A 70,364-nucleotide genomic window follows, 5' to 3' on the forward strand; every position below is an offset into this window, starting at 1 on the left:
GTGTCTGTTCTCCGAGGGCCCAGGGTGGGCTGCTGCTGCTGCCAGCAAGACCACATGCTGGTTCCTGGGGGGGAGGGACACGACACCCCCTACCCACCCTCCCACTGCCCCAGCTCTGGCTGCCTTCCTTGGGAGGAGAGTATGTGCTAGAAGAAGGAATTTCTGATGAGACTCGTTTTTCATCAGAAGGAGAGTGTCTCTTACTTGGGTGTTTTGCAAGCAAGGAGTGCACAGAAATTCCTAGGTTAGGTGAGTGCCTTCAAAATACCTTTAGCTTTCAGAAGTCTATTCTGTTTAGCCAGGTGACTTTAGAGGAAGTTTATGATCACTTAGTTCTTGCCTTGCTGCTTCTTCCATGACTCACCCTCCCCTTTCCTTCCCTGTCCTTCTGTCTTTCCATCTCTCATCTTTTTCTCTCTTGTCTTCAGTTCCCCCCCACCTCCCCTTCCTCCTCTGTCTCTCTCTTCCCTTGGCCCCTCCTGCACAGTGATTGAGTCAGGAAGGACAAGTGTGAAATTCATTTTCCTGTACCAGAGCCTAGGCCTCAAACCAGTAGAGAAAATGTTTGGGACAAAGAGACCTACAAGGACTTAAGACTTATCAAAGGCAGTGGACTTCCTGTTTATACAGCTCTCCTTCCCCGGGGAGGCCCAGCAGAGCCCAGCCAGCTGTGGTCTGGGCAAGCGGCCTAGCTCCAAAGCCCAGGATCCCACCAGTCGGTGTCGAGCCTGGCCTCTTCCCCTTGGTCCCAGGCCTGCTGGAATCCCCAGTGCCCATGCCTCCCCCATGCTTCCCCCACTTGAATGAATGTGTCTGAGCATGTGCTGCTTTTGGACCCCAGTCTGCATAATCGGGGGCATCCGGGCCTGCGCTCGACAGGGTGGGTGGCCATTTCTGCCTCCGTTAGGCCTGTTGCACAGTGGACCCACAGGGCAGCATGGCTGCTGGGTTCTCCTGGCTCCTTTGTCCTGGAACTGGGACCCAGTGTCTCTACATTGAGGAATCCTGCATCCATCCAGTCCTCACATATTCATGACATACCTACTATGTGCTCTGCACTGTTCTAGGGCCCTGTTGACACTGACAGAAAACAACTGTCCTTAGATGCTTATGTTCACAGACAGATGATAAACCAAATTATTAAGGAAATGCCTTTGCACCCTTATTGCCTAAATGGGGCAAGGCGCTCACGTGGAGAGGGTGGTCTGCCTGGTACAATCAGGGCAGGCCTCTCTAAGGGGGTTACCTTATGTTGAGGGTGAAGAGGGGCCAGCTGTGGGAACATGGACGGGTCAGTGCTCCAGGCAAAGGAAATAGTCAGTGCAAACGTCCTGAGAGGGGAGCCAGTGGGACTTGGCCAGGGGACACAGAAGCAGCTGAGGAGGTTGGATGGCAGAAAATGGAGAGAGGGGTAGTTTCGATGAACACTGGATGGTAACCAGAGGCAGAGCTCCTTGGGCTGCTGGGCTCTGGAGTGGTGTCTGGATTTTACTCCAAAGGCACACAGACACACACACACACACACACACAAAATTGGAGAATTTCACTTGGGAAGAAGGATTGGAATGAATATGTCTTAAAGATCAAACTAGCTGGCAGGAGCTCTTGAACACCCAATAGAGGTGGGTAGAAGGTGTGGTGCCATAGGGAACCCTGTTGTTCGTTATGTGTCATGTAGCTAGAGGCAGGGCTATATGGTGGAGACCATGGAACCCAAGCTACACAGATATTGCAAATGTGGTCTTCGTGATTTTCCTGTGGACTTGGGCCACACTTGAGCAGAAAGGAGTGGACAGATGCAAGGGAGAGGCAAAGTCTGTGGTGCTCCAGCTGTCCCTTGAGTGCCATCCTGAAAGACTTCCTAGCAAGTATTGGCCCATCTGAGATGGACGATGGGTGTCTGGTGTTTCAGGCCAGGGCACATAGAGCTTCAGGCCTACTCTCCTACCTTCACATCTGCTGATGCCTTCACAGTGGCCATCCAACTCACTGCTCTGACTCACAAAGGCTTTGGTGGAGTCTTTAATGGTGGGCAGAGTGGTTGGGTGGCCAGCAAGGACAAGGTACCGTTATGAGAAATTATTCAAGTAGGGGCCCAATGGAGGCACAGAGCTTGAATCACATTTGGGAAAAAACTTTACCTGAGTAGCAAACATTTAAAAGGGCCCGCACACCACCCTGAGCGAGTCACAGAGCCCTCAGATGACCTACAGCAAGATGCTTTCCCACTGACCATCCAGCTGGCAACTGATGCCCTAGGGACCCAATAAGGGATCTTTCTTCTTCAGACGTCAAGTGGTAATGCCTCTGTACATGGAATTCACTTTGATCACAGATGTGCAGACTGTAGATTTTCTGCCAACTGTGACAAAGACCTGGGTAGGAAGGCTCCACAACTCTAGGGCAGAGCAAGTTGGGCCTAAGGCAGTCTGGGTCACACAGGAGAGGATGGACAGAATAAAGAGCCCAGGCCGGACTGGGACACAGATGCCCCCTTGCCATAATCCCCTTCTGAAAAAGAGACTAGAAGTGGGTATACCATAAACCTACCTTACTGGGCTTATAGGTTGCTCTCTATATAAAGTAGCATTTATAATTATAATGTAGATCATCTCCATGTTTGAGCCCTTACTGGGGGCTTATTATGCTAAACATTTTAAATACATGATCTCGCTTATTTCTCCCCGCAGGTGATACTTTGCCAATGACAAGGTTGGAGCACAGAGGATTTAGGCGACTTGTCTGAAGTCACACAGGTTAAGCCTGATTGGAGCCCAGGTCTGCCCAGGTCTAGCTATGGAAGTAATGTAGACTAAGGCTAGAACGCCTCACTCCAGAGTGAGAATTGAGCCGTGCTCAGCAAATCCTTTTGGTGTCATCATAACTACTGAGTTTAGAATCCACCCCTAGGTATTTTTATGCTCAGATGCAGGGGCCTGGGTCAGCCCTGTGTCCTCGTTGGGGCTGAAACATAGGCCCAGAGTGAGCCAGGTCAGGGAGCACCCCTCACCCCCACCCTGACCATGCGGTGCAATGAATGCTACTTTTTCTTGTTCTCTATCTTTGCTGTTCACTTTTACTAAAATGTGACACTGGCTTGTTATATGAAATGCAGACATCATGGGGGAAATGTAACGTTAAAATGGGATAGTGAGTGTAGCAATCAGGATCCCAGCAGACAAGAGATGGCACACTCAAGGTAGGGTCATTTCAGAAGAGTTTAATAAGGAGACTCCTTAGAAAGGTGCAGGCAGGACACAGAGTTACCTCCCCTTGAGGAGGGAGAGGGAGCAGTCACCTGGTACAACGTCAGGAAGTAACCCTGGGTGGAGTTCCAGACTTCCAACTGCAGAAACCAGGACTGACCTGGTCTACAGATTCCAGAGAATTAAACCTCCTGACCCCACCTCTCCCACTGTCACTGTCCTGACCTCCTGCTGGGGACGCAGAGAGCATCAGAGATTAGGCCCAAGAGAGTGGGGCTGGGTCTGGAAGGTGACAGAAGACAGTCCACATAGTCCCCCAGAGTCCAACCCATAAAGTAACCTCTTTTGGTGGCAATGTCTCTAAACATGGTCTTGGGGCCTGAGTCTCCAGGATATGTACTAAACCCGGATTGTTCCTTTAGACTGAAGCTCCTGCAGCTGTCTGCCCTCAGTTCCATGGGGAATTGAGTAGAATGATACTCCTGGGTACTGGTTACACTCAGGGAGTCCCATTAATGGAATGAGAGCAATGGAGACATTAATGAGGGAGGCTGGGTCCACAGCCTGGAAGTGGCAAATGGGCAGAATGCCTGTGTCCTCAAGGCTCCAGCACTAGTTCAGCCCTCCACCTCTGGATGCCCCTCCTACCCCTCCCAGCTCGCCCCTCTCTCTCTGCACATTCACCAAGAGCTCTCTGTGTTGCCAGGTGAGGCGACAGGCAAGGGCAGGTGTGATCAGGTATGGAGGCTGAGGGCTATGGGAAGCTCTTAGGAGAGTCTGAGTTTGAGTTGGGTTTTTTTGGGTTGGTTTGTTTGTTTGAGTTGGTTTTTACACAATCCCTCTGGCTTTGCTGATGGGTTGGATGGAGACGAGGGTGGGTGGGTTGGTGGGGCTGCCGCTGAGGAATCACAGGTGACTTTGGGTTTTTGGGGTGACCCCATGGTTTACCGAGGTAGGAAAATGGAGGGGAATTACTCAACTTGACTAGGGTAAGGCAAATGAGATAATCAAGACTTCAGTTTTGTCTATGCAAATTTGAGATGCCTTTGATGTGCAAGCAAGTAATTGAATCAATGAGTTTGCAGGATGGAAGATATGCATGGGAGATTCTCAGCATTTTGACATCAGCATTTGGACCTTGGCATTGCCCAGCCCTAATGATTTTAGTGGCTGGAGCTTGGGTAGATTCATCTTCTTTCTCTTTGGTGAAGTCATTCTCTATCTATTTATCTATCTATCATCTATCATCTATCTAATCTCATTCTTGAGGTCCCAAGGCAGGTGGAATGTGAGGCCTGGAGAGGAGAGAACACACCATATGGGTCCCAGATGCCTTGTTTCTGGGCATTTGGGTTCACTGTCTAGCCCCCAGAAGGGCAGTCTGACCAGGTCCCCAGCCCTGAGAAAAATGCAGGATCAACCCCACCAACCCCACAAAGCCTTTTATTCCACAAGCTGAGAAAAAAGATGCTTCAAAGAGCTGGTGGACCCCAAATCGAGAGAGCTTTCCTTCGGTAGTAAGTCACTTCCTCAGATTCTGGCCACAAAGGCATTTGGTGGTGACTCGATATCAGGGACACGGATGGGCTTTGTTAAGGTCTCACAGCTGGTGGCAGAGATGGGATCAGATTTTCTATGCCCTCTGGTGCCCAAGTTCATATGCCACTTCCTCCCCTTCCCATCCACCCTATTTGGTTTTGTGGAAGTCTAGTCAGAGTGAAGTGAAGGCATCACAGGGATTTACCTCCTTGGGGATAAAAACAGATGACCATAGGGGAAGGGAAGGAAAAACAAGATAAAGACAGAAAGGAAGGCAAACCATAAGAGATTCTTAAATGTAGAGACCAAACTGGGGCTTTCTGGGGAGGAGGTGCATAGGGGGATGGGCTAAACAGGTGATGGGCATTAGGAGGACTCTTGTTGGGATGAGCACTGGGTGTTATAGGCAACTAATGAATCACTAAATTCTACTCCTGAAACCAATACTACACTATATGTTAACTAATTTGAATGCAAATAAATAAATAAATACCAGAGTTCAAAGAGATGAGGCACTGGAGTGTAAGCAGGTGATGCTCTGGAAACATTGGAGCATGCAGACAGGGGCTAGCATGGGCCCAGAACTGGGGGGCGGGTACTGTACCCCATCCAAAGAGATACTGGGGAGAAACTTGAATAAGAAATCAAGATGATAACTCCCCTAGTCTTCACATCACCTGGATGACACAGCCTTCTCTCACAGGTATGCTGAGAGCCATGAACAGAAGATATAGCACAAAAATCTCAGCTTCATTTAAGGGAGAATCTGAAAGAAATGTCCTGGACTCCCCTAGGAGACAGGGATCTCCCTGCAGCAGAGGGGAGTTGTGCACATGGAGGGAGAGACCAAGAGGCAGGATTAACATTCTAGAGGATGAGTGTGTTTTTTAATCCTGAAATCTCACAGTTCTCTTGCCCTCCTGCTCCTGGAACAGTACGTGGTCACTGCTTGCTCATCATCCAATACTTTAACGTTTTAGGCTGAGTGCCCCAAGCTCCAGAGCACAGGCTCTCTCTTACCCTGAGGTCCCCGGCCTGTAGCATCACATCCCCAGGACCTGTTAGAGATGTGCCTGCTTCAGCCCTACCCAGACCTGCTGAATCTGAAGCTCTGGGGGTACAGCCAAGAAATCTGCGTCCTAAGAAGTTCTTGGGCAATTCTCTTAATCCCTTAAATTTGAGAACCACTGGTCCAGAGCAGTTATTTTGCAGCATGAGGTTACCCACAGAACAAAGAATTACTCTGTCTGCATCCCACTCCCAAGACTGATTTCTCTGGTCCCAGCCTGGGAATCAGGGTTGTAACGTGCAGCTCTCACTGGGAGCCCCTGGCCCAGGACTTGCCCCAGGAATGCTCTGCACCTCTCCACTTACTTTTCACATCTGCTTTTCTGTATTTCTTTTACTAAATCCCCTTCTCAGATTTACCTTCTCTTTTATTTCATATACTCACTGAAAACACGCTAAGGCAATAATCTCCTTTCTAAATATTGATGGGCAAGAGAGTGCCAAATAAGATAGACACTTGTGAGTAAGTCCTTTGGGGGTTTTGCACAAGCATGCTAAAAATAGTATATTCCAGTTTTCCTAAATGCTTTCAGTCTATAATCGTGGGGAGTTACAGTATTCTGTATTAAGCTTGCTAAACGAAATCTTTTTCTTTTTTAATAAAATGAATACTATGCTTTATGTTCAATATATTAACATATATTGCAAATGCAACTACTTGTTTAGAAAAACATGAGTTTGCCACATTATTCAAATGATAATTCCATCAATGAAATATCCTCAGGGCATATGGGTAACAAGTAACAAAAACAGGGCGCTGCTTTGTCAATAGTTAAAATGTGACAGCTTTGTTGCCTTCCTCCCTGCAGTAGTGAGTTAGGCTTTCCCCAGAGAGAAGATGAACAGACTTAGATCTTGCTGGAAGATGGGAGAGGACTTTCAGGGAGGGGACCCTGAGAAAGGCCAGCTGCCCTCAGAGGGTGTCCTAGCAGGGACGGCTGGGTGCGCTGGAGGGAAGTGTCTGCCTCAGAGAAGATGCAGAGGCCTGTGGGGTGTGAAGGAAACCGGGTGCATGGCTATCAGGGAGGCATCCCGGGGAGGGGAGGATCCAGCTGAGGGATAGGTGGCATGGGGGGGGGGCAGATGGAAGGTTTGGGAAGAGGACTTGGACAAAGGAAAGGTGCACTTGAGGACCCTGGTGGAGGCAGGAGGGAGCCCATGTGATTGAGGATGGGGAAGGGAAAGGTGGGTGGAGGGGATGCCCTCGGAAGTTCTTGGAGGGTTTCAAATAAAGGAGTGGTGAGATCCAAGCAGAACATTTTTATTTAGTGCCTATAAAAAGCTCACTCTTTACTGGGCACAATGGGGAACCCAAAGCAAGAGGAGGCTGACGTTTTTGCTCCAGAATCTAATACGTTTCTCCTGTTGGGATCCTTTTCAGTCAATGGATTCCAAAATCTTAAATAGTTGAAGGGCATCAAAAGCCCTTCTCACATTGTTTGTTTGTTTGTTTGTTTGTTTATTTATTTTAAAGATTGCATTTATTTATTCATGAGAGATGCAGAGAGAGAGAGAGGCAGAGACATATGCAGAGGGAGACGCAGGCTTCCTGCAAGGAGCCCAATGTGGGACTCGATCTTAGGACCCCAGGAACATGCCCAGTGCTGAAGGCAGACACTCAACCACTGAGCCACCCAGGCATCCCTCACATGTTTAAAATGAAATGTTTGATATTATTTTATAAATTCTGTTTTCCATTTATTTTTTCAGTTTGTTTTTTTTTTCTCCCAGACTCTCATTAAATCTCTGCATGTTTTTTCTTACCATGGATGGCCTCCACTGGCCATGTCCAGAGAGTCAGACTACTTCCATTTTGGGTTCTGGGAAATGCAAGGTCCATGAACCTACCCTTCATTGCACCAGGCATGGGAGGACATACCTGAGGAGTCACAGAGAGAGGCTGGAGCTGCTCCCAAAGGCTGGTGTAGCCCCCTTGGCTGCTTGAGTGTTTGGGTTTGGCTAAGTCTCTAAGGTGAGATTTCTCATAAATGTCTTTAGTTCCTGCCACAATTCCAAGCCCAAACCCACTGAAGATGCCTTTTTCTGTCTTGTTTTGTTTCACTTTGATACTGGAGGGTATGAACGTGTGAACAAAAAGTGTGGAGAAGGAGCATTTTTGTGCTGCGGATGTCACAAATTTGTTCTACTTTGATCTGATCTCTGTAAAATAACTCCTGGTGTGGGGGAGAAAAGAGGAAATGGAAATTATTTCCAAGCTGCATCGAACATTTCTGTTATATCCTTCAAAACAACCTCTGAGTGGGGACCAGGCTAAGGAGTGGGTATACGGGGACCCTAGAGGAGGGCACCACCTGTCCTATTTTACTTGGAAATCTTATGTATTTATGAGTTTCTTTTTGGCCAGGTGGCCATCTGTCTGCTCCATGGAGGGATCTGCCTTTGCCCCACTGGCACTGCTGGTGCTGGGGCCCCCTGGCAGGACAGCTGGGGGAATGAATTTGCTGAAGCTAGAACAATTGGGAAGGAAGGATGATTGGAAGCTCAAATCCCAAGAACACATATGTTCAAAACTGTGGAGATCTGGGGTTTGTGAACCATCAGCAAAATTAAGAAACAGTAAAATCCTGCAAAATTTTCAGTTCACAGGTAAAGGAGCATAAATGATTTTCAAACCATATCCTCGGCAGCAGATTTATAATCAGAGGTGCCCCGTGTGCCAAAACTTCGCAGGGATGGGTGGCTCTCAGGATCCCCTGGCCCAGCCCAGAGACGTGGCTGGCCCAACCACTCTGAAGCTGTGGGTCTGGGAGCTGTAGCACATGGCAGTTGCATAACCTCTGGCATTTGTTTCAGTATTCTGGTCAACAAGTACTTAGAATTCCTTGTGTTGAGTTAGTTGTGACCCAAGGATGGAGACTTAGGAGTTAGATATTTCCAGGAAATTGGGCAGAGTGGTGACTCTTGCTGATGGACCTAGGGCCAAGGGGAGTAGGGCCCGAAGCCCTGGAGAAGTGGGGCATCTGGTGGGAGGGCTGAGCTCGGAGCTGGGGGACCCTGAAGGTGGCAAAGGGAAGGAAGGTGGCAGACTGAGCCCAAGGTGGGTGGATTGTGGGGCTGAATGCCCTACAGCCAAGCCCAGACCCCCTAAGCACAGGAATTTGGAAAAGTTCCTAAACCCTGACTTCATTGACAATGTCTTGCCCTGGAGCACTTCAAGTACCCCCAACAGGAGCACAATGGGAGATGGGGGGGGCGGTGGAACTGAAAGGAGAGGACTGAAATCCTTTATTCCAGCATGGCCTCCCGCAAAGGAACATCCTCCACACAGACAGCAGAAGGGACAAGCATGGCCAGGAGCATCCGGCTCTGGCACTTTGCTGAGATTATAAATGGGAGGCAGCCCCGAGAAAGGAGGGAAACATCCGTATTCTGGCAGGGTGTGATGGCAAAGCCAGGAAGGGGAACCCTAACTTAGCACTGTTCTCCCTGGCACCCAACTTACCTAGCCACAAAATCCCAAATGTTAGCCTTCAAACCAAAGCCATGTGGAGACGGAGAGGAGGGGTTCCGAGCCCATGTCTGCTATGGATCCCAGGAGGCCCTGAGACATCACTCAGGTTCCCCTGAGCATGTCAGGTTGAATGGGCTCATGGACCTAGAGCAGCCAGCTGAGTCTGGAACATAATCAGCACTTAGGGAATGTTACCTGGCATCATTCTTATGCTTATCATTCTTGCTACTCTGTATCAGCCTCCAGCACCTTTCTTGACTGGTCAGGGCAGAATCTAACTCCCTTTTCTAGCTCAAGAATGTTTTTCTTACATCCACCCTCCTGCACCCATGGCTGCTCATGATGAGAGCCTGTCAGCCAATATGTCACACCCAGGAGACACTTGTGTATACCTTGTGTGCCAGACTCGAGGGTGACTCCTGTCACCCCTGCACTCCAGGGCAGCCCCCAGTCCAGCAGATGGTGGAGAGACCCCCTCCAGTCACCATCACCCCTCCATCCCCTGGCACCTCCCGTCTACCCCTCAAGGGTAAGTCTGAGACCCACGAGAAGGAAAGATAACTGTGATATGGATAGCTCAATTAAAAAAAAATCTGCTACTTCTATATACATGACTTAGGAAAGTGCTTAACTCAATTTTTCTCATTTGCAAATCAGGAATTCCAGCTCCCCTGCAGGAAGCATGGAGCACCAGTGTGTCACATGCCTGGCATGTGAAGGGTTGCAATGGATGTGAGGCTGGTATCCTTCCCTGCACTCAGGTAGCAGCCCAGCTACCCCCAGAGTGGTCCAGAGCTGTCCCTTCTCCCTGTGCAGTGAGCTACAGAGGAGGAACTGCAGATAAGGAGCCCCGGGCTCCGCAAGGCTTGGAGACTTCCCCAGGTCTCATGTGTGGTCAGTGATGGGGTGGGCACTGACCACAGGCCCTGTGCTCCTTCCACTCCTCAGCTGGCCTCCCTGTCTCATGCCTGGCCTCCAGAGAGGATGAGGAGCCCGAGGCCGGGCTGGGGATTTGGGTGTCCCAGAAAGCAGCTCCAGGTTTGGGTGAAGAGAGGAAGGCCAGGGGAGGAAGGAGGACATGGAGCCAAGACTTGTCCAGGCTTTGCTAGAAGGAGGGCAGGAGACAGAGGAGGAAGAGGGCTGGGTGAAGCAGGACGCTTTGCCATTCTGGCACGAGCCTAGCAGATTCCACACACTTATTCATTATTTGATGAGGTGGCCATAGGATCTATCATTTGAAATAGGACATTCTGAGAGAGAAAGGGCACTGTTAGTCACGTTGCTAGGACAACAGGCAGCCACTGGGACTGTCTAGGTGCATATAGATTACTGGACACTGCATTCTTTAAGGACTTGGAAAGGGCATCTGAACAGTATCCCTGGTACCCTTGATTGCTCAAGAAATGACCCCCTCAGGTTCCTCTCTAAGAATTTTCAGGTTCAAGTCCTCCCTTTCTAGGACCCCGGGTGCCAGGCCCTTGCTTCTTGCAGCCCAGATCCACAGTGAGCAGGTTTGGGCAGATGAGCAGGGGCCTGATGAGCCCTGCCACATTGGAACTAGGCTGTCTCACAAGGCCACTTGAGAACACAGGCCTTGGCAGCTTCAGTTGTTCTAGAAAAGCACAGAGTAAGCACTGTGCCTTTCCTGGGACAGCTCATATCCAGCCATTTCCAGAGTGCAAGGAAAGAGCCTCTGGTCAGAGATACCTGTGCATGGATTCCAGTGCTGCAGCCCAGCACATGCACCTAGGCTCCGGGTGCTCCCCAGCACCTTTCTGGGCCTCCCTGGCTTCGTCTGTGCTAGGAGCAGAGGCACCCCGTGAAGGACAGCCTTCAGTGTCAATATAGAAGCACAGAGCTCAATCCAGGGTAGCGATTACAGCCATGCTGCTTTGGTTCTGAAATATCATCATTTACTTGTACAGCTGTTTAGGAAAGGAAAAAAAAATGCTATCATATGTGTCCTGTTTAATGTATGCAACATTTGTGTTTTTTTTTAAAAAATTCATTAAGTCAAAGAAATCTGGTGTCTTCTTGTAACTTCTTTCCTTTTACTCAGGGAAGCAAGCCACATTCATCGTCGGATTTTATGTGCACAATGGTGGTACATTTTGGAGGATAGTCTACAATAAAAATTGGATTTGACATTGTAAAACACACACGTGTGTGTGTACTAACTTTTCTAGTAGGTATGACATATGCCAATGTTTTCTATACTATTCTTTTTTGGTGCTATTTCACTTTTTCTTTTTTTTAATGCCTGCTTCTGACAGTCTCCAGTGATGTCATAGCCTGAGCCCACTGAGCACCTCCTCTAGATGGACTCTCATGTAAGCCCCAGACATACCCGTGGACCTTAGAGGTCAGACCCCGCCTGAGCCCAGCAGCCTCTGCCTACCATTTCTGCCTGGGGAGCTCTGCAAACTGCAGGAAGGGCTTGCCAGGTGCACGGGAGCCAAATAGCCTAGCATCAGTCTGGGCCCCCAGATCCCAGCTTTGAGATGTGGAGACTCCGTGGTCACTTAGGACTTTGTCTCTGTGTCTGTCACATGGGACAGGGCTGTAATCTTGTGGGATGGTAGGGAACCCCAAAGAAGAAAGTATCTGAAAAACAGCTCTGTGGGCTGGCAGGCAGGGGCTGCTCCGGAAATGCCATCAGGATGGAAAGCACCTGATCTAGGTGTTTGTTTGTCCCCACTGGGAACTCTGTCCTGCCTACATAAGGAGAAGTACAGTGAATGCATTAGCCTCCAGTTCCCACAGAGAACTGGAAAGAGCTGGTCCCTGGCAGGCATCATTCCCAGGTATCAAGGTTTGGATATGGCTCTCGAGGGTTCCCAGAGTGGCCGGAAGGAGGCTCGCCTCCCCCCGGAGCTCAGGAATGCCCCAAATGATTGTTTCCTCACGGCCTCCAAGCCCATGTGACCTGGGCTGATGCTCAGGGAAATGCCTAGAACAGGCAGGACAAGGTGAGCCTGTGGCTGCATCTAAGCACCTTCCAACTGACCAAGACCAGTCACTCCTCCCGAGCAACTTCCCCCGCTGTGTTGCAGAGCCGGGCTGCTGCCCAGGAGAATGGAACACTGCCCCTGCTGCCATCAGCCTTCCCTGAGGTCTCGGCTCCTTCCCTGACCTCCTCCCCTGAGGACTAACCAGCCATCCGTTGCCCCAGGTCAGGCCTGGGATGAAACAGCAGTAGAGTCACTGACACCCCTATAGTCTGCATAGGAGATGTGTGCAGGTCCCCACAGGAGTGAGGAACACTCAGAAGGAGGTGCCCCTGGGGACAGGGATGATTCTTCAATCTGGGACACAGATTGGTTTTTCATGCTCTGAAGACTCTAGGGGGCAGGGTCAGGCACAGGGGATTCTAGATAAGAGGCAGCGTGTGTGTGTGTGTGTGTGTGTGTGTGTGTGTGTATGTGTGTGTGACCACTGATAGGTGCAGAGTGGAGGTGGATTTGGTTCCAAATAATGACTTCACAATGTGCCCTTGAGTGTGGAAACGAAGACGCAGCCTTGTAAGGTGGGTACTGCTATTTTCATTTCAGAGATGCTCCCATGTGTTAACAACCTGTTGATTTATTTGGCAGTCATTCCAAAAATATTTCTTTAGCATCTTCTCTGTGCCAGCCACAAAGTGAGCAAAGCAGATGAAGCCCCTCTCTTCCCACGTGGTATTAACCTTCTCATGGGGAGAAGCAGGCAGTTCACAGGCAACCATGGCGGAAGGTTCTGTGGCTGGGAAGGAAGCCCAGCACGGTAAAGGGGCCACATGCATCGGGGGAGGGCTGCTGTGCAAGCTGGGGAGTCTGCAAAGTCTCTTCTGATAAGGTGATGGCGAACAGAGACTGAATGAAGGAAGGGGTAAGCCATGTGATATCTGGGCAGAGGCTACCCAGTACGAATGTCCCCTGCCAGGGGCAGTCCTGGCCTGATCCAGGGAGAGGAAGCCACTGTGGCTGGAGCAGAGAGAGGGGTGAGGTCAGAGAGGTGACAGGCGCCAGTGGGCATCGACCTCTGTCAGTTAAAAACTAGAGGGTCTGGGATCCCTGGGTGGCGCAGCGGTTTGGCGCCTGCCTTTGGCCCAGGGCGCGATCCTGGAGACCCGGGATCGAATCCCACATCGGGCTCCCGGTGCATGGAGCCTGCTTCTCCCTCTGCCTGTGTCTCTGCCTCTCTCTCTCTCTCTCTCTCTCTCTCTCTATGACTATCATAAATAAATAAAAATTAAAAAAAAACAAACAAACAAACAAAAAAAAAACTAGAGGGTCTGAATAGGGGTGGCATGGCCAGGCAGCATGGCAGGCTGCTCTTGCTGCTTCGAGAGGACACTGCAGGGGGGCTGGGACCAAGATGGCAGCAGTGAGAAGTGATTGGATTGTGGGTATATTTTGAAGGTTAACTAATTGGGTTTGTTAATGGTTTAGTTCAGGGTTGTAAGGGAATAAAATAAATCAAAGATGGCTATTCACTTTTGGCCTGAGCAACTGGAAGGCAAGGAGTTGTCATTCATAGAAATGGGGGTGGGGGGATGAACAGGTTGGGAGAAATGTGGCAAACAGGAGTTTCATTTTGCAAATTGATCACTTTCAGAGAAGGAGCAGGTGTCCAAGCCTGGAGCCCAGGAGAGAGGTCAGCCTGGGTTCCTTAGCCTCTGCATGGTGTTCCAGGCCAGGAGAGTGAATGAGGTCACCTGCTGTGAACACAGAGCATCTGAGGACTATCCCAGGACTGACCGAGGGGTGTCCTTGTATTTAAATGTCTGGAGGATGAGGAGGAGACCAGGAAGTGTGTTTAAAGGAGGGTGACCAATGCTGCCAGGTTTGCTGATAGACCAAGGAAGCTGAAAATTGATAACTGACCATTGCATTTCCCGATGGCTCAGTGATAATCTTGACAAAGAGTAGTTCTAGTGGAGTGAATGGTAGGGTCAAAATTCTCGTTGGGAATGGGTTTTTCAAGAAAGATAAGAGAGAGGGAAGGAGAGAAAGTGGACACGGGAAATACAGACCACTTTTCTGAGGACTTTCGTGTGACAAGAAGCAGAGGAATACTGCAGACATGGTAGGGGACAAAGGGCTGGAAGATACCATGTCAGGTTTGGCTTTATTTTTGCTTCATTTGGTTTCTGATGGGAAATATTATAGCTTGTTGGTGTGTTGACATAGGGTGAAAGATTTATGGTGCAGGTAAGACGGGGTGTCAGGAGAGGTGTCCTTGGGCAGGTGAGAAGCTGGGCTCCAGGGCTGGGTGTAGGACAGCAGGGGGGCAGAGTGCTTTCTGCCAGGTGACGGTGGTGGGTGGTGGCATGAAACAGAGGTGGAGCTCATGAATTCCCTTTCTTGTTGTCTTTCCTTCTGACTTAGAAGCCAGACCATCAGCTGAGTGTGGGGGGTGGAGGATGAAGAGTTAAAGGGAGAGCTGGAAGTATGCAGTGAGCACCTGGGAGGAGGAGGGGCAGATGGGACAGGAAAATGAGTAGGGTCCCGGCAGCACTGAGGATCCACTTCTAGTTAGTGTCATGAATTCAGAGAGACCCGACAGTGGTGGGGATCGTGCGCGGACTGGGTTGATTTTCCTAGGGCTGGGTCAGCAGCAATGAGCAGCCGAGAGCCACATTCCCTGTGAGTCCAGGGCTTCTCCCAGTCAGGTGCTCCACTGGGCCCCCTGCACTTACCGGGAAGGACAGAAGGCACAGGAGAGTCAGGGGCTTCGGCTGGGGCTTTGTTTCTGTTTGGTTTCATGGGTCAAGAGGTAGCTGCAACTCATTTGCCCTAAAATGAGTGCTGACTCCTGAAAGCTTAGCGGAACAACCTCCTTGAAATTTGAGAGTAGCTCCAGGCCCAGGTAGGAACGCTGGGGGTTGGTTGTGGCTTGTCTGGGGAGGCTGCCGGCCTAGACCCTGTTGATGCCTCACGACCTGCTCACACATCAACAGTCTGTGAAACACCCACTCTGACAAGCCCTCTTAGGGGCACTGGGAACATGGCTCCCCGCATCCCCAGGAGGACTCCGCGCAGCCTCTTGTGGATACCATAGGGATGGACTCCATCTGAGAATTCCATTTTCCCAGTTTGTTCTCAGGGAAGCTCTCCACATTACCTCATGACAAGTGATGTAGGGCAAGTTGGGTTGGTGCTGGTGGGTGCCTTCAAGGGTGGAAGAGCACAAGGGTGGAAGAGCACTTAGGCCCTAAACAGAATCTGTGCACCTTTTGTGTGTGGCGGGTGCTTAGGGGATGCCTCAGGGTCCTTGATCAATCCCAACATGGCAGGCAGTAAGAACAGGCTTAAATGGTCCTTCCTTGGAGTGCTAGCTGAAGCCAGGGAAAGGGCTTGGGAAAGACCCCTGGGGAGGCCAGGGAGGCTGGTGAAGTCTCTCCAACATAAATCCTGTGTGAGCAGCAGCCCATGCCCTGACCCTGCCTGCTCCCAGCCTGCGGGGCCCACTTTGCCAACCTAACTGCCTCTAGGGATTTGGGTGTAGCGCAGAAATCCTCTTTCTTGCTCTTGAGGGGGATTTACTTGGACCACATGGACCTCAAGAGGGACCTTCCCAGCTGCTTCTGGCCCCTCTGCAGGTGGCCACAGCTCATGTCTGTGTGGGGCCACCTGGCCTCCCACCTGGGCTTCTTTCTCTGAGTCTGTTTCATGCCCCTGTAGCTCCCCTCTGCTTCTCTGTATCCTGGCTAACCACACCCCCACTGCCAAGTGCAAGGCTCTCAGCTGAGCCACAGCTCAGCACTCCTGGGACAGAACACGGGATTGCTCACTCATCAGCTGTACTGAGGTCCCTGCTCATGCCGCTTCCAGCTGCTGGGATCCTCTCCCCATGGGGGGCCCAGCTCTTCGCAGCTGCATCCTGTGGCTTGTGCCCTAACGCGAGGGTGCCGCCAAGCAGAATGAGGGGCCTAAAATCTAGCTCCCCCTGCCCTCCTGCTGGGCTCCCCAGGGGAGCAGCACCCTTGGGAGAATAAGCGCCCATTTCATCACATGGGCTCTGAATGCCAGGCCTTGGGGGTCAGTAGGTCATCCCAAAAGAATCTACTTTGGGGTCCTGCCTTCATCAGAGCTCTTCAGAGCCTCTGACAGTGCTCTGAGCACAGGATGTGCACAGTCCCCCACTTTCCGTGCTTTACCAAAAGACTCATGTAATTGCGAGTCAGTCCCTCAGACTGTGGGCTCTGTGAAATCAGGGGGTGAGCTGTCCTGATCCCCACAGCATCCACACTGCCTACCACAGGGCCTGGTGCAGCTGCTGTGGCCTGACTGGACAGGGGGCCAGCAACCCTGTGAAGCACGGTAGGCCGTGGACTTTTTCTGTTTTATGCTACATCATTCTGAAGAGTCAATGTCATTCTGAGGACCTGGTACTTAACCCAGAGGGTTTTGTTTTCTGGTGCTAGAACAGTGGTGGAGTGTGCTGGAACCAGCACTCACAGGGGCTCAGGGAACCTACAAGATCCAAGCAAGAGGCTTTTCCCCACCTGTCAGCTAAGAGGGTGAAGCTCATCCTTCAGTATCATTTCTAGCTCTGGGTATCTGAGCGTTGCTGAGGCCTGAGGAGAGGCAGGTGGACCCCAGGCAACAGCAGGTGAAGAGAGGAGCAGAACATACACTTCCTGAGTCTAGTTTGCCCAATCACTGGGGGTACTAAGCTTCTGGCTTCCAGCTGTGGAGGCTGGGACTCAGGGTAAGTGGTGCATCTCGGGTCAGAGTGAGCAGAGAGAACAGGACTGGAGTCCTGCTCTGCTAATGTGCACACCGTGCTCATCCCAGGACACCATGCTGTCCCTTGCCAGGGCCTCCTGGAATACTCTCTCTTCCTCCAAAGCATCTGCAACTGAGCAACCACATCGAGGTTCTGAGCATGGGACTAACATGGTCGTGTCTGGGTCATCGGGCAAGGGGGTCTGGAGGACAGAGCAATCTGCACCGACTTTGGGGCTCGTGTCCTGGCCCCTCCTTTCCAAAGTGGTTGATCGTGAAGCAGAAGGATATAGGAGAAAAGTATGCCAGACTGACCTCTGTGAGGACAGAACCCTATCAGACCCCATCCCCTGGTCCCAGTATCCGGGACAGTGCGGGCAGGCAGCTGTTGAGAGGTTCAGTAAGCTTCCTGGAGGGCCCCAGCGCAGGGCAGAAAATACACAGGCGGCTGGGTCTTGACACTGCCTTCAGGGATAGGCCATGGAAGCAGAGAATGGAGGCTTCCTTCCCCACAGCTGACAGGCAAATATGTGGGCCCTTGCACAAACCAATCCCTTCTGGAGCAAAGGACTGGCTTGCCTTAGGAAAGGATTCCAGCAAAACCAACTTTCGGAGAAAAGAGAGAGCTTTCCCCGTGCTAGGAATCAGGTGACTAGGAGACATGCCCCCAGAGTTCTTCCTTATGATTAGCATGATTGCAAGGGCCTGTTTTCCACCAACCAGTGTGGCGGCTAGGATTACGTGATCCCTCCGTGTTGGGTTGGAGGAAGAAAAAGCAAGTCTGGAAAATTCTGAATGGCAACATTAATTTCAAACTGTTGGCTGCTACATTTGAATACATGTCTTTATTAGGAAAATTGTAAGTGCATACACATCTTTTCATTGATATGACTTCAGAGTAGAAATGGTGGTTTCTCAAAAGGACTTGTTATTTGTTAAAAAAAAAAAAAAAAAAAGCACACTGCGTACAGGAAGCTGCCTTCTCCTGGACCCTTTTCACATTATCTGGGAGATGTATTTAAACAACACAAAATACAGTATTCATCACATTTAACACTGAACCCATCACTGCCCGGAGACCGAGAAGCCAGCGAGGTTACTGACTCACAAAGTTGCCTGGGAGGATTTTTTTCAACTTGGCAATGTCAGGGGTCTGCTTAAGGGACTTGAGATTTTATGGAAGCATTTCCTTGGGATGGGCCTCCCTTGGAATGGGTCAGGGAGGATGTGTACAGGGACCCCCACAATTCTCACCCAGCTGCAGAAGGGTGCACTGCCTGCAGGGAGGTGATGAGCAGCCTATGGCCATAACAGCAGACCGCAGTCAGAAAAGGAAGGTCAAATCGGATCCAATGAAAACGCTGAGAAGTTCTCTGGACTTCTCAGGGGTGGGGGAGACTGCAACCTTTGGCTATTCAGGTCCTCTGCTCAAAGCTGAACCTCCTCTCTTTGGAGGACAGACCCACATGCAGAGGGTCCCCTTCCTGAGCCTCCTCGCTGGGGTCTCAGCAACTGGCTGGGGCTTGACAGAGACCAGTACAAACACCACATGGTACAGATTGGGATATAAACACATAGCACTTTGGTGGGTCCAGGTCCCCACCCCAGCCCGCAGCTGCCTGGGTCCTGATGCAAAGGCTGGCAGAGAAGGACTGCCCTGAGGGTGACATGGAGCCCAAGGGAAGGTCAGGTGGAGCAGCACTGAACAGCTAGGAATAGCTGGATGACCCCTAATCTGGGATGCACTTGATTTGTATTTTTAAAGCAAAAGCGGATAGGGAGAGCCTTTTCCTTTGCAAATAGACTATTTAAATGCACATTTGCTTTAGCTGGGCAGTCTCTATTTCAGAGCAGATTGCAAGGAGAGCAATTGTTACGCAGATAACTTTCCCAGCAGTTTCTACTCTTAATCTCTTTTTCCCCTATTGCAGAGAAGCAAAGGCTTCTTTATTTAACTGTGACCAAGATTTTGGGCCACGTTTATTTTCTTGGAGTAACAGATTTAATGGTTCTGGTTCATGGGTTCCAGGGGAATATGGTGACACATTTTCCATGAGAGTTTTTAATATCTTGGATTGCTCAGGAAATGCCCATGCCACAGAAAATGCTATCCTTTCACATATAATTCAGGAGACCTGTAGTGACAGGTTAATTTCAAAAGAGGGTCTGAAACCAGTTCAGTATCCTTTAAAAACTAACGAAGATTTCTGTACTCGATTTTATTCAATATAGCTGATTTGAAGATAAAAATTTTTGTTTGCCTGACAGATTGGCCTTCTACCATGAAGATCCTATAAAGGAATATTTACGAATGCTTTAAGCATGTTACTGATAACCCAAAGATTATTACATCTAAGAACACCTACAATTCACCATTATTTTACCATAATATACTTTCTGCATGTTATTTACAGTGTCCTGTTAATTAATACATGTCCTATTTATGCCCCTTTTTTCCACTTTTGTAATTTAAAATTTCTTCCTGGGATATTTAACCAAAGGGACAAAGTATAAAGAGATAAAATGTAAAACAAAGCACAATAAGCAAAAAACCCCTTAAGTGCCTACCTGTTCAAAAAGAGATCTTTTTAAACTGTTTAATGCAACTCTACAAACTGGTCTCAGTAAAGGAAAACACTCTACATGTGGGGTTTTCATCTACCTTTCCAAATACCCCCCCCCCCCCTTTTTTTTAAGAGGAATGCCCTGCTGGACATTCTGGAAGCATAAGATAACAACAGTGGCCAAGTCTGGAGGCCATAGAATAGAAGGTAGCCGGTGATGGGATCGCCAAGTAGGCCAAAAAAATGAAGTTAGATTTTAATTGAGAAGGAATCTTCACATCCAGAACTCATCATTTTGTAGATCGGGTTTTCAAAAACCAAAAAAACGTTGAGGATTCTTTTCCTGTGATTCCCAAAACAATCACATACTCGGTGCAAGGGAGACAAAACTCTCCATAGTTTTGATACGGACACCTGTGGAAGCATGAAGGGCTGGTGTCCTCACAGGTCAACATTGCTGCGAACCGAATTCCCTTGGGCTCTGTGGATCCATCTTGGGTTTGTGATCAGTGGAGAAACCTAGCTTGTCCCCCACGAGAGGACTATAGGCCTGATCAGAAACCTGGTCAAAAGACATCTCCTGACTCTGAGCCTTTGCATACGAGAAGCTGACAGCGCACGCACCGAGGACACTGGCTTTGAACAAGAACACAGGATTGGACAACAGACCATATTCTGAACAAGACACAGATGTACACAGTGTTTTCTGAACTCACACAAGACATTTTGATTGGCTTCTGGCTGCCCAGTTAAAATTAAAGCTTTGGTCTTGAGAGACTCTTTTTTCCAGGGTGATGGAGACAGTCGTGGATATGCATGATGATGGATGAGAGAGAGAATGATGACAAGAACGTGATGGGATGTAGAGAAGAGCTCAGGATGAGGGATGCATCTCCCTCACCCCTGGCCTCATACTCCTGCCTGCCTCAACTTGGGGGGCTCTGTGATGCTCACTGAAGGGAAAGACCCCAGCTGGCACTCTGGGGAAGGGCAAGGCTCCTGCCTGGCCCTCTAAACCTAACCCTCCTCCGCCCCTTGCCCAGGGCAGTCTTCACTAGGGTTTGCCCCTGCCCACTGGCTCTAATGCCTCCTGGTGGCTCTTCATCCTAGGACAGGATGATCTGGGGTCCCAGCCTGCACATAGCTCAGGGAGATATGATGCTCAGGAACCTCTGGCCAGGCGAGGGGCTCCATGGGAAAGATTTGATAAGAAAGCAAGTAAAATAACGGCCTTAGTCTAAATTCCTATCTGTCAGCAGTGACACAGGATAATCAAACTAAATGAAGAATAAACACCATATATTTTGCTACATAATCAAATGGTGAAAGTAAGGCAAACTGTGCAAAACGAAGCCCTTGGAAATGCACTGGGCCCTGCCTGGGTGCAGGGGAGCTGCCTTGGGCTCTTTCTAACACTGCTTTCAGACCCGGGCTCCTACTGTAAGGTTTCCTCAGGCGTCTGACCCCACCTGCGCCTCTCACATCTTGAACCTCCTGTTAACAAGAACAGAGGGAGACACCATTAAGGCGGGTTCCCACAGCGGCCAGGCCGCTCACCTGAGACGCCAAGCCCTGCTGCAGCAGGGTCCCCCACTCCTGAATTCCAAATCGCAGCCGCCGCCGTGCACCTCCCTTCCGAGGCCCTGGGAAGGGGGAGGATGGCAAGAGAGGCAGCCAGGGCTGAGTGGAGGGATGGAAGGTGGGAAGTGGAGAAGATGGACGGGCACAGCCAGCAGGGTGCACAGCAGACAAACAAGGGCACACTGACAGACAGCATGGGACAGCGGTCACATGACATGGCAGGCGGGTCGCACTGTCTCAGCCCAGCACAGACGGAGGGCTGGTGGCCCCCCGCCTGAGTGTGGCTCACTCATCCGAGGCCTTGGCCTCACCAGCCACCTCCATCTACCCCCAACTGGCCCCGGGATCTCTTGGCCAGCATGGCAGGGGTGGCCCTGGTCAGTGCCGGAACTGCGCATGGCCTAGTTTCAACCACCACAATGGAGTCCGGCTCTTCTCTCTTCCACGGCCACCCTGTCTTCAGGTAGGTTGGCACCACGCTGGCTTATCAGACACAGTGAGGGCCTGTGGCCAGTCGAGTCATAGAAGGACAGGACTGGAGCTGGTTTGCTTTTCTGAAGGTGGGGCCAACTGTCTGAATCCCTGCAGCCCGAATCCCTGAATCCCCAGCAGGAGTGGGAGCACTGTCTCCCTGAGCCCCGCAGACAGCAGTTTGTCACCTCAGGGCAGCAAGAGCTTGACCCACCATTGCTAGATGGCAAGTAGCCCTCCACGGTGTCCAGGATGGACTGCCACCACTCTCTAGGTGCAGAGATGCACGATCCTGCTGTATGAAGGATGGAGAGCATGGGGGTACAGATCTGACCAGTTCCTGGGTGCCTTTGTAAAAGGGGGACCACTCCGCCACGGTTCCCAGTCCAGGACTGCTGCTGGCTTCCAAGGAAGACTGCAGCCCTGGGCAGACCCGCAAACATGCTAGTGACCTCCAGGGCAGGGAGGGTGCCAGCAAGAGGGGTGCAGGCTGAGGGTCAGCCAGATAAAAGGGATGGCAAGGGGGAATGAAAGGTCTTTGGCTGTAGCGCCCTAGCAGGCCACTTCTCTAACGGAGAAAAGCAATGGCCACAGGGCTCTGTGCTGCTATCACAGGGGAGGGCTTGAAAGCATGAGGGAACACAGTGTTCCAGGTGAGGCTGACCAGCGGCAGGGACCTTGGATTTTCTTCTGATTCCGTCTGTTCTGTCCTCCACCACTTCATCTTTTTGGATCCACATACTGAATTATGACCAGGGGTTTGGGATGCAGGGTGAGTGTTTATGAGAGATGGGAGGATGGGGAGAACAGTCCGGAGTCGAGGTGTCTTTTCTCAAAGTACTACTGAAATCAGGGCCTTGCTCTCCTACGTGATCCCTCTCCTTCTGGTCCAAATTAGAGAGACTTGGCAAGAAATCTTAGACCTAAATCTGTAGAGGGTATGAGGAAAGTTCTAGACCTTTCTAGAACAACATGTTCATTTTAAGCAGACATTGCTCATGAGAGAGGACTGACACAGCTGAGTCCCGGGACCTAATCGCACAGGGTCACAGAGCCTCTCCCAGCAGATGGGTGGGGACAGGCCCTTCACACAGTTCTTCCATGTCAGGGACCCGTTTCAAGAATCTATAAAGTGAATTGCCTGGCCAACAGGCTCCCTGAGAAGTATTTTCCACAGCTGCTTCCCGGGAATGTGGAGCACATCCCCCACCCCCCCTTTCCCCACTCGGTGTGCAGACACCACCCTTGCTCAGGGGTAAAGCTGCTGGCCCAGACCCAGGCCTAGGGAGGCGGTATGGAGAGGTCCCGCCCCCCCATGCGTGGGGGGTAAAGAGCCAGGCAGCAGGCACTTGGGAAAGAAGAGTCAGGTATCACCTGCAAAAGGCCCGTCCATCGCCAGCTCTGCCCCACAGAGGTGGTGATGTGTGGCACTGGCAGTGGTCAGGGGAAGGGCAGGAGGCACAGGCCTTTTGGGCCTAGGCTCCCGCCACGGGCTAGCGATGGCGCGGTGCAGGCCGGGCAGCCGGCCCTGGCCTCAGCAGGAAGGCAGACTGAGTGTGTGGAGCTGTGAGAGCTCTGGAGCGTCCCGGGCCCTCTGGGAGAGGGAGTGGAGGGCAGGGGGGAGCTCGGCAGCCTGGGGCAGTGCTGGCGACCCCGGGCCACACTAGAGTCCTGAGCATAGTCTCCTCGTCCCAGACCGCACCCCAGTCTCCGCACACCTACTTTCTTCATAACTTAGCAGACCAGGAAGGGCCTTAAAATGCACATAAAGACAGGAGCCCGTGTGGCCACAGGAGCGCTGCTCCTCCACGGAGGTCTGAGCCCCTGCGCAGAAGGCAGGGGGTCTGCTGGGGAGGAGGCTTAGAGCAAATTTACAAAGCGCCGGGAGATACAAGAGCAGCGGGCGGGCACTGCGGTCCATCTCGAAGCGGCAGATAACTAGTTTTTCCTTCTCTGAGCAGCCTTTCTTTTCTTCTGTCGCTTCTTTTTTCCTATCTTTTCTTTTTTCCCCATTTTTTCTTCTCTGCGCCCCCTTAGATAAAATTAGTAGAACCATTAATGATGTTGAAATAAACAGGGCTCTGTTTCAGTCTGCACAATACTGAATGCTGGACTGGCTATCGGTTTAACCCTGTCTTCAGTCTTAGTCCTGGAGGCCCCTGGGCAAAGCACTGTCCACCAGTACTTCATTAAAATAGATCCAACATTTTCCCCAATTCAAAGAAAAATGTTAGCTGGCTTTCCAGAATATCTGTGAACTGGTTATAGCTGCGGCCACTTTGCCAGCCTGGCCCGGGAACGGCATTCACATCCGAAAGGGTGTGAAGGCACACCCAGGACCAGGCTGGACTTGGCCTTCTAACTCACCTCAATCCCATCTCCTCTGGCTTCCTTCCTTCTCAGTGCGGAGCTGAACTCTGCTTTAGCTAAAAAAAATACCTGCATTTCAAATCAAATCGTGCTCTGGAGATTAAAGACTCAAGATTCAGGCGGCCATCCAAGGAGAGGAGAAAGGCAGCGGGCCTCATCCCACCTTCTCCTTTCTGGATGCCGGGGGACAACCCTTGGGAATGACTGGGATTGTTCTGGAGAGCAGGGGAGAGAGCTGGTTAGCAGAATTTGATTACAGCAACTGGCTCATGACTGTCACATTTTAATGATTCAAGCTGAATGGTATTTAATGATTTATGGGGTAAGGCCACCTGTTCCCATGAAAGCTTGCTATTAACCATGGCCTGGAATTATGGGATTTTTTACATGGGGAAAATGTAAAAGCTGGATATTATGAGAGTTGAGTCTCTGGAGATTACATGGGGATGTTAGGAGAACCAAGGAAGAGGAGGAAGAGGAAGAGGAATTAGTGAGTCAAATATTATTCTTCAGAAAACTAGCACTGCTGTTTCCATTGAGTTAAAAAAAAAAAAAAAGGCATAAAAACTTGAGTGGCAGCTCTATTCGGCTCCTGATCAAGGCCCATGCTCACATGTGAAGTCAGCAGGAGGGTTCTAAGGCACCTGACCTGCAGGCCACCTTACCTTCATCGACTCCACAAATGCATCTGAGCCCCATGTCTAATAGCTGATGAATTTTTCTACAGGTAAATAAATTCCCACATACAGTAGGAGCTTGATACCATGAAACAATTAGCATTTTATTGCTAGTGCATATAATGTCACATTTGATACAATTTTAGTACAAGTGAAAAAATACACTGTGGCTAACATTAAAAAGCTGTAATCACATTTATAGATCATATATATTTCTCTACAAATTGCCAGTAGTTCAAGATAATAGAGAAATGTAACCTACTGACATTCATATGGCTCCACTTCAAATATATGAATTGTTCGACTATAAATATATTCTGAAATACATTTTTTTTCTAAAGAAACATAAAAAAATGTGCACAAAAAATATATAAAAAAAATGCCTTGCAAAAAGTTACAAATACCACCAGGCCCATCTGTGGATCACATTTATGCGTGGCAATGTCACCTTGCCAATGTTTCTGATTGGAACCTGAAACCCTGCTGTGGTTTCAGGAGGAAGGGTTAGTGACAAGATGCTCATTTATTCATTTTTTTTTTCATTTCTGATTTCAGAGACCTCAGAGTTTGTAGAGCCTCCGTGGCCTATATAAGCCTCAGAGGCAATCACAGAAACCAAATTCCTCCAAACAAGTTCTCAGATTGAAAATTTCATTTGATTCTGCAAAGACCAGCCTTTCGACAGAAGGTGGAGACATGATCTCCCACCCTCCAGGACAGGGCCAGCCCCATTCTGGAGGAGGCCAGAGAAGATTCTCACAGAGGGCCTGAACAGGAGGGTAGGGCAAAGGGAGGAGGAGGCTACAGGGCAGAGCCCCAGCAATCACCCTCCTCCCCACTGAGCATGTACAGAAATGAGAAGCAGAAGCACGATGAAAGCATGCTACTGGAGGCAGGGAGAGGCCTGGGAATGGCCGGCAAAGGGCTTCTGAGCACAGTCCCTAGTGACAGTAGTACATGGAGCCTACAGAACCAATCACCCAGCTGGAAAGAGGAGGTGGAGGCGGTGGCCGCTGCCTAACGCTGGCCAGTATCTGAGTCACTGGGGTTGTCATTTTAGGAGGGACACCCCCCACAGAAGCTGTCCATGGCCTTCCTCCAAGCCTGTGAGTCTGGAGGAAGGACACTTTTCTGAGCTCCATGTTTGGCCATCACCTGACTGTGCCCAGATACCCCGGGAGCAAGGAAGAAAAGCTCCAAAACAAACCAAATACAGATCTTGAAGTAATCACAGATTTTAAAAAAGATAATGGGAATGATGGGGATTGTGATGATCAGGAGAGAGCAGACAGTGGGTAATGCTGTTGGGACAATGTAATTTCTTAGAAAAACCCCAGTTCTAAAACAGCCAATGTGCAAGGGTCTGGGGCACTGGTGAATATAAGCTGCAGGATCGTACCAGACACTATAAATGCAGGTGTCTATGTTCTGGGCAAACCTCAAGGCTGAGATCCCAGGTCAGCGTGCTATCCCCCCCAGGTGTACCTGGCCCTCCCCATCCAGGCCCACCTCCCCAGCACCTCGCCTTTCCATCTGCCATATCTGCCATACGCTGTTAGCTTTCCTCAAGTGGATCTAGCGGAAAGTCTTTTTTCGGCTGTTGTGCTTACTTGTTTAGAGCTTTCTCCAGGTATTCCTGGATCCACTTCAATTTCGGGTCAATGCACACCTGTCTGCTGTTGTTCTTCAGTCTTGCCCTGCCAAAACAGAAGAGGCTATGGGTGTGCAGCCGAATGGCAGGAGGCAGGGACATGATCTGGGCACTGGCTCATCTCAAACTCATGTCAGGATCCTCTCCCGCACCAAGTGCCTAGCTTGGCAGGCTGGGGTTTAGGAGGAACTTGGGGCGAGCTGGGGAGACAAATCCCTAGCAGTGGGCAAGTCCCACTGTACAGATACAGGAAGGGGAAAGGTGGGTTTGCAGGGGGAGCCCAGGGAGAGTGCATGCACCACACAGAACCTCTGAGTTGGCTTCTGAAGGGTGCAAAGGAGTGGGGTGAGTGAGATAGAAGGGGAGGGAAACGCAAGAGCAAAGGCATTAGAGGGGTAACAGCACCAAGGAGGTGGAGGAAGACGGGATGCCCAAGGAGCAGGTGGCCAGATGTAGGAGCTGGATTGAGGGACTTCACCTGCAAGATTATGGGGATTTATGCTGGAGAGTGACAAAGGCAGATTTGTTCTTTGGATGAATCATCTTGAAATACAAGGGAGAGAGAATGAAGAGTAAACCTGGAATAGGCGATCTGTAAAGAGGTATTACAACAGTCTGGGGAACAGAGGTAATGGGTCAGTGCGGGAGGGACAGTGCAGTGGGGGGTGACAGGGCAGTGAGGGAGGGACAATGCAGGTGGAGGGAGGGCTGGTGTAGGTAATTTGCCAGAGAATGGTTCTCAGAGAGATTTTACAAGTTCACTGAATGCTCCACAGTTGCATTTGTTTCTTAAAAATTCATTTGGCACCTTCCTCCCACTTCTCCACTACACTCACACTCCCCCACCCAACAACTCCTGGGGGCAGACCAGACTTCTCTCTCTGGGCCCCTCTCCATAAAGACCTCAAGCAGCAGCCTGCCCAGCCATTCACAGGTCTGTAAGGACAACGAAGGCCAGCATTGTGGCCCGGGGACACCCAGGGGCATCATGCGGCCTTCCTGGTAAATGACTGACAGGTGCAGAGGAAGAGTGTGGTTCAGAGCAATGGGTTTCAATCTGGCTGTCACTGCTTATCGGTTCTGCGTCTGCCCACACCCCCACATTCTATCTGGTTTCTTGAACTTCAGGGGGCATTCCTAGCAAGTGGACTAGTGCAATGTGAACTGCAAAGCAGGTCTATGGAACTAAATTCAGTATTTGATACAACACCGCTCAAAGGAGAGAGCAGTTTATTGTAAGCAAAGCCAGTGAAAACACATTCACCTTCTAGTGGCCTAAAACATACTGTAAATGACAAACACATTCAAGGCAGCAAAGACTAGCCAAAAAAAAGACAAAATCAAACTTAAAAAGAGTTGGTATTAGGTGGCAAATGCTTCGGGAGGGGGCGGCTTTCATTTCAACTTCTGGGTCTCCACCCCATTCTCAGCACTGGGACTTTACAGGAGGTGAGCTCCCTCACAAGAGACCTGAGACTCTGCACCCCTGCATCTGGACACATGAGCACACTCACTGTGTGTGAGCAGGGGTGCACTCTAGCACACGAGGGCCAAGCAATGAACAGCCACATGAAGGTCTCTTCCTGAACCTCGCCCAGCCTCCGACAACCCCAGAGAGAGGTTTTTATGTGTTATATAGGTGTAATTCTTGTGTGTCTCATTTCCCATATGAGTGACATCAAATAGCAGCAGTTCCCATCAATATCAGAAAAAACGTGTGTTGTGTTTGAGAAAACAGTTAAGTGAGCTGAAAATTTTGAGTTTTGCCCAAAGGTTGAAGACAAATTAAACTGAATTGGGGTCTTGTGAGATTTGCTATGTGATAAAGGATGAATTTAGAACACCAAAGCCTAGAAACTGGCAGGACAGACCACCGTGACTAGCAGAGGGCGGCCTCATTTACTGGATTTCAGCAAAAGAAACTCCTGGCTTCTCTGGTCTGGAGGCATCCCACTGTACTGCCGTCTCCTGTGCTAAAGGAGGAAATTTGGGAAAAAAGAGGCAAGAACCAGGGTGCCAAGGGTAAGCTTGGCCACTGAAACTCCTGCCTGGTGGAATCCTCAAAGGCCTCCTGGTAATCAGATATGCCGCTAATTATGCAAGTTCCAGGCTAGCTGCTCTGCATGTGTGGGTTCTCCAGCTTTTACAAGTTTTGAGTTAGGTGCTACTACACCCATGGGATGCAACCCTCCTGGAGGATGATGTTCAGACTTACACGATCTGAAGGGCACAGTTCGGAGTGTTGAGGATTTTGAGATGCTTGACGTTGGCTCTGGCAATGTGGCTCTCGAAGAATCGGCAGGGACATCTGTAGCTCAGGCTGACTGGTTTGCCTAGAAGAGGTAGTGACAGCAGTGCAGTTTGTTATGATCCTGCCAAACCTTGGGGATATGTGTGCGTATGGGTCAAGCAGCCCCTGCTCAGGTGTCTTAGGATAACATATATTAATCCCAGGACAGAAGTGTTTCAGTCCAAGGTACTGGGGTTCCCAGTTACTCTCTGCAAAATAAACTCCTCCAGAGCCAACGAAGAAAGCTCTCCTCACTCAGGGAAGGAGGAGGGGGAAGCAGGAGCCTCCAGGCTCTCTCTGGTCCCAGGAGCTACCACAGTTCCCTTGGGAGTGCTGCCCTCCCCACCTTCTCCTCACACTCACCTTAAACCCGGGCAACCACAAAAGAATCCCATTGGCAGGTTTCCTACCTGGGAGTCCCCAGAGGACAGGGCAAGGGCCCACATTCTCCGCAGCACTCCCCTGAAGGCAGGGAGATTATCAGGGCTGGGGTCAAATGTGGCTTTCATTGTGCAGAGATGCTGCAGCCTCCTGGGTTATATTACCTCTTTGTTTGCCAATCCACCAATTTGCAAAATGCCATAATTGACACTCATTAGTTTAAATAAGCAAAGGGCTCCTACGGACCACCACTCACCATTTAAGTCTAGAATTGCAAGCCTTGGGGGGCTGGGATATTCGTGTTTTTTTTTTTCTTTTCTTTAATGCAGATTTTATCCAAGCCCTACTTAATACCCCAAATTATTTGAATTTGTGGATCCTTTCATCAGGGATTAAATCTATATTTGAGAATATTTAGTCCAGAGACTTAAAAAAAAAAAGTTTGCCTGTTTACAGGGCTCCCAAGAGCCTCCTACTGGTCCTGAAATCCTGCACTTTGGGGCAAGAGAGCTAGGGAAGCTACATGAAACCTTGTGAGTGAGGGATTTCTTAATTTTTCTACAGGCTGCATTGAGTTGAGAGATGGCAGGGCCTGTAAAGACCAGCCTATTTAGCCACCAAGTCAGGGAAAAAGCAGGCTGCCCAGCCCCCTGGGATCAAACCTGATTCCCTAAAAACCAGTAAGGAGAAAAGCCTGGCTTCAGGGTGCTCACACTCAGGATACTGCAGAGCAGCTACAGCAGCCTTCACTTGTATCCCTGAACTGACTCCAGAAAGTCTCTGCTGGGGCCTGGCCTTCAGCAATGGCACCCAGTTCCCCGCTGCGGCGGTTTCTACTGTACTGCCCATACTGCCCTGTAACCAGATCGCCTGGGAAAGTGACCCCAGGGCTGGGGGCGAGAGGGTCTGGGTAAAGCCTCCCCTCTGAGTGTCCTGCCTCTGGTCTCCCTGGAATTCTCCTGGATCCTCCTGAGCTGAGCAGGGACTGGAGAACTGGGGTTGTTGGGTGGTGACATAAAGGGTCCCAACCCCAGTGCAGCAGCACATGAAAGGAACACAGTGTGAAATGCTTTGGCGGGTTGGGGAGGCTGCTCTCCTCTGTCAGGGAAGCTGTTCTGGCTCCACTGGTGGAGATCAGGCCAGAAATCAGAGCTGATTCTGAGCTCAAAATACAGGTTTTTTTTCTCTTCTCTTCTTCCCCACCCCACCCCTTGGGAACTATCCATTTCCTTCAAAGGCAATTCTTATTCCTACTCCCAGGACCCAGTTAGTTAGTTGCCTGACTGTCAAGTGGGGGAATTTCCACAGGTTCTTTTAAAGTGACAGAGCACCCAGGGCTCTGTCACTTACCTAGAGAATACAGTGCTATGTCTACCTGGTGTCCTCTCCTCCAGCTTATTTTGTCAATATTACTAACTTTTCCAACTGGTTTGGATGTGACTCTGTATAGGCAAGGCACCTGGTTGGTCTAGATGTTTACCAGGGGTTGGGACCTGATGAACCTGCCTTTGTTCAAGAGCAGTTCTGAGAGAACCTTCCACTCTAATGCAGAAAAGGGAGTCCTGGCCTGCCTCTCCAACCAGGCCTCAGAACAAAGCCCAGCCTGGATTTCACCACCCCTGAATACCCAGGGCACACAGGGGCCCAGCTGCTTGTCTGAGGTCACCAGTGGAAGGACAGAAGCCTGCGCCTGCACCAGCCCCTGACCAAGGGGGGGTCTCCAGGTGTAGCTTTGGAACTCAGTATGGGCACCCAGGCTCAAGAAGGGCAAAGAAGTATATTCCGGCCTACGAATGCAAGGAGACGCAGACCAGCCTTGAGTCCAGGACCCTGTCCTGGCCATGTGGCTACCAAAAGAGCAACTCAGAGAGGCAAGCAACCAACCCTTTTCAGGGTCAGGATGAGTCTGTTAATGAGACCCCACCCCCCACTCCCTCAGTGCTCCTTCCAGGTCAGCTATGCCTAGGGCTCAAGGACCAGGGTGGGTCCCTGCATTCCCCTCCTTTCTGCAGCTCCCCAGGGAACCGGAGCGGCACCATTTCCCTAGCAAAGTGCAGGATGACAGCTCCACTCCCACCACTCAGTTGTTAATGCTCAAACCAGAGTGTCCCCCAGGACCTAGGGGGTCAGTATGGAGACTCAGCCTAGCATACCTCTAGGCTAGGCGGTGGACTAAATTGCCTTCCATCCAGTCCCTCTGCACCTCTGCCCAGGAACTTACTACACCCCCTGCCCCCAACTCACAATCACAACCTGGAGATAAAGACCTGAGCTGAGATCAAGAGTCTGACATTCAACCAACCCAGCCATCCAGGCACCCATTAACCTGCTACACTTTTAAAGAGAACTCTCCAGGCAGCCAGCTGTGAGCCCCTGGCAGTCCCTGCAGTGCTCCCTGGCCCAGACACAGGCATGTTCACCTTACCCACACTGGCCCCCAGTCCACTGCCTGTGAGGATGCAGAGGGTCAGCAGCTGGAACCCAGCCTAGCACTGTGGGGGCTCAGGCTCTGCATGGACCGTGGCTGCCCCAAGAGCACTCCCAGGGTCCTTCAACCCTTTGCAGGGTTTGTTGGCAACTTTGCAGCTAAGAAAGGACAGTGCGGCCTAACATGGCTTGTTTTATGTATTTAAAGACAACAGTTTATTTTGGTTTGCAGCAGTGGTGTCCTGTGACAGGACAGCGAGATTTCTCTTAAGCTCCAAAAGAAAAAAAAACAAAAACGGGCTCTCCCTCTCCCAGTGAAACAGGACACCACCTTTCCCAGTGGCCTAAGGCCTTGGCGATTGAACTCTGCAGCGCTCCTTCAGAGGGAAGAGCTAAGGCTTGGCCGGTGACAAAGGCGCCCGCCTGCAGGTGTGTCTGGGGGCAGGGGAGCCGGCAGGAGCGACCCCGGCGGCCCTGGGCCTCTCTTCGACGACCCCCGGAGGAGGCCGGGGAGCAGGCTGGACGCACGCCCGGGTCTGCTGCGCGCTGCGGGCCGCGGAGCTGTGCAGAAGCGCGGCCGGGCGGGGGGCGCAAAGCCGACAGCCGCTGTGGGGCTCGCCCGCGAAGCCTCGCCGGGTGGGTGCGAGATAGGGGCGGCCTCGCTTAGGGGGGCGCCGCGAAGCAGCTCCCGGCCGCACCGCCACCAGACGTGCGTCGCGGCGCCAGGCAGGCTGCGCCAGGCAGGTTCGCCGAGCGCCCTCTCGCACACGCAGCTCCGGCCCCGGCGCAGCGGGGCCTCGAGAAACGAGCGGCGCGCTGGGGCGCACGGGCTGGGGGCGCTGGGGGGGCTGGGGGGGGCGCTGGAGCGCACGGGCTGGGGGGTCTTGGGGGGCGCTGGAGCGCACGGGCTGGGGCGCTGGGGGGCTGGGGGGGCGCTGGAGCGCACGGGCTGCGGGGGCTGGGGGGGCGGCCCGGCCCGGGACCAGCGGCTCCCCACTGCGCTCTGCTCCCCGGAGCCCCGGGCGCGCGCCCGGCCAGGGATCCCGCCCGCCCCCGTGCAGGCGGCCGCCCACCGTCCCGGACCCGGGCCCCGCTGCAGAGAGCTGCGGAGCGCGAGGCCTCGGCGCGGGGGCCGGCCGCTAAGCTTCGGGCTTCAGCGCCACGCCCGAGGGCGCGCGCCCCGCGAAGGGGCTGCCTCGACCTCCCCCGCGCCAAGCGGCGCCAACTGGGTTCGCTCGGGGCCGCGCGGGGCCGGCGCACTCACCGTGGCTGAGGCACAGCGCAGTCAGCACGAGGACCAGCGCGGCGGCGACCTTGGCGTTCATGGCACCGGCGGGCGGCGGGCGCGGGGCGGGCGGGCGCGGGGCAGGCGCGGGCGGACGCGGCGGCGGGGAGTGAAAGTGCGGCGGGCGCGGCGGGCGCTTTAGAGGCGAGAGCGGGCGGGCGGGGCGGGGCGGGGCGGGGCGCGCGGCGAGGGGCGGGCCTGGAGGCGCAGCCCGCCGGCGGCTGGGGCCCGCGGCGCCCCCCTGCACCCGGGGCGCCCCCCACCCGGCCGCTCCTCCGTGGGTGCTCCGGCGGCGGGGCGCTCGGGCCTCTGACCTGCCCCAGCCCCGCGGGGCCCCGCTCCGTCAAGCTCCATCCGCAGCGAGGACCCCGACGCGCAGTGAGGCTGCGACAAAGGCTGGTCGTTGCGCCCACTTGGCAGGTGGAGAGATGGAGTCCCAGAGGCGGGAACGGAACGGCGCCGACCGTCAGGAGACTCGCCGGAGTGCGCCGCGAGGCCCGAGGGAGCGACGAGCGCCCGGTTCGGGAGCCCAGCGCCCGGGGGTGCCCACCGGCTGGGCCCGCTGTGCTGAGCCCCCCGCAAGCTCTGCCCACGGGAGGGGACCGCTGTTGGCAGAACCACTCCCGCCCCAAGCCAACGCTTTCGCTCGGTGGCCCAGCCTCAGTTTCCCGGCTTGACCCTGCCAGCGGACAGCACCGCGCGCCGCGGAGGACGCAAGGTCAGTCCGCTCTGCTGCTCCGTGAACGTAACGCGAATGTCGCTGGCTCACCTGGGCCATGGGCTGACCGCAGCTGCCATCCCGCCGAGCAGTACCTGGGGGAATGATCGAGACCCTCGTTCGCCACGTGCTCGCCACTGGGTCTGGCACAGGGCCGGCCGGTGCTCGACAAATGGAAGCGAGAATAATCGTCTACATTTCCGCAAATGCGCCCTCTCCCAGCGGATGCCCTGTGCGACCCAGAGTGTTGAGAGACCCCCCCCCCCGTCCCCTCTCCGTCTTAGCCCAGGGCAGTACCCCCAGCGTCAGCCTTTCTGGTCCAGGAAACGAGTCTGAACTCTTGGCAGGACGTGCCTGAACCTGGACACCCGCGCAGCCCCAGCCTGGTAGGGAGGGACGCAGGCAGGCGGCCCGGGGGGAGCACGCCTGGGGACCTCACTAGTGACCACAGGGCTCCCTTGCCACCTCCTCCTGCCCTTAACGGCACAGCGGGACAGCGGACCAGATTCTATCCTCCGCCCCACCCGAGGAGCACGCGGTGGGGACAGGCCTGTACCCGGGAAGTCCCGGCCACAGGGGGATGCGTGGGGCCCGCGGGGCCTGGGCTCAGCAGCTGCAGTCAGGGCCCACAGGAGGGGGCAGTCAGCGGGAAGCTGCAGGAACTCCGGGACGCAGGTCGCGACGATGGGTGTCCTTTGTGCCTTTTTTCCAAAACTGCTCTCACGCTCAGTTAGCTGCACTGTGCACCCCAGGCCAGGCGGACTTCTGGGCACTGAGCGTAGAGCCGGGAAACGCACGGGCTTGCTCCCTTCCTTGAACGGAGTAGCCATGGGGGGGGGGGGAGACAGTCCTCAGGCGCTCCTCAGCCCCCCCCCCCCCCCCCATCTCAGGAGAGCGAGGCGTGATCCCGAAACTAGCGACTGGCCGGAGCCGCCGCCGGGAACGCGCGGGCCGACTGAGCGCGCGCGCCCTCTGCTGGCCAAGTCTCCCGCGCCCTGGGCGTCCTTCCCCGCTTTCCCGCCGCGCCCGGGGGCTGGGTGCACCCAGGCTCAGGCCCTCGCTGAAACCTGTGCGCAGCCCAGGGAAGCCGCGGTGCTCCGCGGTACATGGAGAAGCAGTTGGCATGACTTGGAGCCTGGAACCTACACTCTTGCGGGAACCTGCCTGCAAATCCCGCTAAAGCAAATGCCAGTCTCTTGCTTGCTGCTTCTTTGCCTCAAGGCGGGTTCTGTTCACGCAGCTCAGGGAGTGCCTGGAGGTGCCCGCGTGGGCTGGGGCAAATGAGAACCGAGGCCTCCTGCCTGGCTGTATCCTGCCACCCCAGGATAGACATTAGTGTGGGACACATCAGACTCCCCTGCTTCCTCTATTAATTTATTAAAATACTTATTGAGCACCCACTAAGTGACAGACACTGGCTAAGTGAAGTACTTTAGTAAAGGAAGAAAAAGAAAAAGAAAACCCCAAGCCTCCTGTCCCAGAGTTTACATCTAGGGGGAGGAGAGGAGGATATGGCGCAAAACATAAGTAATTAAACACAATCTATAGAAGGTTCTTAGGTGCTATGGGTAAAGGGAGAAGAGGGAAGGGGAGGGAATTAGGATTTTGAATAGGGATACCAGCAATCTGCATTTTAGGTAAAATCTCCACAGGTTTTCAGTTGGCAAGCTATTTGAATTTTTAAAAAATATATTTTTTTTATTGTTTTAAAGATTTTATTTATTCATGAGAGACACACAGAGAGAGGCAGAGACATAGGCAGATGGAAAAGCAGGCTCCTTGGGGAGAGTCCCATGCTGGACTCTATCCCAGGACCCTAGGATCATGACCTGAGCCAAAGGCAGACTCACCAGTGAGCCACCCAGGCTCCCCAAGCTATTTGAATTTAAAACTGTACTGACCAACTCTCTAGGGGCCAGAGACTGTTAGACTAGACTGTGCCTTTTATCCTCAGCTCTGTGTTCAGCCATGGGGGGGTGGCTTCCAAATTCGGGACAACAGACCCCACCACCCTTTCTCCCCTGTCCTCTGCTTTTGCCACTACCTCTACTGACAAGGCTCCACCTTTCTTTCTGTGCTGGGAAACTCAGTTCCTCGTCAACACCCAAAGCAAGGTGCCCCTCTGTGTGAGATCTTCCATGTGTCTCCTGGCTTATCATGCAGAGTCACTGCTCTTCAGAAACACCACAGTCATGTGGAGTTTAAGGTAAGAGGCAGGCAGGGGTCTGGCTGTGGAGGTGCATCTCCAAGAATTGATTTCGCTTTATGAGTTCTAGACCTCGAGTGCCCAGTTGAGGTGCCTGCCTGTGGCCCCCTGCCCCTCGGCCTCGGTTGTTCGTTCCTTCACAATTCGATGGCCTTTCAGGGAAGGACCTTAGTAAAGGTTAAAGGTTTGCACCAAATCATTGTTATCCAGCTTGTAACCCACAGGATGACTTTAGGTGGTATTCTGAAAGCACTGTTTCTAAAACATACAGATTTATATATTTGTTTTTAAAAATAATAAGAAAAAAAGTATAACTATCACATTAAAGCAGACATTTCATATATTAGTCAGGATTGATCTCATTTTTTAAAATATTTAATATAATTTAATTTTTTAAAATAGATTTTATTTATTTATTAGAGAGAGAGAGACAGACAGAGAGAGCACAAACAGGGCAGAGGGAGAGAAAGAAGCAGACTCTCTGCTGACAAGGATTCCAGAAGATGACTGTCTGTGCTGTACCCCACCTACATACCTCTACTCTCCTAACTTTTGACACCTCACATTAGAATTCCAAAGTAGGTATCCTACCCTGGGCACTAGGAGGCTCTGGGAAAAAGACAAATCCTCAGAGCTAGTTGCTGTCATCTGTGGAATAGGTATACTAACTCTCAAGGTTGGTGTTGGGATTTATTAAGTTTGCAACTGCTTGGCTCAGAGAAGGCCCTCAGGAAGATAGGACTTCAGCTTACTTTCTCTGAATTTGTTACATTTTGTTCTCCCAAAGACAGAACTCATAAAATAAGCCCTAATATCTCAGCTTTGAAGACAAGAAGCCCAAAGCTCAGAGTGGTGGAAGGCCTTGACCAACATGGTAAATCTGGCCAGGGGCAAAGGCACAACTCTCTGGACTACCATCTCTGGATTCTGGAACACCATGGGAGTGTGCATAGGGATGTAAGACACTTGCATGGCAGAAATCTAGAGCCTCTCGGAAGCCTGTACCCAGGGCTGGGGCTATACTTAGGCTGGCTATGTTTTCCTCAACTGGATCCCAGATTGGCCTCAGGGGTCAGTTCCAAGAGCCTGATTTCCCCCTGGAGGGAAGGACCCTAGGGAGGCTGAATCAGGGCTCACCAATACAGGGCTCTATTGCAGGGTCCTGGCTTGCTGTGGGGCACAGATGCAGCCAAGGCTTACCCTAGGTAAGTGTGCACATCCAGCAAGCCAGATCTTCTGTCCAAAGAGTCCCTTGTGGATACTCCTAAATCGGGGTGGTATTTTCTGGAACATCCTCCAGGAAGATTGGATGAGCAGAGCTAATGTTCTAGGGAAAGTCAGACCCAGGGGCTCTGAGGGTTCAGGTCAGGTCTGTGCTCTCAGCAGCCATGCTAGCTCTCTCATGCCCACTCAATTCTGCTTGCACCCCATCTCCAGAATCAGTGGAGTCAGGTCCAGAATGATTCTGCTGTTCCTAACCCCTCCCCTCTCTCCTGTTACCCTTGGCTGTGGGTAGATTGGTCTCAGCATCTGGAGCTCCATCAGTTTCTAGAATTGGGAGTGTGCACCAGCTTCTATGGTAAACCCCTAGGGGTTGGGAAGTGTGAGCCCTTTAAGGATAAATAACATTTACACATGAGTTACTTAGTGTTGTACACCTTTGACTTCTTTTATCCTCACACCTACCTTTGAGATGGTTTCAGTCCCCAGTTGTGGGAGCTAAGATCACTCGGCCATTCTTCAGAGTCAGGATTTAAATCATCTTAGCCTGGCTCTGGAGTAGGACTGTATCTGGTGAAGGATAGAAGAGTAGGTTTGCCATGCAAAATGCAGAAAACCCAGTTAAACTTAAATTTCAGATAAGCAATGAATCTTTTCCCTTTTTTGTATATATGTTCCAAATATTGCCCAGAACATGCTTATACCAAAAAGAATCATTCGTTGTTCATCTGAAATTTAAGTTTAACTAGATGTTCAGGATTTTTATTTGCGGAGCCTGGTAACCCTGCTCCAGAGTCTACACTCTTCACAACCCAGAAAGCCCTCTTTCTGGGGCTTTCTCCCTGGGTCTTCAGGACATGTGGGCAGAGGGAGTGAAGGGTATTGGGAAGGCAAGTTCTGGAATCCCCGCTTTCTTGGTGAGGGGATTTGTTGAGTTTTATTACTACAGAGTTTTATTATGGTATGAAACGGTGCATTAAAGCAGTATGGGAATGATCTTTTTTCCCCTTTCTCTCTCCTTTCTGCCATGAACATTTTAATACTACCCTGACTCCAACTCTGATTTTCCAACAGTCTGGTCATGCCTGAGGTGAGAAGAGATAAGCTTTCTCCCCAGTATCACCAGCCCTCCTCTTCCTCTGGCCCTGGCAGAGGTACCTGAAGCCCACTCTTGGTACCCCTCCTTCTGTTTCAGATGGCAGGGGCTGAGGATGGGGGAAGAAGAGGAGCCCTCAGCCAGGAGTGAGCCTCACATGAGCGGTATCCTGCTCTGGAGGGATCTGCAGGTGAAGAGGTTATGCGCTGCTGTGGGTCATGGAGGAGGCTCTGGGCCTGCTGCCTGCACAGCTGGTCCCCTGGTCAGAGAAGCCAGGATTCCTGTCTCACTGGCCCTCCTTTTTCAAAGGAGGGACTTGTACTTTTTTTCTCTACTTTACCTCCCCGTGGCTGGGAGTCTACAGTCTTGTAGCACAGATGCGCTGGATAAGACCGCACACGGAGGCTGCCCAGAGAGGCTTTCCAGGCCAAGTGTAAAGGCAGGCCCCACTGGCTGCCTTGCTCAGGGGATGTAAGTCAGGGATGGACTCAGCTGGGACACCTCTAAAGGTACTCATTGGACCACCCCACTTCTCAGAAGCAGACTGGGGATATTGAAAGGTTTTATTTGGGGATAATTTATCAAACAAAAATTTTGTAAACTAGGTGTTTTTGTTTTTAACAATGCAGACCCAGGATGTCTATTGGGAGTTTGGGCTTCATTCATCAAGTCTCACTGGCTTCCAGCTTCTAAGCAATCTTTCTCTTCTTAGATTCCCAGAATGAAGTTTCTATGTTTGCAGCCAGGTTGATTGCTCATTAATGCTCCCTTTTTCCCTGTAGGGTACACAAGTTTTGCCTCAGAGCCCTAGGCTGTGCCACCCAGAGGTGCTATATTTCCTTCATACATCTGTAATCCCACATTCCATCCATCCATCTGCCCTTCCACCACCTACCCATCTATCCATCCTCTATCCAACATCCACCCACACATCTATGCACCCATCTACTCACCAATCCATCCATCCATCTAGCCAACCAGCCAAACATCCCACCCACCATCCATCCACCTGGCTCTCCCCTTCAATCACTCCCCACCAATCCTCTCCAGGTGCTCTAGCCCTGAGATGCCTTTTCTGCCAGAAGCAGATGTGCCTCCTGCTTCCTGGGCCACAGGGGAAGAATAATCAAGCATCAAGGGCCTCAAATCCAGAGATCACAGAGCAAGCCCTCACCTTGAAACGGAATGAAACCTTTGCTTTTCCCTCACTGAAGGAATGACCTTTCTGAGAGGCAGGGAGGGTTTCCTGGGGAATGCCCACCCAGGAAGAAGCTGAGAGCAACATACGAACACCCCTTCTCGCCCCATTATTCATTTCATAATTTTATTCCATAAGTTATTTTTAAAAAGAGAGAGAAAAAGCAAGAAAAAATAGCAAAGAAACGAACCTTTATTTCTCTGTTTACTCCTCTGTATTTAATGACCAGTTGTTAACATGAGTAAAACCATCTGAAGATTTTTGCCAAATGGAAAAATCTCCCTACAGGGGCAATAAAACAAATATTCAGGGATAGAGAGAGGCGGTCATAAAAGGCATTACCCGGTTGTAAACAGAGGCGGGTTGTGGTGATGTATTGCCCCTGCCTCCACAGCTTTCAACAAAGCACTGAGATTCCAGGAGTGGCTCTGACCCGAGGCAATATTTACTTCTGCGGCTTCTTCAGCAGGTCAGTGTGGGTATAATTTTGTCTACCAGTTGACTAGAATTGAGGTTTGAGCAGGAAGCCCAAACCCTGAGCGCTCATAACTCAAGAGGAGTCAGGCATCCTTGCCTGGAGCGTGCCAAAAAAAGCACATTGTACTGTCTTGGCCGGATGGAGTGAGGGTCTCTGCACACCCAAGCCATTGTCAACAGAGACCAATGGCCCCTGTTTGTACCTTGCCCAACAGTGCCACTGGTTTGTGCAGTTGTCAGCTGTATTTTGTCCCAGTGCTTCCAGAATATCCAACCTTTCTGGTATACCACCATGTAGTGATGATAGTCTTCACTGGATGACTGTCTCATGCAACCTCGGTAGACAGAGTCCACTAGACCTAGCAGAGATCTTGAAGTCTGAAGAGAATGTAAAGCCTCAACTTATGAGGACCGTATCCCTTTTGAGGGGCCAAGCACCACAACACCTCTTGCAATGGCCAGAGTTAGCTGGTAGGTCCTGTGTGTGTGGTGACAACCACAGTATGGCTGAATTTCAGACAGATGTGAGACAATTACGTTTGACAGGTCTCACGGCCAGCTCACTGAGTCCCCCAGCAGTATTATAGGGTAGTAGTGTGTGTATCCTTTTCTTCAGGTGTAGATACCCATGCTTAGAGAGTGAAGGGCCGTCCCAACACAATGTGAGTTGGCAGTGCTGTCTAGACTCTGGCAAGGGCTCATGAGGGCCTGCATGTTCCCCTTCATGCCCCTGATCTAGGTGTGGAAGTGCTTGGCCTTTGATTTCTTTGGATGCAGAAGTGCATGCTCCCTCCTGTAGGCTGCTGCAGGGTGCATCTGCTGATGTGCAGTAAGGGTCTATAACATCACTGTTAGGCTCTCTAGAAAGTCAACAGGAGGCAGTTTAATAAACCTATAGAAGATCTGACTGCAAAGACCAGAATGAGGCCTGGATCCCTTTGGCTGTGTCCACAGCCTGCCATGGGGTCTGCAGAGCCTCAGAGGCTCAGGCTGGCTGGGAGCATATGGTGAGGATCATAGGCCAAGTGACCTGGAGGGCCATGGAACTGGCTTCCACTCTTCCATGCTTACCAATGCCTTCCTGGGGGTTCTAGACATGGCTGTCTGGGCTCCTGAAGAGGGGCTGCCTTGACTGTGCAGACCCTAGCAGACCTGGAATCCTCATGACTAAGATCATACCTAAATGCCAGGCTTTTAGAACAGAACAATTTAAAGGCATGTAGCTGGTTAATGGAGCTGGAAGAGGGGCCACAATCTGCTTTGCCCTTTTGGCAGAGCCAGAAACTCTGAGGGTGACACTCTGTGCTCTGGGTAGGGGCGAGAACACCAGCATTTTTTATTATTGTTATTTTGCTCCTTTCCAATTTATAGCTCTTGTTGGTTTATGGAGCAGCCCTCAGATGCATTTCTTTCTCCCTCTGGACTGCAGTGAGGCAGGGATTTTCCTCCTCATTCTGCCCAGGAGGTATCCAGGACTCAAAGAGTTGAAAGACCATGCTCAGGTGGTGGGTGAGGATGCAGGGTCCTGGGGGTGGTCATACCCTTGGGTGTATGACCTCCAAAGGCTAGTGAAGCAGACCCTGAGATGGCTGAGAGTGCTGTCTGGAAGAAACAGTTCATTCTGGGGTGGAGGTACGTCCACCCAGAGTGCTTTGTCCTTACCAAGACATTCGAAAACCAGTTCGCTCCCAATAGTCATTGCCTGCCGCCTCGCTCTTAACACAGGGGCAGGTGTGTCTGTATATACCCGGTCCCCGAGTCAGATCCGATGTCAAGGAAAATGGGTTTTGAGCCCACCCTGCTCACTTCCTTCCCTTGCTGTTCTCAGCTTGGCCCCTTAACAGACTTTTAAAGGGGAGCTTATTTTCTGTAAGCTTCAACCCCTGGGACTGAGGCAATCATGGTTTTGGTGAGAAGCAGCCTGTCTGCAGGCCTAGGAAGTGATGGGACAGAGAGGTGAAGATATGCTGGTCTCTGCTCAGGGGTTGGCTGTCTGTTGGCGTTGGGGTAGGGGGAGGAGAAGGCAGAGGAGTCAGAAAGAAATTGCAGGGGCTGGAGCCCACTGAGGTCCAGGGAGACAGGGCATTTTCTAGACGCCTCATCACGGTTGGAGGAGGCGAGTGCCTGTGTATAGCCCATCAGTCAGTCTCACTGGGACCGGCCCCTACACCCAGGATCCCCAGGGAGAACAGTCAGGGCACTGGGCTGGATGGGGGCGGGGGGCTGCCATCTGCTCTGCCCTCCAACCCGGAACAAGGGCAGGTGCTTCATTCCAGACCATAGAAGGGAGACTCTCCTCCTGCCTTCCCCACTTGGGGAAGAAGTGAATTCCCCACTGTGAACTCACACAGCCCATGTGTGCTCCTTTTCTCGTCTCAGAGTACATCTGGGGTCAGGAGGTAGCCAGGGATGTGAACAGCTGGATGGATTCTGGGAATGAAAGAGGACCAAAAAAGAAGAAAAAAAAAAAAGGAACTTGTTTATTCAGGCTGAAATGTATCATGTGTGCAAACTCTGATCTCCATCCCTCCAGGTTGACAGGTGGTAGATGTATTTAGTTTGTAGACAAGAAAAAAGAAGGAGCTGGAGTGGATGGCAGTCCGCCAGTGAAGCCCCATAGTGCCCACTCCCCACTTTGGGCTCAGAAGGACATGGTGCACACCTATCAGGGAAGGGCCTCAGAGGGTAGCAACACCCAGTATGCCCAGAAAAGAGCCTTCACTTCCCCTCCCCTGCAGATCCCCTCCACCTCTCCAGCCTTGTCTGGAACTTCAATGACCAAGGACCAAGTGAACTGCTTAACAGATGCTAAGTTCAGCTCCGATGACGGCCAAGGAGGGATGAGATGCACTCAGCATTTTAGCCAGCCAGTCTCCGCCCAGCACTTGGCACTTTGGACAGAACCCACTTGGCTGAGGCAGCTGCAGATTTGGGATGCTTTGGAGCATAGCATGAAGGGTGTGAGCCCCACGCTTTTCGCCCCCTGGAAGGTTGGCCCAGGAAGGGTGGAGTAATGGTGGGCAAGCCCAGCCAGCAGCCACAGAAGGCTCTGTGCTTTTAGCCAGAAGTCCCCCTGCCTCTCTATTTGGGGGAAGGATCTAGAGATTCATCTCTACTATCCTTGGGCACTGAGCAGCCTCCCTGCCCCCTCTCTCTGTAGCCTAGTATTTGTTTTCCACAAGTGACTTCACAAAGCCAGTCATCTCAGTGATGGCACGTCTCCAGTCCCAGTGGCCACATCTGAGCATGGAGACTGCCCCTCCCGGCACCTGGCACCATTCCCAAAGGTTCCTTGCGTCCACTCTGCTGTGTTGTGGTGGGAGCACACTCTCTTCTCAGTGGCCACCTGGGCTCTTCCTCATTCCCTTTCAGGGGGTGACTGAAAGTCCCAGTGGGGGACCCCAAGGGTGCAACTTTCATGTAGAAATCAGGGCAGACAACCTAGACTCCAAACAGCTCTTCCACTTCAGGGAGGAGAAGTCCCTAGAGCCCTAGCAATAATGGAGGCAGGAGAAAGCACCTGCCATGGCATCTAGGGCCTGCATGTTGTTGCACATTTCTCTGTCACACGAGGAGACTGAGGCTCGGGGAGTTTGTCACCAGTAAATGGAAAAGATGGGACTTGAACTCACACTGAACCACCAGTCCTGGGCTCTCCTTTCCCTTCTTGCCACACAAACCCCTCCAGGGTAGGTGAAGGAGGCATCTCAGTGGGATGGATAGATGGGGTCTTGAGTTACAACAAGAATACCAGGAGTCAGGAGGGGAGTGGGTGGAGGGTGAAGGCAGAAGACACAGGCAAATCTCAGGCAATTTCAAAGGTTGGATGGAGGAGCACGAATCCCAGCTAGATGCTGAAGATTGATAAGATCTAAAAAAGAGCTGAGGTGGGTGTAGAGGAGGGTGAGGGGAGCAAAGGAAGTGTGTGGCCACCGGGAGCACATTGGAGTCAGCAAAGAGGGGAATTTGGTGAAGTAGCAGATGCATGAGGGGCAGTCATGGGCTGAATGGGGAAGGCAGGTTGTGACCAGGTCCCAGAGTCCTTAAGTGTCCCACCAAGGAGAAGGAATTCATCTCAGTCTTCAGTGTCCCTATCCTCCCAGCCTGTGGGGGGATTTGCATCTGGGAGAAACAGTACCTCTCCCCCTCTTCACTGGGCCCCACAAATCCCCTGCCCCTGCTGGGGGGGTGTGGGGGGGGTGGGGAGGGTGGTCTTCTTAGGAGCGCCCCTGGGGGCTTCCAGTTCCACTCACTTGTTCTTTCATGTCCAGCCTCGAGAGTTGTTGGAGGACATGCTGACACTGGTCCCGCTGCTGGACCAACCTGAAAGTGGCCCCTGATGCCGTGGCCCCTGATGCTGAGGCCCATAGCTGGCAAGCTGCCCATCTCTAGCTGCCAAGGCAGAGGTGGGCTCTCCTTTGTGCAGTGTGAGCAGGGCCCATCTTTCTCACCTGCGCCACACTGCCACCAGGAGGACATGCTTTGCAGAGCTCCCATCTGCTTGCAGTAGCCCTTCCAGCTGTCTCAGACTCACTAGAGGGGCCTGTCCAGGAATCCAAATGCCTCCTGCTCTCCTCCTGTCCCTCTACCTGCAGCTCAGTGTCACTTTGCTCTTCTCTCCAGGTGCTCTCCTGGCTGTTGGACTCTGGCAGGACCATGCCCAGGATGACCTGAACCCCCCACAGTTAGCCCCTTTGGATCACTGCTGAGTTCTAGGGGCAAAAGGGAGCTGCTGACAACATTTGAGTTCAGGACTGTTGGAATCAGAGCCTAAATCTTTTATCCAAGTGTTTTATTAACATGCACAACATTTATTCGGGTTTGTTCCCAGGGTTGACGCCTGTGGAAATGAAGGGGAGGAAGCAGGATTGGCCAGAGGGAGTTAGCCTGTGATGTAGCCTGAGGAAGGCTGTAGCCAACCTCATGGGAACCCCGTGCCTGAGGGAGCAGGGTGCTCACACTCCTACCTGCAGGGCCTCTGCCCTGGGAAGAGGTCTAACTGTGGGTGAGGCTGCTTTCTCCAGCAGAGGGTGGCTTCTGATGGGGTGACCCATGGGTGGCCATCAGCCAATGGCACTCCCAGGGCTGAGGAGAAAGGAGTCCTTCAGGCCCAAAGGGGGAGCCTGCTGGCCCATTGCAGCACTTACTGCAGTCCCCTCCGTTGACTTGCCAAGCCATGGCTGGGAAGAGTTTTGTGTTGGAAGAAGAACTTGGCCAGTTAAGTCCCTGGGTAGGGACTGGGAGAGGATTCCATGCACACAGGAGGCTCCGGGGTGTGGGCAGCCAAGTAGGATGAGCTAAGAGGACAGGCCCCTTGCAAAGCCTTTCAGGCAATCAGTTTGCACTGGTTTAACATGAAATGTAAGTTTGAGAAACTTTAATAATGAAAACAGCAGGGATGTAAAAATTCCACCAGCTTGTTAGAGCAGAGTGTCTACAAGCCTTTTACAGGGGTTTTTGTATGAGTTGTCTTTTACAGTCGCAAATGACTAAAACCCAACTGAATTAACTTGGGCCAAGGTGGGGAAATTTACTGGTTCTTGTAAATAGACCCAGGAAGGGAAGGCAGACTTACTTTAGGGAAGACTAGATGTCCCTCCTTCCCCTTCTCTTCCCTTCCACATATTTGAGGGTGGGGGAAGAATAGTTGCTCCACAGAAGAGGACTTAGACCCCCCCCCCTCCTGTATTTTGCCCCTGGGTCTGGTTTCAGGGAGCAGGGAGAGGGGAGTGGCAGCATGGGGAATGGCAGGAAGTGCTCCCTGGGTCCCACTGCCCCTAGAGAGGCACTGAGCCCAGCCCCAGCTGCCCAGGGAGGGGTCCAGGACCCATGGATCTTGGTGACAGCAGTTCAGCCAGTGGTGCTGAAGATCTGGGTCGTGCGGTTGCTGTGCTGATGCTGCTGGAGGGCCCTTGCATGCTAGCTCCCCTCCCACTCCTTTCCTGCCCCAGCTGCTGGGACGCAGATGCCACCCAGGCCAGAGAGGGATCTAGCCAAAACTGGAGCAGGGACCTGGCCAGGTTCACCATCTGACTTAGGCTTTTGCCGCTGGCTTTTTTCCCTCCCCATTCCTTACTGCTGGATTTCTTCAAAACCTAGTAGGATACTCGGCATGTGTGGTCAGAGACAATAATGCCCTTCCTCTGGGCCAGGTCAGGATGGGTAAAGAGTGGTGTCGGTTCGCATATCTGCTTTGCGAATTTGGGAAACTCCAGATCCCAAAGGGCCACTTAATCCTGAGCACACAGAAGACAGTGCCAGACAAGGAAGGCATGGATGGCAACAGCCTTCAGGTGCCCTGAGAGCCAGGGCTGTGTGTTGCTAGCACTCATACACACATGACAGCAAGTGTACGGATTAGCCATGCTCTTCTGGTTACCGCTGTCCTTTCCTATGGGTGGGACACCTTCAGTGGTGGAAACAGTGGTGGAAAGAGTGGGCAGCTGAATGTAGGTCTATTGAGAATCCACTGCATGTGGGACCCTCCTGGGAAGTAGATGGCCATCGTCTGCTTTAACTGACACGTGCTCCACAAAGCAGGCAATTGCACTGCAAGTTGTTAGCTTGAGAAAGAAACGGGCTTAGGAAACATTAGTAACTTGCTCAGCCCTAGAGCTGGTGAGTGGCCAGGATTCAAATCTGGACTGTCTGATTAAAGCCTGCGGGGGCCACACTGCCTGTCTCTATGAGGCAGCAGCTCCTTCCGGGTTCCAGGGAAAGTCACTTTGCAGCCCTGAGTCTTGCACCAACATCCCCTCACACAGAGCTAACCAAAGCCGTTTTTGCTGCGAGGAACAGGTAGATGTGAAAGTGCTCTGGAAACTGGGAAGCGGTGGACTCCTTGCACTGTGGGCTGTCCTGGTTCTCCCCAAGTCAGCTAGTCACTCACTACACAGCTGTATCCGGTGACAAGGGCAAGTCTCGTTGGCTTTTCTATTATTTCCCAGTGCCCTCTGGCTGGAGAGGATAATGTGAGCCACTGACTCCTCATCCCGCTAATGCGGAGCCTGTCATCAGGCAGAGGTTTTGTAGAGGAGGCTCTGAAAGTGAATCTCAGAAAGTATTCTTCGACCCTTCAATCCTGGGGTCCAGCTTTTGCTTTCCTGATCTGGATACCTCAATGCCCAGGGGATACACAGCACAGACGACCTCTCTGTAAGGCCACTCCAAGAAGGACTGGCTGAATGGACTGGGGGTAGATGTGGAGGGAGAGATTAGGTGACAAGTTTGCTGGGGGACATCACCTGATATCTGGTGCAGTCAGATTTGACCAGGCTATAAAGTAGAGGAAGCAGGTCCTCAAAACCTATGGCTTTTTTTTTTTTTTTTAAATCAACCCTGGTGGGTTCAGCAGTGGAAGGATCTGCGTTTCTTGTCATAAAGACCTGAGAAATCCTGCGCCCTCTTCTCTGCCAACACCAGGAGCTCAGAGACTTTTCAGGGGCCAGATGCTTCTCTACCCCAATGAGGCCTGGGAGACACAAGTTGATTTACTCCTCTTTCAAGGGAGACAGAGCCAAGAAGCGCTTCAAGGTAGATATTTCTGTTTGTTTCCTCCCCAAGAAAAGCAAACTAAAGACGCCCACACATTCCACACCCTCTTTTCAAGGCCCATTAATAAGGGGCCTGAGGCCAAATCATAAACATGGCAAACTCTGTAACCACCAAGGCCAGCTGAGCGAGGGCTGCATTAAGGGGGAATTTCAGCGAAATGCCGCACAGTTCCTAAATTCATACCAGATGAGTTCCAGAAGATTAAAGTTATTACAATAAAGCTCCAGGGAATCAATCATGCTCTGCCATATAACCTTCTTGGTTTACCTTGTCGTTCATACAAATCACTTTCTCTGGGACCCTGAGGAGGATGTGGAATCCTTGGAGTTAAATGTGGCAAAAAGGCAGAGAGACAAGGAGGAGGGGCCATATCACGGCTTCCTGGCTTCAGAGGACCCCGGGGTGTTCCCGAGCTGGATGCGCCCAAACTGGGCTGGACCTCAGGTGGAAAGCCCCCAGAGCGAGGACAGCCTGGCCTGGACGGGAGGCTAGGGTCTGGCATGTGGCTTATTTTGTGACCCTTCACAGTGTGGGGGGCACGGGGAGGTGGGGGAAGCACAGAAGGGGAGGCATGTGCTCCTTAGCTTCCCAGCTTGCCTGAGGCTGGCCCCCAGGGGGTGGTCACTATCCAAACCATGATAAGAAACAGACCAAAAGTTGCAAAGAGACTTGGTTAGTTGTGAAACGTGGCACAATTCTTTTTGTCCTTTGATGCTACTTTGATGTTTTCACTTTTTATATTTTTCTTTCCCTCCCAAGTGCCTTCCAGCTGTCTAGGATAAATCTCCTGGTGCTCAGGAACTGTGAGCCAGCCCCCTGGCTCTCAGCTCCAGGCTCCTGCCTTGCCCGATGATCCCCGTTCCTGCTTGGAGGAGAGCTGTTTACCCGAGGCCACTGTGATGCCCCCACTGTCCTGTGCCTGTCCTTCATTCCCCCCTGTACCCCTTACCTCCAGTTTACTGCAGTGTCCCAGAACAATTCCCAGAGGGGTTTCCGGCCTCTCAGACCCACAGCAGCGTGGAGACCGTGCCTGGGCACCTGCATCTGCCTCCCAGCCCATCCTCTGCAGGCGTGCCAAGCTTGGCCACACTTGCTTATCTTGTCTCCGAAGGCCCTCGGTCCTTCTCTTGAGTACTCAGCCTTGCCTGTGATGTTGAGTGGGACGGACCTTCCAGGGCCTTCAGAGAAGATCCTGTTCTCAGGGTCAGAAACAGAGTTTGACCCGGCAGGATACTCACAAAATTGGCTGGCATTAAGTGCTCTGCCCATTTCCCATTTACACATTCTTGCTTAAACTAACATTTAGTTTAGGAGTTACGCATTCATAACTCCATAAAATCTGCAGGGATTTTCTGTACTCTTCTTTTTCCCTGCTGTCTCTTTTAGGTTTTGATGTTAGAATTATGTTAGCTTTCCAAAAAGTAATTGAGAGACTTTTATTTCCTTCCTTCCCTCTGCCCCCCGCCTCCGGCCCCCCGTATCTAGTCTCTGGATCAGTATAAATTCAGGGAATCCAGAAAATTGTTGGGACCAGGTGCTTTACAGGGTGTAGTTCTTTGACAGTTGTTCTGGTTTGCTCTTTTGGCATTTTTTTTTTTTATCTCTCCTTGAGTCTATTTTGATCATTTGTGTTTTTTTAGCAAAGAGGACATTTTATTTAGGTGTTCAGAGTCATTAATATGTGTGTATAATTCTGTCCCTCCTTTTTTATACCCAAGTTTGGATTATTTGTGCCTTGTGTCAATTTCTTTCCCCTTTCCTTCCTTGCCTTCTAATTCCTTTTTCTTTTCTTTATGTTTTTTTTTGAAGATATATGTATGTTTGTATGTATTTATTTATTTATAAAAAATAAATGAGAAAGAGAGAGAGAGAGGGAAAGAGAGGGAGCACACATGGGGCTCAATCCTGGGACCATGGGAACTGAAGGCAAATGCTTAACCAACTGAACCACTTAGACGCCCTTCTTTTTCTTTTCTTTTATAGTTTATTTTTGTTTTTCTTTAACAGAGCTAGTTAATATTCTATTATTCTATTCTATTCTATTTTTTCTATTCTATTCTCTCCCAAAGATCCACCTTTTATGCCAGGATCAATTGTATGCTGCTCCTCTGTTTTAACTTCTTACTCTGCTTATGATTCCATGTATGATATTCTTTCTATGACTTCAATTTTTAAAATTTATTGAATAGGATTCTTAATTCACCTGTTTTTTTTTCAAATCATACTGGTTACTAAAATTATTCATGGCTACAGATTCTTCTACAATCACAGCTATGTCAGTATCCCAAAGATTTCAACAAGGAGTGTTGGTTTGAAGAAGTTCCTTGATTTATCTTAAATTTTATTTTGATCAAAATTTTGTTTAGGAAAGAGCTTTGAAAATTTTGGAACTGTTCCTTGTTACTGGCAATGACTAGACTTCTGTTAGGTGCGTCTAGTTGGACTCTATTGATGTTACGGCAGGTGGTTTCTGGTTTTGTTCATTTTTTTACTTGAGATTTTCTTTGTGAAATACAATAAGAAGAGTGGACCATAGAAAAAGACATAAACTTTCTGTTTACAAGGCCTGGAGACATATTCATATATAAATTAAGTACATGTGTTTATGTAAATATATGTGTGTTGGGATGCCTGGGTGGCTTAGCGGTTGAGTGTCTGCCTTCAGCTTAGGGTGTGATCCCGGGATCCGGGATTGAGTTCCACATTGGGCTCCCTGTGAGGAGCCTGCTTCTCCCTCTGCCTGTATCTCTGCCTCTCTCTGTGTCTCTCATGAATAAATAAATAAATTTAAAAAATATGTGTGTTATATATAATCAATTAATTATATTATTTGGATTCTCTGTATTTTATTCATCCTTAATTTCTTTTTTTATCCTTAATTTCTTAACATACAACATTAAGTAAAAGCTACAGTAAGGTCTTCTAATGATTTTGTGTTTTGCCAGATTTATTCTTTTATTTCTCTGCCTTTTTCTTTATTTATTAATGCTACACTATTTAATACATATAAGTTCTTGACAGCTCTATCTTTACTGGAAATAGAATGAAAAACAAAGTATTATAAAACATTTTGTATTTTTATGTTGAATGCTTATGTTCAGCACAGTATTTTATGTTGAATACAATTCAATATTTTTTGTGACATAATCTTCATTTTTGGCCCTCAAATTAACCATGTGTGGTATAAACACTCAGATTTCTATTTATGTACACTGATCTGGAGTATTTTTGCTCTTCTTTTTACTTTCGATCTTCCTAGATTCTTTTCTCTTGATTGTATATTTTTGCACAATGCATGCGTTTGGCTTGTGAATTATTTTGTTTTGGCCCTGACTGATAGCTTTCCTCTTTATGAGTTAGGTTTATAGTGAACTCATAAAAAGACATAGTCTTGATGTTCTATTTTAATGCTTCCTGGGTGTTTTTAATTTTTCTCTATCTTTTGAACTATGGTCACCTCAAAACTAATGCCAGGAATTAGGAAAGGGATATAGTTGATGTTTAGTCTTACTTTATAACTTAAAATAATAAAGTAGATATATTACCCTGTTATAAGATTCAAAATGATGTGAAGGCAGATTAGAAAAATGCCTTGTGGCTCAAGAACTTTCTGTGATTTGACTTCGGCATATTGTTTTTCTCTGGAGAGTTACCTGTGATCTATAGTTACAAAAATAGGTATCTCCTGACCTCACCCCTCCTGTCTGTGAGATCTGATGACAGAAAAGAAAAACTCTAGTTGGTAACAAGTTTGTCTTTAATCCCTCTGCCTATACTGATTGGAATTTAGGAGAAGCTAAAATGGGGTTTACCCTCCAGTCTCAAAGGAACACTGGCGGGGGGTCCTTTCCTTCCATGCTGGAGGGCACTAGGGACGTTCAGAATGCCTTTCTCTCAGTCAGACAGTGCTGTCCTGGGGTGGCTTGTTTTGTGATGACCTCTATCCCTGGGCTCAGTCCCAGCCATGGTGTATCTGAGGGCTGGTTTCCAAAGATTGTGGAATGAGCTGAGACTTTTTCAGTTCTGTATAGATGATTATTTCCCCTTTTTTTCTAGATTGAGTTCATTGGTTCATTTGAAAAATTACTGGACAGGAGGCTTGGCAACATTTACTTGAAATGCCATATTTAATTACCTCTGAATTTGTCTTCTTCTCCGGGATGGGACTCTCAGAAGCAGGAGGAGCGTCTTTTTCATGTTTGGGATTCTAGCACCCAGCACAGTGCCAGGCAGGCAGGAAGGGCTCAAGGAGTGTCTGTGGAGTGCAAACCTCAGCGGTGTGTGGGATGGACTCATGAATGGAAGCCTCTGGTCTGCAGCACAGACAATTGATGGCCAGATTCTGAATCCCTTTCACAGCTGCTACCTGTTACCTACCATATGCACTTTCTTTATTGTAAATACCTGGCTTGGGCAGTGTGATCCTTTGTTTAACTTTTATCTTTATTGTGGCTAATAGTACTGTTTTGAGAAAAGAACCTAGAGAACATTATGTTAAGCGAAATAAGATAGATCCAGAAAGACAAATGCATGATCTCACTTTTATGTGGAATCTTTTTAAAAAGTTGAGCTCATAGAAGTAAAGAGTAGAATGGTGGGTACCAGTTGCTGGGGAAGTGAGGACAATGGGAAGCTATAGGTCAAAGACTACAGAGTTCAAATTATGTGAGATGAATACTTCTAGGGTTATAACGTACAGCATGGTGACTATAGTCCATAATGTAGAATTGTATACCTGAAATTTACTAGGAGAGTAGAACTCAGGTGTTCTCAGTACACACATCCAAAAAATGGTAACTGTTGAGGGAGTTGGGTGTGTAAATTATCGTGACTATTCCATTTCATTATGTATATCAAAACATCATGTTGTACACCTTAAGTATATATGATTTTCATTTTAAAATAATAAAGAATTAGAAATACCTCACTATAGAAGGCTTTATTTAAAAAAGGGAAAGATTTTCTTCCTTAAATCAAGCATTAAAAAACACTTAGGATATATTTTCTTGTGATCTTGATTTTATTCTGAAAAAAGTCCAGAATTTCCTTGGGAGAAGTAATTAATGGCCAATGTTCAGAACGGAAAGTTTAACTTTCACTGAAGAAGAACCATTTTTAAGTTCATATCGACAGTAAATTAGCCTCTGGAGCAATAATGCTGTCCTCAAGAGTCTCAACCATCTGGAGAAGTGGTTTCCATGTGAAAATTTACAGTTGTGTGGTTATATTTTTGCATTTCCAGTTTGGTTTCTCATGAGAACTTTCCTTCTTTTGGTGAAGTTATTTAAATTTCACTATGGCTTGCATGGCAACCAGAGTTCCAAATTCTCATTTTAAGAGAATCAGTGTCTTGGCTGTAAGTAAATGGTCTCTCCTTTTGACGGTATTTAGTCTCCTGAAAATGAATATCCATTTTTTATAAAATAAATTACTCTTCTCAATTTGGAAGATGTTGATTCTATTTCAATAATCCTAATAAATGCTGCTATAGAAATAACTTTTTTTTTCTCTTCTCTCTTTCTATAGTCATGAATAATCAAATGGATTCATGAACTTAGAGGATTTAATGTTGCATAAATAAGAAGACAATTTTGTACACACCTATTTCCATTTTATCATTTTTCATTGTTAAGAAGCAGAAGATGGGTTAAAAGATAAATGCCACCAATCTAATATATAAAATTAGGAATAATGTGGCTTATTACTAATAAACCTCCCACATCATATAGGTTTTATTTTGGTTAACAAAATTCTATCAAGTACATCTGGCATTTTTGTTACTATCCCTTGGTCATTATTGACTTAAAGGGCCAGATAAGGAAATTTTTCAGAAAAATTACTCCATGAGTGGACAACTTCTCTAGTAACCAAAGAAGTACTGATTTTTGTGTAAGTTAAGGAAAAAAAGATAGTTGTGGACACCGATCTGAAGCAACACATTTGCATTTAACCTAGTGGTCCCCCTCCTTCCAACTCGTATTCCCTCCATCTCTGCTTAAACTGAGTTGAAAGAAAACTTCACCTAGTCTATTTTTCTATTTTATTGCTTCTATTGAAATGTGTGTGTGTGTGTGTGTGTGTGTGTGTGTGTGTGTTAAAAATATTTTACTGGGGTTGCCTAAGTGGCTCATTTAGTTAAGCATCTTCCCTCTACTCAGGTCATGATCCGGATCCAGCCCCATATCAGGCTCCTTGCTCAGTGGGGGAAGTCTGCCTCTTCTCCTGCTCCCCCTGTTTGTGTGTACTCTTTCTCTGTCAAATAAATGAATAAAATCTTTAAACAAATTTTAGTGGTTTCATTAGAGTTTACAATACATGTTTTAATATAATCCAAGTTCACCTGAAAATAATATTGTGCCACTCACATGTTGGATAAGGATCTTTATTTCCAACTTTTTTATCTTTTGTGATATAATTGTCATGTATTTTGCTTTTACATAAACTACAAATACACAATACATTGTTTCTATTATTATATTAAATATTCCATTGTCTTCTAGAGTAATTAAAAATAAGAAAGAATAAATTTTTTAATAAATTAATTTTTTATTGGTGTTCAATTTACCAACATAGAGAATAACATCCAGTGCTCATCCTGTCAAGTGCCCCCTCAGTGCCCGTTACCCATTCACCCCCACCCCCCGCCCTCCTCCCCTTCCACCACCCCTAGTTCGTTTCCCAGAGTTAGGACTCTTTATGTTCTGTCTCCCTTTCTGATATTTCCCACACATTTCTTCTCCCTTCCCTTATATTCCCTTTCGCTATTGTTTATATTCCCCAAATGAATGAGAACATACACTGTTTGTCCTTCTCCGATTGACTTACTTCACTCAGCATAATACCCTCCAGTTCCATCCACGTTGAAGCAAATGGTGGGTATTTGTCGTTTCTAATGGCTGAGGAATATTCCATTGTATACATAAATCACATCTTCTTTATCCATTCATCTTTCGATGGACACCGAAGCTCCTTCCACAGTTTGGCTATTGTGGACATTGCTGCTAGAAACATCGGGGTGCAGGTGTCCCGGCGTTTCATTGCATCTGAATCTTTGGGGTAAATCCCCAGCAGTGCAATTGCTGGGTCATAGGGCAGGTCTATTTTTAACTCTTTGAGGAACCTCCACACAGTTTTCCAGAGTGGCTGCACCAGTTCACATTCCCACCAACAGTCTAAGAGGGTTCCCCTTCTCCACATCCTCTCCAACATCTGTGGTTTCCTGCCTTGTTAATTTTCCCCATTCTCACTGGTGTGAGGTGGTATCTCATTGTGGTTTTGATTTGTATTTCCCTGATGGCAAGTAATGTGGAGCATTTTCTCATGTGCATGTTGGCCATGTCTATGTCTTCTTCTGTGAGATTTCTGTTCAGGCCTTTGGCCCATTTCATGATTGGATTGTTTGTTTCTTTGGTGTTGAGTTTCATAAGTTCTTTATAGATCTTGGAAACTAGCCCTTTATCTGATAGGTCATTTGCAAATCTCTTCTCCCATTCTGTAGGTTGTCTTTTAGTTTTGTTGACTGTATCCTTTGCTGTGCAAAAGCTTCTTATCTTGATGAAGTCCCAATAGTTCATTTTTACTTTTGTTTCTTTTGCCTTCGTGGATGTATCTTGCAAGAACTTGCTGTAGCCGAGTTCAAAAAGGGTGTTGCCTGTGTTCTCCTCTAGGATTTTGATGGAATCTTGTCTCACATTTAGACCTTTCATCCATTTTGAGTTTATCTTTGTGTATGGTGCAAGAGAGTGGTCTAGTTTCATTATTCTGCATGTGGATGTCCAATTTTCCCAGCACCATTTATTGAAGAGACTGTCTTTCTTCCAATGGATAGTCAGAAAGAATAAATTTTGTTTTACTTTAATTTATTTCATTTCCACCACTCTTCATTTCTTTGTGTAGATCTATTTTTCTAACCTATCTCATATTCCATTTCCCTGAAGAAATTCTTCTAATGTTTCTTATGGAGGAGGTCTGATAAGGTTAATTTATCTCAGTTTTTGTCTAAGAAAATCTTTATTTCTTCTTCATTTTTGAAGGATTATTTTCACTGGCCATACAATTTTTCACCAACAATTTTATTTTTCTTTCACTGTTTAGAAAATATCCCTCTGTTGTCATAGTTTCTGATGTGAAGTCTTATAATTCTTATCCGTTTTCTTATGCAGATAATGTGCCTTTTTGCTCTGTCTTAAAGATTTTATCTTTATTCTGTTTTTCAGTGACTTAAATATATGTGTGTGTATTTTTTGTTCGGGGTGTGTATGTGTGCACGTGCATGCTATCCATCCTGCTTAGCATTCTGTGAGCTTCTTGGACCTGTAGTTTAGTGTCTGTCATTAATTTGGGAGAATTCTTGTTCTTGTATGCTAGTTCTTCAAATATTTCTTCTACTCCATTGTCTGTCTCTCTCTACTGTCTTGGGATCCCAACTCTGTGAGCCTTACAATATTTGATATTGTCCCACAGCTCTTGGAGTTGTTCTTTTTAGTTGAACTTTCCTCATATATTTTATTTTTTAGCTCTAATTTTTAAAAATTGAAGTAGAGTTGACAATGTTATGTTAGTACAACAGAATGATTTGACAATTCTATACCTTACAATATGCTCACCACTATTAATCTTTGCATTTCAGTTTAGCTAGCTTCTACCAACCCATCTTCAAACCCTTTGATTCTTTCTTCATCTGTGTCATACCCATTGACCCCATACCCATATTGAAGGCATTCTTCACCTATGTTACTGCATTTTTCATTTCATTTCTACTGGAATCTTTTTTTTAAATTTCGATCTCTCTGCTGAAAATACCCATCTATACTTACACGTTGTGCTTTTCCCATAAGAACCTTTAAAATATTAATCATAGTTATTTTACATTGCTTGTTGGACAGTTCCAGCTTCCCTGTTGTATCTGACTCTCATTCTGATGCTTCCTTTATCTCCTACAGTGTGTTTTTCTTGCATTTTCATATGCCTTCTATTTTTGTCATTGTTATTAAAAGTTGGTTGTGTTATGTAGGATAGTAGACATTGCAATAAATGTTATTTTGTCCTTGAATATGGGCACACTTTCCTTCTTCTGCTAAGTCTGTAGTGTGGGGAGTTTGTGTTGATATGTCACATCACACACACACAGTCAAGAGTTGGGTTTTGTTGAAGTTTGTTGTCACCCTGGTTACCTCAGTATACCAGAGGCATCAGGTTCCCCTGGTAATGCCTTGTGTTTAGGGTGTGGGCTAATTTCCCCAAGGATTTTTTTTTTCCACTTTCTGCACTCTGCTTGGCATGAGATCTAGCTACGTGATGTGAGGTCTTTGCTTTATGCTGTTCTCCAGAGAGAACCCATTTGTTGTAACTCTCTCAGCTACAGTCCACTATTACTTTCACTTGATGTTTATCAGCATGGGCCTGGGGAAACAGGAAAGGCTCAGTCTGAGGCAGGCACAGTGAAAGTGGTGTTAGGGGATGGCATTAATAAGTGCTCCTTTAATTCCCTCAGTGATCATGCTGGTTCTAGCACATTTTCCTGGCCTTCTCCAGGAAGAGAGGTTCACTTTTGCCTTCCCTTTTCCCAGCTGTAGTGGGTTCCTACCAGTGCTCCCAGGCAGCAGTGTTTGTTGTTCTTGCTCTGAATATTGTCTGTTGTTACCTTTCCCTCTTCAGCACAATGAGTGTGACTATCTCAACTCTCCTAACTTTCCCCTTGAGTGCCTTGTGGGGTTGATGGAGAAAAAACCTGCAAAAGAGGCTACCAACACCCTTATATCACCATTCACTTCCTTTGCCCTAGGGTTTCACCTTGTCCTGCCAGCCCACACATGGCATTTATCAATCCACCCAAAAGTTTTAGTTGAATCTTCTTGGCAGCTGACATGGCACCTGCTGGTGTCTGCCCCAGATAAGTAAACACTCAAATCTTGTTTCTTCTTGCATGCATCTGTTTCTCCCCAGATGTTGGGCTAGTTGGTTGACCTGTAATCTCCATTCTTTAATGGTATGAGTTCAAGAAATATCATTAATTTGAAATTTATGAGTTCAAAAAAATGTCATTAATTTGAAATTTGTCTAGCTTTTTTCTTGTTATAAGGATGATATTTTTTTTAGCTCTCTATGTCTCTTGAGCTGGAACTGGAGGCCCTTTCCTCAGATTTAAACATGTGGAAAGCAACACTCTCTCAGATATGTGCGCCAGAACTACTGATTCCCTCTTTTTCCTGGAGAGGAGACCCATGTGAACTGGTGTGTGAAGCCCTGCTCTTGTTTTGAAAAACACATCTGTGCGTATTTGTATTTGCCAGAAACCTCAAGTTGTTCAGCTAGTCTCCTGAGTACTATAGTTTTCCCATTTTGGAAAAGGCTTTGGAAAATCAGAATGGAGATTGAGTTGTGCTTTAACCAAGGCTTATGTATCCTGATGTGAGAGGGGCCTGCTGGAAGAATTGTTATGGATGGAATGTGCTTGGGACAGAACCTGAGCTAGACTTTTGGGACTGTCACAGTAAGCCCTGGAGGGGCTTGCTAGTGCCCAGGTGCTGGAGCAAGGGTTTGCAGCTTCCTGGAGAAGGTCTTGTAATAGTGGTTTGAGAGAGGAAGTAAAAGCTTCCTCTTTTAAGTCATGTCATAAACCCCCTCAGCAAAGTTGTTTGTAGGAAGTGTAGAACAAATATTATTTAAGGAACAGCATGGGGATATTAGGATGCTGTCCAGCCAAGGAATATAGTCTTACCTGACTGAAGTGAAAATGTTCAGTTGCTAAAGAAAGTTAGATAAGGCAGCTCAGGAAGGCACCTGAGACTGTTTGCCACCTACTTTCCCCAAGGCTGTGATGGAAAGTGCCCTTCCCATAGGATTGTGGGGAACAGGAAGGGTTGGGGGATCCTAGGAGAGCAATTTGGCTGTCATCTTATACAACCTTATATTAGTTTGCTAAGGCTGCAGTAACAAAGTACCACAGTCTGGGTGGTTTAAACAGCAGGAACTTATTGCGTCATAGTTCTGGAGGCTAGAGGTTTGAAATGGAGATGTCATCCTTCTCAGAGCTGTGAGGGAAGGTTCTGTTCTAGGCATCTCTCTTTGGCTTCAAGATGGCTATCTTCTCCCTGTGTTCTCACATTATCTTCCCTTTATGCATAGTTGTCTCTGTGTTCAAACTTCCCCTTTTTATAAGGACACTAGCCATCCTGGATTAGGGCCCATCCTACTCCTCATGTTGACTTAACTAATTACATCCACAAAGTCCTTATTTCCAAATAAATTCACAAACTGAGGTATTGGGAATTAGGACATCAACTTATGAATTTTCAAAAAAGCACGGTTCAACCCATACCACTCCTCATTTAAGAGAGTGGGTGCTGAGAGTTGAGAGGGGGAGTGGAGTGGGGAAGAGCATCTGGCAACAGACAAGCCTTGAGGGCCAACTGTGTGGTACTGTCTGGGGCTAGCTAGCTTCATGATTAAATCTAACTTGATACCTGTTCTCTGGAGTCCACATTTTAGTGAGGAGACAGAGACAATAGTTGAGAAAATGAAAGCAGTTCCAGGGAGAGATGGGCATTTTGAAAAACAAAAATGAGAGTAATGCTCTGGATCTAAAAACTGCCTGGGTGTGTGTGTGTTGGGGAAGAGCTCCTTCAACCACAGTGGCCAAGAAGAACTTGGTGGGAGGTGAAGTTTAAGCTGAGGCCTAATCATGATAAGAAGGCCACAAAACAACACGGCACTAAAATGTTGTAGAGAGTGAGAACATCCTGTGCAAAGGCCCTAAGGTGGGAACATGTTTGGTATGTTTGAGAAGAAGAAAGAAAGAAAGACAACCTCCTTGTAGTGGAAGAGGAGAGACCAACTGACATGAGATTGGAGAGGTAGCCAGGGTTCAGATCATGCAGAGCCACAGGAGCCAAGGGAAAGAACACGGGTGTCATGATAGGTGCACAGGAAGCCAGTGGAAATATTTGAACTTGATGGTTACTTGACATTATTTACTTTGTAAAAGGCCATTCTGATGGTTGGGGGGCATGCATGGCTAAGTGGCCCAAGAGGTCCCTTCTAGCCTTCCAATCCCATGGTTGGACCATATCTCTACTTCTAGTGCAAAGTAATGGTTCTTTAGAATCTTCTTTTTCCATCTCTCTCAAGATATTACCTCTAATTTAGAGATCCCTTAGCCAAGCCTGAATTTTACTTTTTTGTTGTTGTACAGACTCTGTTTCCCAGCTGGAGAACTTACTTAGTTTCCCACTCCTTGCACTTTTTACATCCTGCCATGTGGTGGAGGTATGTGTGAGGCTTATCCTCCCGAGAGGAAGGCATCCTCAGGGCTGGGCTCTGCAGTGCAGAGGATCTTGCTTGGATTCCTTCACATGGTAAGGGCTGGGTCAGTATTTGAGGAGAAGAAGGAAGAAGTGAAGGAAGGTTGGCAGGAGGGAGGGAGGGACAGATGGAAGGAGGGAGAGGAAACTGGGAGGCAGGGAGGGATGGAATAATGAATATTTGCTAATCAATATTGTGGTCATATTACAGGGTTAGGTTGGCTCAGTGACCATCTATGATAGGTATGTGAGTGTGTGTGTGTGTGTGTGGGGGGGTCTTGTCTTCTCCTAGCCAGTACCCCTAACACCTCCAGTGAACCAAGGTGAGATACAGGGGCAGGGCAAGGCAGAGGAGCAGAGTTAGCCTGGTGGCCTGAATCCCAGCGTCACTAGGTTCTAACTACATGACCTTGGCAGATTACTGAACTACTGAACGCTCATCTCCACCATGGGAAGAATACTCTTGGCTACCCACCGGATCGTTGTGGTAATACATCTAAGTGTGGTGATAAGTCTCGGGATTAGCGCATTCTCATTACCTACGATCAGTCACCTTGCATCCTTTCATGAATCTCTTTTGTCCTGAGCCCCTTTTCTTGATTTTACTTTAAAGAGTAGACCTTATTGTGGTTTCCCACAATGTCCGGAGGCCTAACACTGGAGAATGAATCCATGTCCTTGAAGATCTTTCTTCTTCCACAGGAAGGCCTGATTTGGACTGCTTCCTTTGATAGGATGGATGCAACAAGCCAATTCTCTGTGTTCCTTTTTCCCACAGCCAGGAGCTGGTAGGAGCTCAGAGAAGCATGCTGTGCTATGGCCTGATGAGAACAGCATGGGAAGTCCTGGCTCTGGAGCCAGCCTGTTCTGGGTTAGAATCCAATTCAGTTACTTGCTGGCAAGTTCATGAAATGCCTACAGCCCAGGTTTTTTGTTGTTCTTGTTGTTCTTGTTGTTTGTTTGTTTGTTTTGCCATGATGCCATTGCATCCTTGCCGGCTTCTGGAATATTAACTGAGGTAATAATGTGGTTTCATGGGGATAGGCCACACTTGACCTTTCCCTCCTCCTTCCACCTCATTTGAACATCATCCTGCAGTGAACAGAGTGCCTTCAGGAGCACTGGGGTGGAAGATCACTCAGAGGCCCACTGAGCTATTACTCGCAGTGCATGCAGAGCTGCTCCTGGTAGCACTGTGGGCAAGTCTCAGTCTTGGCCCCAGGGGAAGGGCCTGGCACACAGAAAATGAGCAAGAAATGTTTGTTCTCTTCTAGTGCAACAGCCAGCTTTCCTCTCCTGTGGCCCTCCTCGGGTCAGGAGATGTTCTTCTGTCCCCTTCCTTGCTCTTTGATGCTGGCACAGACTGGCTATCCAGAGATGAGCCCATGAGGTGTGGGTCATGAGCACTGGCTGTGATCCTGGCCCTCCCATCCTGACTTGCTGAAAAATGTCACACTGTGCCTCTGGGAGCAATTATAGGCCTCTGTGACCTGTACTGAGGTCTCGTGTGGACAGTGGTGAAGGGTCATCTATGTACAACTCTGTGCTCGATCTGGCCTCATACAGTTGGTTTGTTGTGGGAGGAATTTCCCATGGGTATGGAGGAGGCTGGCTTTGCTTAGCTAGAACAAGTGCATCTAGGCAAATTTGCTGTCGGGCTCCAGACACTGGCAGTTGGATCATGCGGCAGGCCAGGGAAGTGCCTCCTCTGTGGATGGAGAGAGGAAGTCTGGGCAGGTGGGGCAAGAGAGATGATGTAGGAAGGTCCATGTCTTTCTGCTCAAGAAAAGCGAAGCAGAGGGGTTTTGGGGGAGAGGCCACCAGCTGGAGGGCCTGACATGGGGAGAGTCCCTGCCACTCCCAGCCTCCTTGGCTTGTGTGGAAGGAAAATAAGAATGGGGCTTGGTTGGAAGCTTCTGGAAGGCTGGCAGAGAGGAAGTCACAGCCCATGTATCTAAAGAAGCAGCAGGATTAGGTTTCACTGTGACAGCTGATCAGAAACTCCTGAGCAACAGGGTAGGATAGGGCTGGGGGGCTGAGCCGGGGCTGCAGTTCAGTCAGGAGTAACACAGAGAAGCTCGTGCATGCTCGGACAAACCCTCTTCCTGTTGAGGAAAAGTATGGATGATTTCAGGAGAAGGTGGACAAACTGCAGCCTGAGGGTAAGTTACTCTGAAGCCCCAACAATTAATGTTTCCTGTTTGTGTGATGGGCCAGTTTCTACCTGGTCAATGCTCCCTGCGACTGTGCCGGAGGTGGAGGTCCTCTGTCCTTCCGTGGTCTGCGAACTACTTGGAGGAGATGGGAGTGCTGGTGACAGTGAGCATGTTCCACCTTGTGATACTATATGAAATAGACATCACGGTGGGATTTAATGGAAATGACATTCACTGCTATGTTGCCCAGCATGCATTGGTATGTGAAAGGTGGGTCCAAGGTACACACTTCTCTACTGCAGTGTGACCAGATCCCATGCCTCTTATTCTCTGGTGCTTTTCTGGAAGCCTGTTTTCTCCAGAAGGTCTTTTCAGACTTATCAAACCAGGTGCTTCCTGTCAACATGAGCCATGTGGTCAGCATGTCAGCACAACTACCATTTCATGAAAATTGTCATTTGGTAGATGCTGTGCTAAGGGGTTTATTTGCATCATCTTAATTCTCAGAGTGATCCTTTAGTATAGGCACTATTATCATCCCCATTTTATAGATGAGGAAACTGAGGCTCAGAGTGGCTAAGTGAGTTGCATGACATCACAGAGCTACTAAGTGAATGGCAGAGGCAGGCCTCATACCCCGGCTGGATCTGCTATGCCACCAGCCCAGAAAAACCACAGAGCTCTAGCTGGGCACTACACAGGGCTGTCACCCAGGGCTGCTGGGAGTGCCTTTGCCTCCTCAACTTTAAAGAGAGAGAGATTATTAATCACAGACTCCAAGGGAGGGCTTGAGAGTGCAGAGGACTACCTTGATACAAAACCGATGACAGCTGTGCCTGGCCCTCTGCCAAGCTGGGAAGAGGGATTCAGGGATCTGATTACCTAAGCGCATAATTAAGTGTTCCATTTGTGCTTCCACACGCAGTGAGGATGTACATATTGGGATACCAGAGTCTTTGAAGCTCCCATATTATAGATGGTGCATTGTTCTTCCGCTGTTCTAATCCAAGGTCTCCACACCCATGAGACCCTGCCTGCCACCTACCTCCATTCACAAAAACATCAGCACCTTCTTAGAATCATATGACTGGTCACTCAAGCCACTTTAGCCAGATCCATCCAATTCCCTCTGCATGTTTACTACATTTAGGTTGCCAAGTCGAAAACATTAAGTCAAATATGACTGTTTTTATATGTCAAGCTAAATGTGAGCCACTAATTGTGCAGTCACAAGACTGGAAGAGAAACTCAGAGCTCAAGGCCACTGTCAGAGAGGCAGTTTTCCTGTGCTATTTTATTTTATTTTATTTTATTTATTTATTATTAATTAATTAATTATTTATTTAATTTATTGAAGGAGAGAGAAAGGGAAGGGTTGGAGTAGGGGCAGGAGGAGAGGGAGACAAATATCCCAAGCTGACTACAAGCCCAGCGTGGAGCCCAAGGCATGGCTTGATCTCACGACCCTGAGATCATAACCTGAGCCAAAATCAAGAGGCAGACACCCAACTGACTGAGCCACCCAGAGGCCCCTTCTGGGCTGTCTTAGTTGGTTTCTAGACTGTTATGGTCTGGGGCTCAAGTCTGGGGCTCAGCGGTTGGAAATACCATTACCCCAGCTGCAGGAAGGCGGGGGTTGGAGGACACAGGAGGAGCTGAAAATGGAATCACCTTCCCTGTCCTGCTTCACACTCACCCTTAGAGAGCCTCCCTCTCTTAGGAGACACAGATGTGTTTTATGTGCCTCAGTCCCTGGTCATCCCAGAGTGGGAGGCATATAAACTCTGCATTGACATTCTGCAGATTAGAGTATCTGATTGGTTGCCCTGGTGGGACCATCGTTTTCTGTAGTATAGCTATCTTTTAAAAATGTATTAATAGATTTCATGTGTATGCATCTTATCTATGTGGTTAGATTTGGTTTGATATGACAGATAAAGAAAAATAGATGTGTGGTGATTGCCAACAAGAGTCCCCTGATTTTCTGGTCTTTGGGACAGCTGATCATGCAGGACGGTCAGGAAAAGAAACTTTCTGCCTTGGCCAACCTGTGTTCAGTTAAAAAATCAGGCATTTTCAGGGCACCTGGGTGGTTCACCTGAGTATCTGCCTTTAGCTCAGGCTGTGATCCAGGTCCTGGGATCGAGTCTTGCATCGGGCTCCCTGTAAGGAACCTGCTTCTCCCTCTGTCTGTGTCTCTGTCTCTCTCTGTGTGTCTCTCATGAATAAATAAAATCTTTAAAAAAAAATCAGGTATTGTTGGATTTCTTGAACAAAGCTGGGGTCTGAGCTATTAGTGCCCCACCCCTACCGGCCCCACAGCAAGCCCAGGACACAAAGAGTGGGGCAATAGACTGGTCTCAAGGTCCACACCTCAGGACCCCCGTGCAGAGGCCAGCCTCAGCTCTCTGACCACAGCCACTCCTGTGCTTCAGGCAGGGCTGTCTGTCTTTGTATTTCCTTTGTTCCTCTGAGTTTCTCTCATGACATTCTACCTTGAGGCCACATGACACAGCTTTTGCCCCTGAAAACATGGAGTCCCATAAGTGCCCACCTTTGACAGTAACCTTGACATCTCCCTGGGATCTTCTGCTTAAGACTTGCCATAGAGATCAAGGCACTCATGTTCAGATCAGCCCTTCCCTTCTAGATGCCCGTCAGCCAAACCCCAGGTGTTCCAGGTCCCTCGGTCTTGTTTGCTGAGAGAATTGTGCTGATGGAGAATTCTCCACATGGCATAGAGGCCAAACATGCTCCTCCTCCCCACAGGCCTTCTTCCAGACATTTTGGGAATCTGATTCTGCCCCTGTCTCTGCTCCTTGTTGGAATACACACTCACAAAGATATGCATTTATACAAGTCGCCCGGGCCTTGAGGCCTTTCCAAGGAAGAGAAAATCCAATGAAGAAAGGTAGAACCCAGTGAACAAAATCATGAGTCCAGCAAACACACACAGGAGAGTGGAGGAGGCAGTGAGAGGCTTACCCATTTGAGAGACAATATTCGGGTGCTTCCCTAGTACGTGAAAAGTGAGATGTGCTCAGCTTTCAAGAGTCTGGGCCCTTGGGGCCTTCCTGCCTCGGGTCTGAAAAGGCTGCCAGGTAGGGGGCAGGGGAGCCCCCAGAGGTAAGGAAACCTCAGGTTCAGGCCATCAAGTCTCTCTGCGTGTTTCTTGTCCACAGCAAAGCCCATCACAGGCCTCCAGTCAGTTGAAATTTTACCTGCTAAAGTACAGTAGTTCTTACCTGAGTTTCACAGTCTGAGTCATTATCAAGCTTAAATAAAGGGTGTAGTCAGTCCTCCAACCACTCCTGTATCCTCCCCTGAACTCCGAGCACAGTAAGGCTGCCGCGGGATTTATGTTAGTGGACGATGCAGACAGTGCGGCGGGATGAGGACAGGCCCGTGTTCCACCCGCCGGCATGTAAATCGCATGCAGGGGCGTGCTCATGCTTACTGTGGCGCGTCTGCTCTATGCTTTCCGTGGGAGACACTGAGCCTGTCTTCACTCTGATGCATGTATTAAGCCAGTTTGGGACAGAGTTTACATGGGGCCTGGAAGTCTATGTTTTCTTTTTATTCAGACTTAGGAGATAAGGCAGGGGCATTCCGTAAGTCACAGCCCATGTCCTCTTTCCCTCTGAGCTGCTGGGGCCAGCTCTCCAGCCACTGCTCCTTTCTTGTCCATTCAGTGTCACTGAGAGCTTGATTACTAGGCACTAGGCATATATAGATTAATGTGAATCAATGCCTGCCCACAAGGTGCTCCCATGGGGTGGACGGAAGCCCACTAGATAGACAACCACAAGGTGGGAGATAAAGGTGCCCAGGGCACAGCCTGGAAGCATGGTCTCGGGGTGCATGAGGAGGGGGCTGGGAGCTGGTTCTGAGGCCTCCAGACTGAGATGCCTGGGTTCACCTACCAGAGAGAGTGGGGTCAGGGCACTGGGAGCGGAGGGGCAGCGTGAACAGAGGCCTGGGACGGAAGCAGTGCAGGTGCTGCGGAGTGCCGTGGTGGGGGACAGGGGGCTTGCTTCTTACCTGGTGGGAAACCAGAGGAAGGGCCCCCTCACTGTCCTCGCTGCCGGTTTCAGGGAGCATCAAGCAGGTGCCCCTGCTCCCATGCCACCACCTTGCCAGAAGTCCCTGTGGGGGAAGGTGGCCTGCCATCCCAGATGCCCCTGACAGCCCTGCCCCTCATCACAGCTGCCTTCACTCCCGATGACACCTTCTTGCTGCTTCCTTGCACTTTGCCTCCTCTTCCTGGCTCCTGGTGTTTCATTTTATCCTCAGGTGTTTTTTTACTGCTGACTTAGAAATGTCACCTTTGGTTCCTGTCCCCTCCCATGAGCTAGGGTGAAAGGTGGACTTCCCAAGTCTCTGACTGTCCAATTTCCACAGTGACCCACCCAGCTGTCCCCTGCCTGTGCCCCATGATGATCAGGGCATCGATAACCCTATCAAAAGTCAGAAAGAGGAAGAATCTTGGTTTTGGGAACTCATCTAGTCTTCAAAATTCTCTTCTCTTGAAAGCCTGATCAGAAAAAAGTGCAGCTTCCATGGGGCTCATGGAGAGTTCTGTAGGTCAGTTGTGCTCCCTAGACAATTTTCTTTTCATATTTTGACAATAAAGACCCCTCTAACCTCTGACCCTAATGTTTACCCGGGACCCATTACTGTGACCTTACTGCTTATTAAGAAAACAAGACTGGGGGTCAACGGTGCACAGGCCGTGGGTGTCCATGTCAGGAACGGAGTATCCAGCAGGCTCTGGTGCTGACGGATCTGCTGAGGGGGAATTCCTCAGCCCGCCCACCGCTGCCTTGGTGGCCCTTGGTGGCTCCCCTCCATCAGGTCAGTATTTGAAAAAAAAAAAGATTATTACTTTGGCCAAAAGCCCAGCGACAAATATGGCTTTTGTCCAAGAACAGGCCACAGTCCCAAGTCTGTTATTCTTCACCCCAGATGCTGTAACTTGATAGAAGAGGACATTGTGGGCACAATAGAACCTGGTTTCAGACCTGAGCTCTCCTTTCAGGGGGCTCGAAAGGACATCCCAAGAGGATCTGCGAGAGTCCCTTCATGGCTTATGTGGGTTCCTGACATGGTGTCCCGAGGTGGGGTGCTCACAGACTGAATGGGTCCCCACGCAGACAGGGTTGGCCTGGGTTTCCCAGGGAAGCAAAAACAGGACAACTCTACCCAGCTCCACTCCTCTGTCCCGGGGTCCTGCACTGGGGGTGTCAGGGGGGTGGGGAAGATTGTGGCTTTGTGCCCATGGGCCCCGGGGTGTGAGCCACAGCTTGGCTTCTTATCAGATGAACGCTCTTGGGCAAGGCCCTGGAGCTCCTGCATGAGTGTGTGGGGGTGGCGCCCACCCTGCAGTGGGCAGAGGGGTGACCATGCTGCTCACCCAGTCTCTGACACAAAGGAGGCGTGGAGAAATGCAAGCCTCCCTTCCTGGCATTCATTTCTAGCCAGCTCCTTGTTCGCGTGCTCATGCCGTGCATCCTCTTGGATGTCTGATCTGTGTGTCTCCCTGGGCTGTGTGGACCTCCCCTGGGAGCCCCCACCTCTAGGCTGGCCCTGCCCTCTGTCAGGAGACCTGGCTGCCTCCCAGCCTGGGGGAGTGGGAGCAAGAATTGAAGGCAGTCAGAGGGGCCCTGGGGGGCAGCCCAGTGTCAGAGTTGTCCTGTGGGTATGGCCGATCCTGCTGGGAGTGTGATGCACCTGATGATGGGGACTCTCCCAGAGCCCATGGGTAGGCCATCAGTCCCTGGCCTCCAATGAGTGAACAGATCTGGGGTTTTTGGTGCTCAGGATCTAGGCCTACATCTTCTCACTTCATTTCTATCTTTTTGTTGGGACCCCAGGGAGAGCTCATGCTGCCCTGTTTCTGCCTGTGCAGACTTTTGCAGTGAGTCTAAATGTCCCTGTGGGACAGCACGTCTGCCTTTTGCAGGACCTTCCATGATGCTCAGAGGAGGGAAGGATTAGCTCCATTATGCTACCTGGTTAAGGTCTCAATGAGCTACAGAAGTTCCAGCAGGCAGAGGAAAGGCAGTTTGTCAGAAGTGAGTGTTAGCAGCTTTGAGGCCCACTGGGGCTAACTGGACTTCAGGACACAAAGATGGGGATGCCTCCTTGCTGGCTTGTAGGATTGGAGTCCAGGAGTTTCTTTTGCAGACCCTTCTACCTTCAGTCCTCTCCCAAAGGGGACTTGGGTCACCGGCCTTGATCAGATGTGGGTTTCTGATCTTGGAAGATGTTAGGTTCCTCCCCTCTCACCCTTGTCTTCCTCCTACCACCCACTTGGAAATGGGCCAAAGCAGACCTCCAGGCCCAGAGAGGGCTGTCTAGGGCTGTAGGCTGAGGAACCCCCTAGATCCCACTGGTCCCATTCGTGTCTTCTACTTGGTCACCCACATCTCAGGTCGGGATGAAGGTTTGAAAGTGGGTTACATGACTGTGAGGGGACACTGTGACCAGTGACACTGAGGAGGGCTTTGGGGACTCAAGCAGGATCGTGAACATCCTCAGGTGGGGAGTGGGGAAGACCTGAGCTAACATGGGCTCCGCCTCGTGGATAAAGGCCACCGCACCTCAGATCAGCCCTGGGTACTGCCTTTCCACTCAAGTGACTGCCCAGCGTCCCCAAAGCACCAAGGTCCCTGGAGTAAGAATCCCCATGGGCTAAGGGAAGTGGCTGATAGCCCATGACCCTCCCATCCAGGGACTGAGCTAGTCTTACCAGCTTCTGTCTACAACGTGTCTATTCATGGACTTTGCACACTAGCTCTGGGGAGCCACAGGGGTGTTTGGGACTCCGTTCAGTGGTATTACCTCCCCCTTACACACACACACACACACACACACACACAGTGGCCGGAACCCAAATGTCAGTTTTGGCTCTTTCCTCATTCCCTTGCCCCACTTGTTGGCCACATCATCATCACGTCCCTTGTGCTGGGACAGCTCCTTCCTGCCTCTCTGCCCTCTGCCCACCCCCTCCCCAGCCCCCAATCTAGGCCTCATGGCCTCCCTTCCAGATTACTTAATCTCTTATTGGGCCCTGGTCTTCCAGGCTGCTGCTGGTTCTTCACTTCTCAGCAGGAGGTTGTGCTGCCTCTTCCCGGAAGCCCTCACAGTTCTCTGTCTGGGACTGGCTCTTGCTTCCTCAACACTTTGTCTTTATTTTTATTTATTTATTTTAAGGGGTGAGAAGGGCAGAGAGGGAGAGAAAAAATCTTAAGCAGACTCCACGCCCAGCATGGAGGAGCCTGGCATGGGGCTCAATCTCACAAGCCTGACATCATGACCCAAGCTAAAATCAAGAGTCAGAGGCTTAACTGATGGAGCCAACTAGGTGCCCCTGTCCTTACTTTTATGTGTAGGAAAAATAAAGAAGCAAGGAACAGAGTCTCTCTCTGGTTGCTCCCATAATAATCACTTCTGTTTCCTGAATTAACAGGTTTTCCCTTGCCTCTCGATCATTCTGACAGCACATCAACCTGGGGCTTGGTCTTTAAAAACACGTATATGAAGTTTATTTACTATCCCAGGGCCTTTGCACTGGCTTTATTCCTTCCTGGATTGTCTTTCTACAGGTCTTCTAAGGGTGCATCTTAACCCAGCATCCCTCCTCAGCTACCACCCTACTTCTCTGCTCTTCTTTAAAGGAATATTTTCAGAAGTGGTGTGGATAATATTCAACTCTTGATTCTTGCTTCATTGCAAGTATCCCCACAAACCTGTTCCACCTCAGACAGGGTTGCCATCTCACCATGGGCATTCCATTTATCCTGTTATTTGAGCCCCACATTGAGAAGTTAATACTGTTGCCTGGGCCTATTTCCCACACAGTGTCAGTGGTGATGGTTTCCACATTGTGCTCCTGCTAAAAAACACCAGTAGCTTCCCATTTCTTCTAGAATAAAACCCAGACCCAAGCTATGGCCCATATGGCCCTTACCACCTCCTGGTCTGCCCATATTAACCTTATTTCAGCTACAGTGACCTTGAGATTCCTGCAATATGAAGCTTGTTTCCTGCTCCAGGACCTTTGGACTGATTCCACCCCTTCCTGGATGGCCTTCCTTCAGGTCTTCTCAGACTGCATCTCTCACATCATTCAAGCATGTTCCCTCAGAGAAGCCTCATCTCAACCTCCAGATTTGACACCCTCCCTGCACTGCCCACACGTATTCCCTGATCACAGCAAGCTTCATTTTATTCATATCACTTTTCGGGATCTGAAACAACTTAATTTGTTTGCTTGTTTGTTTTCTGTCTCTCCTTCTAGAAATGTAAGCTTCCTGGTCATGGCCCTCATCTGCCTTACTCATCATCTAACCCTCAAGCTTGGGCATTAATAGGTACTTGCTGGTTTTCATCACTGAGTGAGGGAACTGAACACCTGAGCCTCCAGGTACTTTCCTGCTTCACAGCATGGACCACAATTGACTGTATCTAGAACTTGGGACTATTCTAACCAGGTTGAATTTGCAGGTAATATGGTTCTAGTAAAAATGACATGCACAGAGATAATAACAGAGTATCTCTAAACTTCAGGATTTTTATGCAGCCTTATGTTTTCCTAGCATGCTTTTTTAAACCACTGGTGTGTGCACTAGTTTTAGATCTAAATAACATTTATAAGACCCTTTGGTGAGTGCTTGATCAGAGTTGTGAGTGGGAAACCAGGGCAGGAGCAGCATGCAGGGAAGGCAGCAGTGGCTATGG

The 70,364-nt window shown here is 49.5% G+C and overlaps 2 protein-coding genes across 3 annotated transcripts; both read right to left on the reverse strand.

Moving 5' to 3' along the window:
• Positions 1-17,823: 17,823 nt before the first annotated feature.
• CXCL12 (C-X-C motif chemokine ligand 12) lies at positions 17,824-32,817 on the reverse strand. Of its 2 annotated transcripts, none has more exons than XM_041743097.1 (4): positions 32,674-32,817; positions 28,527-28,644; positions 26,271-26,357; positions 17,824-21,055 (listed from the first exon to the last, which is right to left on the reverse strand). In XM_041743097.1, the coding sequence occupies exons 1-4, from the start codon at positions 32,732-32,734 to the stop codon at positions 21,040-21,042; spliced, it is 282 nt and encodes a 93-aa protein (XP_041599031.1). In that variant the 5' UTR covers positions 32,735-32,817; the 3' UTR covers positions 17,824-21,039. The 2 variants fall into 2 exon arrangements, with proteins under 2 accessions (XP_041599031.1, XP_041599030.1); XM_041743096.1 differs by lacking the exon at positions 17,824-21,055 and adding an exon at positions 21,063-23,645.
• Positions 32,818-32,894: 77 nt separating this feature from the next.
• Positions 32,895-34,538, reverse strand: LOC121481306. The gene is made up of 2 exons (XM_041738596.1): positions 33,969-34,538; positions 32,895-33,507 (listed from the first exon to the last, which is right to left on the reverse strand). The coding sequence occupies exons 1-2, from the start codon at positions 34,240-34,242 to the stop codon at positions 33,161-33,163; spliced, it is 621 nt and encodes a 206-aa protein (XP_041594530.1). The 5' UTR covers positions 34,243-34,538; the 3' UTR covers positions 32,895-33,160.
• Between the last annotated feature and the right edge of the window lie 35,826 nt (positions 34,539-70,364).

This window comes from Vulpes lagopus, chromosome 2 (assembly GCF_018345385.1).
Source record: "Vulpes lagopus strain Blue_001 chromosome 2, ASM1834538v1, whole genome shotgun sequence".
Lineage (NCBI taxonomy): Eukaryota > Metazoa > Chordata > Mammalia > Carnivora > Canidae > Vulpes > Vulpes lagopus.

What these genes read in the sequence shown, in the direction of transcription:
- CXCL12 (XM_041743096.1), bottom strand. Translation starts at nt 32,734, where the DNA reads ATGAACGCCAAGGTCGCCGCCGCGCTGGTCCTCGTGCTGACTGCGCTG. An exon ending in TGCGCTGTGCCTCAGCCACG is followed by an intron (nt 28,645 to 32,673) that starts GTGAGTGCGCCG and finishes TACCTCTTCTAG; the next exon opens with GCAAACCAGTCAGCCTGAGC. An exon ending in CTGGAGAAAGCTCTAAACAA is followed by an intron (nt 23,646 to 26,270) that starts GTAAGCACAACA and finishes ATTTTATCTAAG; the next exon opens with GGGGCGCAGAGAAGAAAAAA.
- LOC121481306 (XM_041738596.1), bottom strand. Translation starts at nt 34,242, where the DNA reads ATGGCTACTCCGTTCAAGGAAGGGAGCAAGCCCGTGCGTTTCCCGGCT. An exon ending in CTGTGGCCGGGACTTCCCGG is followed by an intron (nt 33,508 to 33,968) that starts GTACAGGCCTGT and finishes TCATTCCCCCAG; the next exon opens with GTACTGCTCGGCGGGATGGC.